Source organism: Salmo salar, chromosome ssa01 (assembly GCF_905237065.1).
Source record: "Salmo salar chromosome ssa01, Ssal_v3.1, whole genome shotgun sequence".
Lineage (NCBI taxonomy): Eukaryota > Metazoa > Chordata > Actinopteri > Salmoniformes > Salmonidae > Salmo > Salmo salar.
Window position 1 is genome coordinate 50155764 of NC_059442.1, and position 72089 is coordinate 50227852.

Below are 72089 nucleotides of genomic sequence, written 5' to 3' on the forward strand. Positions count from 1 at the left end.
AGCCTGGCCTGTTGAGGAGTGACGGACTCCATCCTAGCTGGAGGGGTGCTCTTATCCTATCTACGAACATAGACAGGGCTCTAACTCCCCTAGCTCCACAATGAGATAGGGTGCACGCCAGGCAGCAGGCTGTTAGCCAGCCTGTCAGCTTAGTGGAGTCTGCCACTAGCACAGTCAGTGTAGTCAGCTCAGCTATCTCCATTGAGACCGTGTTTGTGCCTCGACCTAGGTTGGACAAAACTAAACATGGCGATGTTCACCTTAGCAATCTCACTGGAATAAAGACCTCCATTCCTACCATTATTGAAAGAGATTGTGATACCTCATCCCACAAAGGTGGAGGTGTTGCTAACATTTATGATAGCAAATTTCAATTTACAAAAAAACCCCGTTGTTTTCGTCTTTTGAGCTTCTAGTCATGAAATCTATGCAGCCTACTCAATCACTTTTTATAGCTACTGTTTACAGGCCTCCTGGGCCATATACAGCATCCCTGAATTCCTATCTGACCTTGTAGTGGCGCTACACCAAACTGGAAGTCTTTCGACTAGCTTGGAAAGACGGTACCGTGCAGTATCGAAGATCCCTCACTGCTGCTCGATCACCCTATTTTTCCAACTTAAATGAGGAAAATAAGAACAATCTAAAAATTATTTTTAATACTGTCTCAAATGCTAACTAAAAAGCAGCATTCCCCAAGAGAGGATGGCTTTCACTTCAGCAGTGATAAATTCATGAACTTCTTTGAGGAAAAGATAATGAATTTTAGAAAGCAAATTACGGACTCCTCTTTAAATCTGCGTATTCCTCCAAAGCTCAGTTGTCCTGAGTCTGCACAACTCTGCCATTACCTAGGATCAAGGGAGACACGCAAGCTTTTTGTACTATATCTCTTGACACATTGATGAAAATAATCATGGCCTCTAAACCTTCAAGCTGCATACGCCGATACCGATACCGATTATTGGTGGACCCAAAAACCCCGATACCGATTAATCGGACGATTTTGGGGGGGGGGAATGACAATTACAACAATACTGAATGAACACTTATTTTTACTTAATATAATACATCAATAAAATCTATTTAGCCTCAAATAAATAATGAAACATGTTCAATTTGGTTTAAATAATGCAAAAACAAAGTGTTGGAGAAGATGTGCCATGTAAAAAAGCTAACGTTTAAGTTCCTTGCTCAGAACATGAGAACATATGAAAGCTGGTGGTTCCTTTTAACATGAGTCTTCGATATTCCCAGGTAAGAAGTTTTTGGTTGTAGTTATTATAGGAATTATAGGACTATTTCTCTCTATACGATTTGTATTTCATATACCTTTGACTATTGGATGTTCTTATAGGTACTTTAGTATTGCCAGTATAACAGTATAGCTTCCGTCCCTCTCCTCGCTCCTACCTGGGCTCGAACCAGGAACACATCGACAACAGCCACCCTCGAAGCAGCATTACCCATGCAGAGCAAGGGGAAAAACTACTACTACTTCAAACGTCACTGACTGAGCCTACCATCGCTCAGTCAGACTGCTCTATCAAATCATAGACTTAATTATAATATAATAACACACAGAAATACGAGCCTTAGGTCATTAATATGGTCGAATCTGGAAACTATAATCTCGAAAACAAAACGTTTTTCCTGTCAGTGAAATACGGAACGGTTCCGTATTTTATCTAACGGGTGGCATCCCTAAGTCTAAATATTCCTGTACATTGCACAACCTTCAATGTTATGTCATAATTACGTAAAATTCTGGCAAATTAGTTCGCAACGAGCCAGGCGGCCCAAACTGTTGCATATACCCTGACTCTGCGTGCAATGATCGCAAAATGACACAATTTCACCTGCTTAATATTGCCTGCTAACCTGGATTTCTTTTAGCTAAATATGCAGGTTTAAAAATATATACTTCTGTGTATTGATTTTAAGAAAGGCATTGATGTTTATGGTTAGGTACAGTCGTGCAACGATTGTGCTTTTTTCGCAAATGCGCTTTTGTTAAATCATCCCCCGTTTGGCGAAGTCGGCTGTCTTTGTTATGAAGAAATAGTATTCACAGTTTGCAATGAGCCAGGTGGCCCAAACTGCTGCATATACCCTGACTCTGTTTGCAAGAGAAGTGACACATTTTCCCTAGTTAAAACAAATTCATGTTAGCAGGCAATATTAACTAAATATGCAGGTTTAAAAATATATACTTGTGTATTGATTTTAAGAAAGGCATTGATGTTTATGGTTGGAGCAACGTGTACCTAAGCGATTATATGCAACGCCAGACAGGCTAGATAAACTAGAAATATCATCAACCATGTGTAGTTAACTAGTGATTATGATTGATTGATTGTTTTTTTATAAGATAAGTTTAATGCTATCTAGCAACTTACCTTGGCTTCTTACTGCATTCGTGTAACAGGCAGGCTCCTCGTGGAGTGCAATGTAAAGCAGGTGGATAGAGCTTTGGACTAGTTAACCGTAAGGTTGCAAGATTGAATCCCCGAGCTGACAAGGTAAAAATCTGTCTTCTGCCCCTGAACAAGGCAGTTAACCCACCGTTCCTAGGCCGTCATTGAAAATAAGAATGTGTTCTTAATAACTGACTTGCCTAGTTAAATAAAGGTCAAAAAAATAAAATAAAAAAAACGGCCAAATCGCCGTCCAAAAATACCTATTTCTGATTGTTATGAAAACTTGAAATCGGCCCTAATTAATCAGCCATTCCGATTAATCGGTCAACCTCTATACTGGACCCTATTCCAACTAAACTACTGAAAGAGCTACTTCCTGTGATGTGTAACAAACTCACTAAAAGTGGCAGTAATAAAGCCTCTCTTGAAGAAGCCAAACCTTTTAATGGTGTCAGACCGAGGATCTGCATCTGTCCTCGTGCTCCTAGACCTTAGTGCTGCTTTTGATACCATCGATCACCACATTCTTTTGGAGAGATTAGAAACCCAAATTGGTCTACACGGACAAGTTCTGGCCTGGTTTAGATCTTATGTGTCGGAAAGATATCAGTTTGTCTCTGTGGATGGTTTGTCCTCTGACAAATCAACTGTAAATTTCGGTGCTCCTCAAGGCTCTGTTTTAGGACCACTATTGTTTTCATTATATATTTTATCTCTTGGTGATGTCATTCGGAAACATAATGTTAACTTTCACTGCTATGCGGATGACACACAGCTGTACATTTCGATGAAACATTGCCCTCCCTGGAAGCCTGTGTTTCAGACATGAGGAAGTGGACGGCGGCAAATGTCCTACTTTTAAACTCGGACAAACCAGAGATGCTTGTTCTAGGTCCCAAGCAATAAAGAGATCTTCTGTTGAATCTGACAATTCATCTTGATGGTTGTACAGTCGTCTCAAATAAAACTGTGAAGGACCTTGGCGTTACTCTGGACCCTGATCTCTCTTTTGACAAACATATCAAGACTGTTTCAAGGACAGCTTTTTTCCATCTACGTAACATTGCAAAAATCAGAAACTTTCTGTCCAAAAATTATGCAGAAAAATGTATCCATGCTTTTGTCACTTCTAGGTTAGACTACTGCAATGCTCTACTTTCCAGCTACCCGGATAAAGTACTGAATAAACTTCAGTTAGTGCTAAACACGGCTGCTAGAATCTTGACTAGAACCAAAATATTTGATCATATTACTCCAGTGCTAGCCTCTTTACACTGGCTTCCTGTTAAGGCAAGGCCTGATTTCAAGGTTTTACTGCTAACCTACAAAGCATTACATGGGCTTGCTCCTACCTATCTTTCCGGTTTGGTCCTGCCGTACATACCTACATGTACGCTACGGTCACAAGACGCAGACCTCCTTACTGTCCCTAGAATTTCTAAGCAAACAGCTGGAGGCAGGGCTTTCTCCTATAGAGCTCGATTTTTATGGAATGGCCTACCTATCCATGTGAAAGACGCAGACTCGGTCTCAACCTTTAAGTCTTTATTGAAGACTCATCTCTTCAACAGGTCCTATGATTGAGTGTAGTCTGGCCCAGGAGTGTGAAGGTGAACGGAAAGGCATTGGAGCAACAAATCGCCCTTGCTGTCTCTGCCTGGCCGGTTCCCCTCTCGCCGCTGGGTTTCTCTGCCTCTAACCCTATTACAGGGGCTGAGTCACTGGCTTACTGGTGCTCTTCCATGCCGTCCCTAGGAGGGGTGTGTCACTTAAGTGGGTTGAGTCACTGACGTAATCTTCTTGTCCGGGTTGGCGCCCCCCCTTGGGTTGTGCCGTGGGGGAGATCTTTGTGGGCTATACTCGGCCTTGTCTCAGGATGGTAAGTTGGTGGTTGAAGTTGTCCCTTTAGTGGTGTGGGGGCTGTGCTTTGGCAAAGTGGGTGGGGTTATATCCTGCCTGTTTGGCCCTTTCCGGGGGTATCGTTGGACGGGGCCACAGTGTCTCAGCCTCCAGTATTTATGCTGCAGTAGTTTATGTGTCGGGGGGCTAGGGTCAGTCTGTTATATCTGGAGTATTTCTCCTGTCTTATCCGGTGTCCTGTGTAAATTTAAGTATGCTCTCTCTAATTCTCTCTTTCTCTCTTTCTTTCTCTCTCTCAGAGGACCTGAGCCCTAGGACCATGCCTCAGGACTACCTGGCCTGATGACTCCTTGCTGTCCTCAGTCCACCTGGCCATGCTGCTGCTCTAGTTTCAACTGTTCTGCCTGCGGCTATGGAACCCTGACCTGTTCACCGGACTACCTTCACCGGACGTCCCAGACCTGCTGTTTTCAACTCTCTAGAGACAGCAGGAGCGGTAGAGATCCTCTGAATGATCGGCTATGAAAAGCCACCTGACATTTACTCCTGAGGTGCTGACCTGTTGCACCCTTGACAACCACTGTGATTATTGTTATTTGATCCTGCTGGTCATCTATGAACATTTGAACATCTTGGCCATGTTCTGTTATAATCTCCACCCGGCACAGCCAGAAGAGGACTGGCCTCCCCTCATAGCCTGGTTCCTCTCTAGGTTTCTTCCTATGCTCTGGCCCTTTCTAGGGAGTTTTTCCTAGCCACTGTGCTTCTACACCTGCATTGCTTGCTGTTTGGGGTTTTAGGCTGGGTTTCTGTACAGCACTTTGTGACATCAGCTGATGTAAGAAGGGCTTTATAAATACATTTGATTGATTGTTTAGAATGAAAACCCCTTTCCGAGATAAATCATCTTTTTGTCTTAACAAATACAGAAATCCCTCCCTAGAAACATACTGCAGATTGGTGGGAAAATATGTGTCTCAGATTTAGAATAAGAAACGAGAATACAGAGTCTACAATAATCTCCCTAAAGAACAGAGGCAAGAATTGTACGTTTAAAAAAAATTATTGTATGTAATGTTGACAAGGGCGGAGCTGTGGTGTTGTTAAACCGTGATGACTATGTGAATGAGATCCCGGGACAATTAAACAACACCAATTTCTATCAGAAATTGTCATGTGACCCTACACCACTGTTAAAAAATGAGAGTCTCTTATGGAAAGTGGAGACATGCAAAAAGAATGTGAGTTCATGAAAGAAGACTATCCAATCAGGAGCGTCATTCATGCCTTACCAAAAATCCACAAACAACTGGATAAGCCACCAGGGAGACCTATTGTGGCCTCCATTGTGGCCTATTGTGGCCTCCACCAACTTCAATTGACTGAAAATATTTCTGCTTTTGTAGATTTCCTTCTAAAACCCAGTGTGGTGTCACACCCTGGATTCTATGGACATGATTAACACCCTCAAGACAATGCACAATATCAATGGGGAGATGCTTATGGTTTGCTTTGATGTTGAATCACTGTATTCTAATATCCCCCACCAGGGAGGCCTAGAAGTCAACAACCCCCTGGCACACTCCCTAGCACCAACTTTATTGTTGTGTAACGGCTGTCTGAGGAAGAAGTGGACCAGAATGCGGCGGAGTTAGGGTTCGTCATATTTAATACACGAACACTATGCAATTCACCAAAAAAAAAAAACTGACAGCCAACACAGTCCTGTCAGGTGCAACCACAATGACAAGAACAATTACCCACGAAACACAAAGGAAACGTAGGCAACTTATATGTGACTCCCAATCAACCACAACCCTCTACAGCTGTGTCTGATTGGAAGTCACACGGCCAAAATCAATGAAACAATAAAAAACACACACTCCCTTCTGCCACGTCCTGACCCAACTACACCCTCTACTGGTCAGGACGTGACATGTTGAACTTGCTGAGATTGTTCTAAGAACTTTTTTATATTTGAAAATGACATATTCATTCAACAGAAGGGAACTGCTATGGGTAGCAAAATGGCACCAAATTATGTCAATCTGTATGTGTTTTTTATTTAGAAGAATGTGATTTTCAGCCCTAATAATCCATTATTGTGCCATATTAGACTCTGGAAACGCTTCATTGATGACATCTTCATTCTATTCCAGGGCACAGCAGAGGAACTTCATCGATTCCTCTCCTTCATCAATACAAGCAGTTAAACATTTGAAATTCACCCTCATATTTGATGCGAATTAAATACGTTTTCTTGACATTTTCATTAAGAGGGATGGTTAGTACGGATCTATACAGGAAGCCGACAGACAGGAATTCCCTGTTACGTGGAGACAGCTTCCACCCTACACCCCTAAAAAAGAGCCACCCCATTAGCCAATACAGTCGCATATGTAGGATTTGTAGAACACAGAGTGACTATGTAACAAACCAACCATCTGATGAGCGTTTCAGACAGTGGGGTTACCCAGAGGAATGGCTGCATGACGCAAGGGAACATTATAAAAATATGACCCAGGATGACAGCCTCACGTCCAAACCTCCCCCGTCCTGACCAACGCATTTAATGCTTCCTTCAGTACTCCCCACCTGGTAAACAATTCGACCACATCATTAAAACACACTGGTACATCTTGATCACTAATCCACAACTGGAAAAGACGTTTAAAGAACCCCTGCGGGTAGTCTTCAGACGGGTCCCCAACATCAGTCAAATGGTGGTGAGGTCTGATCTTCCACCAGTCATTAAGCTCGAGACCCTGGGTCTCGACCCCGCCCTGTGCAACTGGGTCATGGACTTTTTGACGGGCCGCCCGCAGGTGGTGAGGGTCGTGTCCTGGACTTTCTGTTTGGCAGGAAACATCTCCACCCCGCTGATCCTCAACACTGGGACCCCACAAGGGTGCGTTCTCAGCCCTCTCCTGTACTCCCTGTTCACCCATGACTGCGTGGCCATGCACGCCTCCAACTCAATCCTCAAGTTTTCAGACGACACTACAATGGTAGGCTTCATTACCAACAATGACGAGACGGCCTACAGGGAAGCGGTGAGGGCCCTCGGAGTGTGGTGTCAGAAAATAACCTCACACTCAACGTCAACAAAACAAAGGAGATTATCGTGGACTTCAGAAAACAGCAGAGGGAGCACCCCCCTATCAACATCGACAGGACAGCAGTAGAGAAGGTAGAAAGGTTTAAATTCCTCGGCGTACACGTTACGGACAAACTGAAATGGTCCACCCACACAGACAGCGTGGTGAAGAAGACGCAACAGCCAAAAAGATCATCAAGGACAACAACCACCCGAGCCACTGCCTGTTCACCCCGCTATCATCCAGAAGGCGAGGTCAGTACAGGTGCATCAAAGCTGGGACCGACAGACTGAAAAACAGCTTCTATCTCAAGGCCATCAGACTGTTAAACAGCCGTCACTAGTATTGAGTGGCTGCTGCCAACATACTGACTCAAATCTCTAGCCACTTTGATAATTAAAAATTGGATGTAATAAATGTATCACTAGTCACTTTAAACAATGGCACTTTATGTAATGTTTACATACCCTATATTACTCATCTCATATCCTCTCTAGGGGGTGTGGGACGCTACCGTCCCACCTGGCCAACATCCAGTGAAATTGTAGAGCACCAAATTCAAAAACAGAAATACCCATTATAAAAATTCATGAAACATACAAGTGTTATACACCAGTTTAAAGATAAACTTCTTGTTAATCCATAATGTTTCCCCTGCATGTTTGCGATCAGTTCGTTCAGTTTCCCAAATGTGTCTGTTACATAAGCAAGGAGACACATTTTCTTGGTATCTTACCTAGTAATTTTCTGATTAGCTCACTTTGCTCTTTTGTAGCATTGGCAACTATGTGTGAGTTTTCAATACCCGTTCGCTCCCTGTTGCCTTTAAAGATGCTCCCCACCCCTTGGCTGCAACCCTTCCAATTTAGTATACCTTGCACGCACAACCCATGTGGAATTCCAGGTCTCTGGTAGAGTTTGGAACTGCCAATCTGCGTTCAAGAACGCCAAGTTAATTTCAGCCTTGTGCTGCCCTTCAGTCACCCCAGAGAACACAGTTACTCCAGCTGGTCTCTCTTCATCTGATTACTGTTTCTCTCATTGTCCAAGAGCATCTGGTCATCGCGTGGTGGCTCAGGGCTACTCATTTCTTCTAACTGGAGATTTTCTCTTTTCTCCCTCTCTCACCTGTTAGTCTGCTCATTTGAATTACATGCTGTCACTGTCACTTGTCCACTCTAGCTTAACATTGTTGACAGCTATAGCCCACCAGGTGCCCTTGGAGAGTTCCTCAATGAGCGTGAATTTGTGAATTTGTTCATACATTGAGAACTTGCTACTGTCGTGACGTGACTCATTAATTTGATGACTGTTATTTATTGAATCAGTTAACTATGTTTAATTGTTACCCGATTCAATAGTTCATTAGGGGCACCATGGAATAAGTTGTTTATAGATTTACCATCTCCCGAATTAAACTAAAGATATGTTATATATCGATAACAGTCACTTATTAATCATTACCTCATATCAATCTCATTCTGAATGTTGCAGACTTCTTGAATCTGCACAAACCAGAGTCTTACTGATCATTCCGTACCACACAAATTGATTTGATTGTTTATTTACTAATAAACCAAATGATAACACAGGATACACACACACGGTATAGGTTATTGATTAAAAAACTGGTCCCTAGCGGACTAACACAATATGGCACTTGTTACAAAAGATGGAGAGTTAAAGAGAGAGAGAGAGAGAGAAAGAGAGAGAGACAACACTTGGATACATTTGGGAACTACACTCACAGTAATTCTTATACCTTGCCCCGAACTGCCGACCGTTTGGGTAAGAAGTAATGCATGTATTTACGTGTTGAAGGTCTTCGTCGTGTATCTCTGTTAGACCCAGGCCTTCGTGAAAAGGGTTCCGCTTCGTGAAAAGTGTTCGATTGGGCCTTCTCCTTAGTTTGTAAGTGTAAGCTCTGATTGTCCACAAGAGGTCACAATGTCCTTCTCCTTAGTTGTCTGTGTTTACTTTCACTCGTTCTGGAAGAGTGGTCTTCTGAGGACAGCTAATCAGCTGTGTCGATGATCCACAGAGTTGTGATGAGAGCAGTGTAGTCGATGATGATTTGAAGAGAATAACCGGATGGTCCTACTTAAATTCACTTTCTTAGATACAGTACTTTAGAACAGCTACTCAACCGTAACATTGCTAGTTAGAGGCTACTTTGTCGTCTTCAACTTGATTTTCAGGGTCGTGACCAATGGAGACCTAGCTGCAGCTTGAGTCCTTCTAGTCTGGTATGTTAATTCTTAACTCAGTATTTTATACACTTCGGTAAAAAGGAGCGTTTCCGTCATACTGACACGCTCTCTGAGCTCCCTCGGGCGTGGCTAGTTATGGAGAAAAACATCATCAAAAACTATGATCTTGTTAGAAAACTAAAATCACATTCCTATCTTAACAGAAATATTCTCTTCATCCTTGATATTTCCTACACAGCGTAAAATATGTAAACCTGATATACACAGTGTTAAAGCTCTTCAAGTTACAATATCACTTTTAGACAATTTTTAATGACGTCACAAAATATACATACATTTCCCATATCTCTCCTCATTCCCCACATTCGGATGTTATGTTGAAATATATTATCCCAGTGTTCACTTTTGGACGGTAGAGTTTTTGGGCTGCAAAATGTCTCTGTAACAAAGAGACATTCCAATCCCCATACAGAGACCAAAAAGAGTCATCTGCTGCATACAACTTACGATTGGTGTGAGGTGTCATAAAACCCCCACACCAATCCCTCCTCCCCTCTGCGGTGAGAGGGATCTATAGACGTTGCTCCATTGTAACCTGATCTTTGGATCCCCACAGGACAGTCATGACACTACCAAGCTCCTGTTTGTTTCAGACGCACATAGTTTTTTCTCTTAAAGATTATTCTGAACTGAACACACGTGTAACCTCGTTAAGTCTTAGCCTATTGGTGATAGTCATTTACTCTGTGTTATTCTGTAATGTATCATGTATTTCATGTACACTGTTAAACATATGGCCAGTATCCACCCAAGCTAGGCCTATCTGAAATACGAAAATGATCAATCAAATCGCCAGGTAGCCTATTGTTCTAAGCGAAGATGAGTCAGTAGTAGATTGCTAAACTATATTTTATATAATGACACAGGGCGAGACCCAGATGCAGATGGTTTGAGTCTCTGATATTGATTAAAATACAAGGGGCAGGTCGAGGACAGGGAGAAGTTCCTTAACTAGGTCAGAGTCAAAAAGGTACAGGGCGGCAGGCAGGCTCGAGGTCAAGGCAGACTGATAAGGTCAGAACCAGGAGGGCTAGGAAAACAGACTAGGCGACACAGGAACACGGTGAAACACACACTGGTAGGCTTGACAAGACGAACTGGCAACAGACAAACAGAGAACACAGGTATAAATGCACTGGGGATCATGGTGGAAGATGGGTGACACCTGGAGGGGGATGGAGACAAGCACAAAGACAGGTGAAACAGATCAGGGTGTGACAATTTTATATGGATGATGCCTACTGTGTTTGCCAGGCCAAACTGTTGGAAATAAAATAAGTTATTTCTCATCACTGACCTGGATATGCGCACCAATGCTAATGACTGGTCATTGGTCAACAATCAAGATGTTAAATTTTTTTAGGTTCTGAAGCATAATGAGGATTTATTGATGACTTGCGTGCAGTGGGTTCAGAACAACAATAACCAAAATGTTATACCACCACCGAAAAGGGCACTTTGGAGAATGGAAAGACAAAGGGGCATGTGCTATGCAAAGGTAGACCCCTATCTGTGCATGTGCCTGCTATGATGATCCAAAACAGTTTCAAGTTGAAGTGGATTTACAAAGGATTTAAATGGACATGTAAAATCTGATTTTATGAAGTATCAATAACTCAGCCATCTCTTAACCAATCCCTCAACTAAGATAAGAGATGTACCATGGCCATACCGAATTTGGTGCAATTTGGACCTATGGTTCATGAGAATACATTTTTCAAAGGTTTTCCAAAATGTCCAAGAATGAGGAAAATCTATACTGACGGACCTTATGGGTCATTGAGGCAAATTTGTTCAGCATGAGGAAAGATGGGTCATTGAGGCAAATTTGTTCAGCATGAGGAAAGACACTGACATGCACAGTTTTAAGTCTCTAGGTCAAACGGGGCAGCGGATATGAGGTTTTAAGTGCGATTGCTTACAACAACGCCCATTGGTGCCATTATTTTTGACCAAGTTACGATTGGCCAGTAGTTTCTGTGTGCCAAATTAGAAAAAAAGTTACCAATCTATGCTTGAGTTATTTGACCATGTCAAGAAAAACATCTAAGAATAGCAATAGGTTTCCCAGCGAACTAATAATATCACTGCCAAAGTTTTGGCTTTTTATTTAACTAGGTAACAAATTCTTATTTACAATGATGGCCTAACCCAGACGACGCTGGGCCAATTGTGCGCCACCCTATGGGACTCCCAATCACGGCCGGTTGTGATACAGCCTGGAATCAAACTGGGGCCTGTAGTGACACCTCTAGCACTGAGATGCAGTGCCTTAGACAGCTGCGTCACTCAGGAGACTTGATATCATAGCCATGCATTTCTGGAATATTGCATTTGAGCAAAGATGCAAATGTATGTACATGCATCTCTGGGAAACATTTTAAGGCAGGGATAGGCAACTCCAGTCCTTGGGGGCCGGAGTTGTGTGGTGTCACACTCTTCTCCCATCCCTAGTAAACGCAGCTGATTAAACTAATTGCATTCTAAACTGAAGATCATGATTAGTTGATTATTGGAGTGAGGTGTGTTAGCTGGGGCTGTGACACCAATCAGGTCCCCCGAGGACTGGAGATGCCATCCCTGTTTTAAGGCATTACATGCATTTTAGGAAATATGCAAATGTATCTTCATGTATTTCGAATAGCTTTTAAATATATTGAAATCTATTATATTTTTTTGCTGGCTAAATTCCCAAAATGGCCCTCATACCCTTTTAATGTCTATGCTCATACCATCATGGGAACCAAATCATCTCCAGCTTCACTGTAGTCCCGGAGTGTAGAGCATTGCAACACCGTTGTGGGTTCGATCACGGGCCAGCACAGAAAAAAACGATTCAAAGCTAAAGTAAAAATGTAAAATCCCCTCTCCTCCCCCTGTAACTCTTTTCGCCAGGTCGTTGCCTTGTAAAATAATGGTAAATAACTTTGCATTGGAAATAAATATGATATCTGGTATTGAACATGTATTTTCTTAGGTGCGAAAATAACTGCAACATTCAGAACTTTTCACCCTCCAAAATAAACACACATTATGATCAATTGAAATGTGATCAAAAACTTGAGGAAAAGTTTTTCATGTTCTTGCGAATGGCTCTCAGGTAATGATTGACAATTGTTCAGCCAACCACAACTCTGTATTTGAAACCGCCTACCCAAGAATGGCACTTTGATTGGATTGAGTAAACGTCACTCAATTAGTGGCGCATGTCCCGTAATCCCGGGTGAGTGGATGTCTCACTTAAGACCAATTGAATGATCTAAAATGATGAAAACTGCGTTCAAACGGGGCACCGGGACATGCAAAACGAACTTGACAGGTCCTCCGTTCCTTTCTACAGCCCAAACCAATGAGGAAAACTTTTCATAGGTGGGAGCGAACAACAGTGAGTGGGGATAACAATTGTGGGGCGACAGTTTACTTTTGCTTGTAAACAATATCAACAATTCAAAATACAGTTACTGTTGTCCCATCAACCAACAGTAAGCAGAGGGATTCTCCCTTAACTTCCCGGAGAAAGTAATTTGTGTTGCCCTTGGAGGTATTCCCAGCTTTCTGAAGCAGTAGGGATGGACGAGGTGCGGCCTACCAGCGGACCAGTAGCCCCCGGCCTGGCGTCACTCTTCCCCCCGGGTCTGCAGGCAATCTACGGGGAATGCAGGCGCCTCTACCCCGACCAGGCCAACCCCTTACAAGTTACAGCCATTGTAAAATACTGGTGAGTAGGTAACGTCTTCTTCTGGATACATAACTTTGTAAACTAGCTAAGTTAACTCAGTTAGATAACAACCTTCCAAGGTTTCAGGATACGGCGAGAAAGTTAACTAGCTAAGTTCGCTAGTAGCCTAAAACTCAACGATTTACGATTGAGTTGAGTGGCGACTTTTTATTGAATCAAATATAAGACATTGAGTTCGGTAACATCAAAGACAAACAAAAACATACTTTCTCTTACGTTGTCATAACAATTGTAACAAATCAAATTGTATTTGTCACATGTGCCGAATACAACAGGTTTAGACCTGAGTGAAATGCTTACTTACAAGCCTTTAACCAACACAATTTTTAGAAAAATACGTAAAAAATGTATAATTAAAAAATAAAATAACAAATAATTAAAGAGTAGCAGTAAAATAACACTAGCGAGGCTATATATACAGGGAACCAGTACAATGTGCGGGGACACCGGTTAGTCGTGGTAATAAACTCAGCAAAAAAAGAAATGTCCCTTTTTTCAGGACCCTGTCTTTCAACGATCATTCGTAAAAATCCAAATAACTTCACAGATCTTCATTGTAAAGGGTTTAAACACTGTTTCCCATGCTTGTTCAATGAACCATAAACAATGAATGAACATGCACCTGTGGAACAGTTGTTAAGACACTAACGTCTGCAATTAAGGTCATAGTTATGAAGACTTAGGACACTAAAGAGGCCTTTCTACTGACTCTGAAAAACACCAAAAGAAAGATGCCCAAGGTCCCTGCTCATCTGCGCGAACGTGCCTTAGGCATGCTGCAAGTAGGCATGAGGACTGAAGATGTGACCAGGGCAGTAAATTGCAATGTCCGTACTGTGAGACGCCTAAGACAGCGCTACAGGGAGACGGGACGGACAGCTGATCATCCTCGCAGTGGCAGACAACATGTAGCAACACCTGCACAGGATCGGTACATCCGAACATCACACCTGCGGGACAGGTACAGGATGGCAACAGCTGGCTGAGTTACACCAGGAACGCACAATCCCTCCATCAGTGCTCATACTGTCCGCAATAGGCTGAGAGAGGCTGGACTGAGGGCTTGTAAGCCTGTTGTAAGGCAGGTCCTCACCAGACATCACCGGCAACAACGTTGCCTATGGGCACAAACCCACCGCCGCTGGACCACACAGGTCTGGCAAAAAGTGCTCTTCACTGACGAGTCACGGTTTTGTCGCACCAGGGGTGATGGTCGGATTTACGTTTATCGTTGACGGAATGAGCGTTACACCGAGGCCTGTACTCTGGAGCGGGATCGATTTGGAGGTGGAGGGTCTGTCATGGTCTGGGGCGGTGTGTCACAGCATCATCGGACTGAGCTTGTTGTCATTGCAGGCAATCTCAACGCTGTGCGTTACAGGGAAGACATCCTCCTCCCTTATGTGGTACCCTTCCTGCAGGCTCGTCGTGACATGACCCTCCAGCATGACAATGCCACAAGCCATACTGCTTGTTCTGTGCGTGATTTCCTGCAAGACAGGAATGTCAGTGTTCTGCCATGGCCAGCGACGAGCCCGGATCTCTATCCCATTGAGCACGTCTGGGACCTGTTTGATCGGAGGGTGAGGGCAAGGGCCGTCGATGATGTACCCACGGTGACTATTAAAACCTTCCCCAACCAGAAACTGTGGATTGATGGCAGCGTTCAGAACTAGCATACCCACCGAAACTTCCGGTGAATTTACTAAATTACTCACGATAAACGTTCACAAAAAACATTATTATTTTAAGAATTATAGATACAGAACTCCTTTATGCAATAGCGATGTCAGATTTTAAAATAGCTTTTCGGCAAAAGCACATTTTGCAATATTCTGAGTAGATAGCTCGCCATCACGGGCTAGCTAATTTGACACCAAGTTTGGCGTTCACTAAACTCAGAATTACTATAAGAAAAATTGGGTTACCTTTGCTGTTCTTCGTCAGAATGCACTCCCAGGACTTCTACTTCAACCACAAATGTTGTTTTGGTTCAAAATAATCCATAGTTATGTTCAAATATCCTCTGTTTTGTCCGTGCGTTCAGGTCCCTATCCGAACGGTGACGCGCGGACGCATGTCGTGACAAAAAAATTCCAAATATTCCATTACCGTACTTCGAAGCATGTCAAACGCTCTTTAAAATCAATTTTGATGCGATTTATCTCGTAAAATGGCGATAATATTCCGACCGGGAGACGTTGTTTTCGTTCAAAGACTGAAAGAAGAAAATGGTGTCTTCACGTTCACGCGCGCACCCGTGTCATTGTTCTCAGATCGACCACTTTCCAAATGCGCTACTGTTTTTCAGCCAGGGACTGCAGAGTCATCATTCCCCGTTCTGGCGCCTTCTGAGAGCCTATGGGAGCCTTAGAAAATGTCACGTTACAGCAGAGATCCTCTGTTTTCGATAAAGAGGCAATAGAAGGCCAAGAAATGGTCAGAGAGGGCACTTCCTGAATAGAATCTTCTCAGGTTTTGGTCTGCCATATGAGTTCTGTTATACTCAGACACCATTCAAACAGTTTTAGAAACTTTAGGGTGTTTTCTATCCAAATCAAATTATATGCATATTCTAGTTTCTGGGCAGGAGTAATAACCAGATTAAATCGGGTACGTTTTTTATCCGGACGTGAAAATACTGCCCCCTACCCAAGAGAGGTTAAACAATGCCGCTTTATATGTTTACATACCCTACATTACTCATCTCATATGTATATACTGTACTCTATACCATCTACTGCATCTTACCTATGCCGTTCGGGCATCGGTCATCCATATATTCATATATACATATTCTTATTCATTCGTTTACACGTGTGTACAAGGTAGTTGTTGTGAAATTGTTAGGTATTACTGTATGGTCAGAACTAAAAGCACAAGCATTTCGCTACACTCGCATTAACATCTGCTAACCATGTGTATGTGACCAATACATTTTGATTTGAAAAGAGCACTTGATTCTTAAGCGTACAATGACACCTTTGTTTTTAAGCCACAGATTTATTATCCCTTAATGTTGTTGTTGGATCTTATTTTAACTTTTAACATTTTGATGGCAATAATAAATAGATATGCCGATTGTGGACAACCTTGTTTTACTCCTCTAGACAATTTAAAACTTTCTGTTATGTAGCCATTATTTACTATTTTTCACCTAGGGTTACTATACATAACTTTAACCAATTTTATAAGAGATTCCCCAAAATGTAAATATTCTAGGCATTTAAATATGAACTCCAGTCGTACTTTAGCAAAAGCCTTTTCAAAATCAGCTATGAAGACCAGGCCTGGTGTCCCCGATATTTCATAGTATTCTATTGTTTCCAGTACTTATCTTATATTATCGCCAATGTATCGTCCATGTAAAAAACCTGTCTTATTAGGATGAATAATATCTGACAATACTTTTTAAATAATGTGCCAAGCATTTGGCTAGGATTTTTGCATACATATACACTGCTCAAAAAAATAAAGGGAACACTTAAACAACACAATGTAACTCCAGGTCAATCACACTTCTGTGAAATCAAACTGTCCACTTAGGAAGCAACACTGATTGACAATAAATTTCACATGGTGTTGTGCAAATGGAATAGACAACAGGTGGAAATTATAGGCAATTAGCAAGACACCCCCAATAAAGGAGTGGTTCTGCAGGTGGGGACCACAGACCACTTCTCAGTTCCTATGCTTCCTGGCTGATGTTTTGGTCACTTTTGAATGCTGGCGGTGTTTTCACTCTAGTGGTAGCATGAGACGGAGTCTACAACCCACACAAGTGGCTCAGGTAGTGCAGCTCATCCAGGATGGCACATCAATGCGAGCTGTGGCAAGAAGGTTTGCTGTGTCTGTCAGCGTAGTGTCCAGAGCATGGAGGCGCTACCAGGAGACAGGCCAGTACATCAGGAGATGTGGAGGAGGCCGTAGGAGGGCAACAACCCAGCAGCAGGACCGCTACCTCCGCCTTTGTGCAAGGAGGAGCAGGAGAAGCACTGCCAGAGCCCTGCAAAATGACCTCCAGCAGGCCACAAATGTGCATGTGTCTGCTCAAACGGTCAGAAACAGACTCCATGAGGGTGGTATGAGGGCCCGACGTCCACAGGTGGGGGTTGTGCTTACAGCCCAACACCATGCAGGACGTTTGGCATTTGCCAGAGAACACCAAGATTGGCAAATTCACCACTGGGACCCTGTACTCTTCACAGATGAAAGCAGGTTCACACTGAGCACGTGACAGATGTGACAGAGTCTGGAGACGCCGTGGAGAACGTTCTGCTGCCTGCAACATCCTCCAGCATGACCGGTTTGGCGGTGGGTCAGTCATGGTGTGGGGTGGCATTTCTTTGGGGGGCCGCACAGCCCTCCATGTGCTCGCCAGAGGTAGCCTGACTGCCATTAGGTACCGAGATGAGATCCTCAGACCCCTTGTGAGACCATATGCTGGTGCGGTTGGCCCTGGGTTCCTCCTAATGCAAGACAATGCTAGACCTCATGTGGCTGGAGTGTGTCAGCAGTTCCTGCAAGAGGAAGGCATTGATGCTATGGACTGGCCCACCCGTTCCCCAGACCTGAATCCAATTGAGCACATCTGGGACATCATGTCTCGCTCCATCCACCAACGCCACGTTGCACCACAGACTGTCCAGGAGTTGGCGGATGCTTTAGTCCAGGTCTGGGAGGAGATCCCTCAGGAGACTATCCACCACCTCATCAGGAGCATGCCCAGGCGTTGTAGGGAGATCATACACACACACTACTGAGCCTCATTTTGACTTGTTTTAAGGACATTACATCAAAGTTGGATCAGCCTGTAGTGTGGTTTTCCACTTTAATTTTGAGTGTGACTCCAAATCCAGACCTCCATGGGTTGATAAATTGGATTTCCATTGATTATTTTTGTGTGATTTTGTTGTCAGCACATTCAACTATGTAAAGAAAAAGTATTTAATAAGATTATTTCTTTCATTCAGATCTAGGATGTGTTGTTTAAGTGTTCCCTTTATTTTTTTGAGCAGTATATATATATCACACACACACACCCCACTTGGGTCCTGCTTCAGTAATAATGATATCAGACCTTCTTGTTGTGTGTCTGATAATCTACCATTTATATAGGAGTGGTTAAAACATGCTAATAATGGTCATCTGAGTATATAAAAAAAAAGTAATTGCATCAAGAAGTCTCCTCTGTAGTTTGGCCTTCATGAGTCTTTCTGTACAGTATTATTAGGAAAAAATTCCATACAATTAGCTTCGGTTAGTAGACATATTCTTAAAGTACTTTACTTCCTCTCTCAAAATATCATAAGGTGAATCATGTAACTCCATCATTTGTAACAAGTTTCAAAAAAAATGTTTGGTAGCATTTCTATATTGAAGATTGAAAAGAATTTGGTGCATTTTCCCCATATTCCATCCAGTTCGCTTTATTTTTATTATATATTACACTGGATCTTTCTTGAATAAGTTCCTCCATTTAATTTTGTTTTTCCTCTAACTTATTCTGTGCCTCTATGGTACAGTTTTTATTGCTATCTAACTGTACTGTTAGTTTTTCAATTTCCTTTGTTAATATGGACTCTTTGAATCTAAATTGCTTTTGTTTTATAGATGAGTACTGAATTGCATGGTCTCTGAAGGAACATTTAAAAGTGTCCCATACAATAAGGGGGATCTGCTGTACCTATGTTATGCCTGGAAAAAGTCAGTTATAAATTCTTCTGTCTTAGTTAAAAACAATTTATCATCTAGTAGGCTTTGATTAAATTTCCAATATCCTCGCCCACGTGGAAATTCTGTAAGAGTAATATATATGCCATTTATTTATTTTTATTTAACCAGGTAGGCAAGTTGAGAACAAGTTTTCATTTACAATTGCGACCTGGCCAAGATAAAGCAAGCAGTTTGACACATACAAGAACACCGAGTTACACATGGAGTAAAACAAACATACAGTCAATAATATAGTAGAAAAATAAGTCTATATACAAAATGAGCAAATGAGGTGAGATAAGGGAGGTAAAGGCTATGGTTGCAAAGTAAATACAATATAGCAAGTAAAACACTGGAATGGTAGATTTGCAGTGGAAGAAAGTGCAAAGGAGAAATAATGGAGTGCAAAGGAGCAAAATAAATAAATACAGTAGGGGAAGAGGTAGTTGTTTGGGCTAAATTATAGATGGGCTATGTACAGGTGCAGTAATCTGAGCTGCTCTGACAGCTGGTGCTTAAAGCTAGTGAGGGAGATGTGTTTCCAGTTTTAGAGATTTTTGTAGTTCGTTCCAGTCATTGGCAGCAGAGAACTGGAAAGAGAGGCGGCCGAAGGAGGAATTGGCTTTGGGGGTGCTACAGGTGGGTGCTGCTATGGTTACCAGTGAGCGGAGATAAGGGGGGACTTTACCTAGCAGGGTCTTGTAGATGACCTGGAGCCAGTGGGTTTGGCGACGAGTATGAAGCGAGTGCCAGCCAACACGAGCGTACAGGTCGCAGTGGTGGGTAGTATATGGGGCTTTGGTGACAAAACGGATGGCACTGTGATAGACTGCATCCAATTTATTGAGTAGGGTATTGGAGGCTATTTTGTAAATGACATCGCCGAAGTCGAGGATCGGTAGGATGGTCAGTTTTATGTTTGGCAGCACGCTTTGTTGCGAAATAGGAAGCCGATTCTCTATTTCATTTTGGATTGGAGATGCTTAATGAGTCTGGAAGGAGAGTTTACAGTCTAGCCTCGGTATTTATAGTTGTCCACGTATTCTAAATCGGAAACGTCCAGCGTAGTAATGCTAGTTGGGCGGGCGGGCAGCGATCGGTTAAAGAGCATGCATTTCGTTTTATTAGCATTGAACCTCTCTAGGGGGTGTGGGACGCTACCATCCCACCTGGCCAACATCCAGTGAAATTGCAGTGCCAAATTCAAAAACAGAAATACTCATAATAAAAATTCATAAAACATACAAGTGTTATACATCGGTTTAAAGATTAACTTCTTGTTAATCCAACTACGGTGTCAGATTTCAAAAAGGCTTTACGGCAAAAGCATACCGTGCGATTATCTGAGAACAGCGCCCAGCAGTCAAATCATTACAAACAGTTACCAGCCAAGTAGAGGACTTACAAGTCAGAAATAGTGATAACATTAATCACTTACCTTTGATGATCTTTGTATGGTTACACTCACAAGACTCCCATTTACTCAATAAATGTTTGTTTTGTTTGATAAAGTCCCTCTTTATATCCAAAAACCTCTGAGCCTGTGGATTACTGAACAAAACAAAGGCAGTCACAACAGACAGACAAAATCCTAAAAGTCCCAAAGTATCAGTAAAGTTCGTAGAAACATGTCAAACGATGTTTATAATCAATCTTCAGGTTGTTTTTAGTCATAATAACCAATAACATTCACAACCGGACAAAAGCTTCGTCAATATAAAAGGAAAACAAGAAAGGCGTGCTCTCGGTCGTGCGCATGAAAAACCTCTGGGACACTGAATGGTCCACTCATTCAAAGTGGTCTTACTCCCTCATTTTTCAGAATACAAGCCTGAAACAATTTCTAGACTGTTGACATCTAGTGGAAGCCATAGGAAGTGCAATTTGAGTCCAAAGCCGATGGATACTGTAGTGGCATTCAATAGAAAACTACAAACATAAATCCATCCAGCAAGTGGGATTATTTTTTCTCAGGTTTTTGCCTGCCATATCAGTTCTGTTATACTCAGACATTATTCTAACAGTTTTGGAAACTTTAGTGTTTTCTATCCAAATCTACAAATGATATGCATATCCTAGCTTCTGGGCCTGAGTAACAGGCAGTTTACCTTGGGCACGCTTTTCATCCGGAGGTGAAAATAGTGCCCCCTACCCTAATGAAGTTAAGAGCAGTTGGAGGCCACGGAAGGCGTGTTGTATGGCATTGAAGCTCGTTTGGAGGTTTAACACGGTGTCAAAAGAAGGGCCAGATGTATACAGAATGGTGTCGTCTGTGTAGAGGTGGATCAGAGAATCACCAGCAGCAAGCACGGCGACATTGATATATTTACAGAGAAAATAGTCGGCCTGAGAATTGAACCCTGTGGCACCCCATAGACTGCCAGAGGTCCGGACAACAGGCCCTCCGATTTGACACACTGAACTCTATCTGAGAAGTAGTTAGTGAACCAGGCGAGGCCGTCATTTGAGAAACCAAGGCTGTTGAGTCTGCTGATAAGAATGCGTTGATTGACAGAGTTGAAAGCCTTGGCCAGGATGATGAAGACGGCTGCACAGTACTGTCTTATCGATGGCGGTTATGATATCGTTTAGGACCTTGAGCGTGGCTGAGGAGTTTGAGGGGATGCTTGGGACTTGGCCTGCTTGATCTTCTTTTCAGTAGCAATTTTGATGGACTTTGCCGAGCGCATCTTCATCCATTAGTGAGTCGATCGCTTGGATAGTCTTGCTAGAAATGTAATACAATGTAAAAACGTGCAGCCTATAGTAAATGCCAGCAGTCGATTTATTTAAGCATTATTAGGCCTACTTTACAGTACTGTCCCTGTTCATTTTCCCAGGCTTGCACGTTCGGTGTAATACAGGCATCTGATGGTAGTGTTTGCGAATAGCACTGTCCCTGACCCAAATCTGCAAGTCTACCAGTATTTTTCAGTAGATGCTCTTTCACACAAGTCTTTTCACATACCTTTTTGCAAACTCCAGGCTTGCTATCATGTGTCTTTTTCTCAGGAGTGGCTTCCGTCTGGCCACTCTCCCATAAAGCACAGATTGGTGAAGTGCTGTAGAGACCTTCTGGCAGGTTCTCCCATATCAGCCAAGGAACTCTAGTTCTGGCAAGGGTTATTGGTCACCTCCCTGACCAATGTCGTCCTTGCCCGGTTGCTCAGTTTGGTTGGACGGCCAGCTCTAGGCAGAGTCTGGGTAGTTCTATATTTTATTCCTTTTAGCAATGATGGAGGCCACTGCTCTTGGAATCGTTCAATAATCTTGTTTTATACCCTTCCCCAGATATATGCCTCTTCACAATTCTATCTTGGAGATCTACAGACACTTCCTTGGACTTCATGGTATAGTTTCTGTTTTAATACGCACTGTCAACTGTGGGACCTTTTTATATAGGCATGTGTTTCTTTCTAAACATTTGAATTGGTCACAGGTGGACTCAATTTGGAGTGTCATGGCAAAGGGGTGTGAATAAATACTAGATTTATGTATTTCATTTAATGAATTTGAAAACATTTCTAAAAACGTGTTCATGTCATTATGGGGTATTGTGTGTAGATGGGTGAGATGTTAACAAATATTTAATACATTTTGAATTCAGGCTATAACACAACATAAATTTGGATTTAAGTCAAGGTGTGTGATTAGGTGCCCCTCTTCTTGCTGCTTTTGCCCGTTCACGTCATGTGCCTAGCCCGGTACACTGCGGCTCAGGTTAATCGAACTCCCTCCAGGATTGATAGTCCGTGAGACCAACATGATAGGTATAGCTAAGCATATTATTTTAAAGCTAAAGCCTACAGAGTTTGTAAACAAACAGTCTACAAACAAGTGTAAAACACCTTATTTTGGGTTATGATGGTATTATATAGTTATCCTAAGCTGATTAGACATTAAGTTCAAGAATCAATGGTTATGCAATTAATTAAACTTGTTACTTTTTGGCCCACCAGTCACTGTGGCAGGTAGATTTTAAAAAATCTACCAGCTACTCCAGATTGTTTAACCAGACAAAATATTTTGGGGCCGCTAAAATTACACCAACAAAACGCAAACGGATGCGCATGCTTTGTAATGTTTCTAAAACATGGTATATTGTTTAATTTCATTTTTTTGTGACCTGAGTATTTTAACCAAAAATATCACAGATGAGACACACATTCACCTGTCCCTTTAAGGGCGGGACGTTACTTTGGTAGAGCGACTGGAGTCATGTTTGTGCCTGTGAGATGTCTTCCCGAGCAGTTAACTCAAACAGAAAAAAACAACCTAACTTGTTAATAAAACAATGTAAATAGCCAAGAAACACAAGGACAAACTGACTTCAGTAGACGTTTGTTTCAAGTTAATTAGACCAACTTTTATAACTGTGCGCAGCGCTTCTAAAAATGAATCTTTCACTCTGCTCGTTACGTGTGCACAGCCCCCCATAGTCTATTTAGGATTCCTAGTTCTTTGACTTTGTGCAATTTAATTTACCAGCTATGAAACAAAAGGTTATAAATACTTTGAAAACGGGTATTGCTGCATTTATTTAACTAAATGTGATCATACTTTTTATTCACATGTTGTTCACATTGTGACCTGACCACCCGCCAACGTGGCTGGTGAAATAGACATCTTACCCACCAATTCCAAAATCTACCCGCATTTGGCAGGTGTTGCGCTTTTAACAGTAGTGTGTATCTACAGGTTGGGAGGTCCTGATCCATTGGACTACATCAGTATGTACCGTAACATGGGCTGTGCAGTGCAGGACGTACAGGAACACTGGCACTACATCAGCTTCGGACTCAGTGACCTGTATGGAGACAACAGAGTACATGAGTAAGTAGTACAGTACTTCAGGTTAGAGCTCTGGCGGACCAAGTTGCCCAGGTTACTAACACACCGACACATGGTGTGTGCAGCTGTTCACTTTCACTCCTTTGTGTCATTCTGCAGAATCAGCATTGAGACCCTAACACACTCCACACTTGTTTTTCTTGTTCCTCAAAGTTATTTCACATCAACAGTTTTCACCCCCTTGTTTTGTATTGTTCTTGAGTAGACTTGGTAGCTCTGCTCCCCCACAATTCCCAGCAATCTCCCCGTTTGCTCCCCTTCAAACAGCTGCCATTCTTAATGCATGTTTACCATAATTTTGCAGTGTTACTGAATGGGTGGATTGGGTAAAGAAAAGTAACTAAAGGAAAGGAGAATCTGGGTTTATGGTGTTGACTCGCTGTCAAATTAGGAGGGCCCAGGGTGTGGCTAATTAACACACACACACACAAACACACACACACCTGATGAGTGCGACTGCTTGAATTCTGTATGTGTATTGTCAGGTTTACAGGCCAGGAAGGCTCCAGTGGCTTTGGCTTTGAGCTGACGTTCAGGCTGAAGAGAGAGGTGGGAGAAACAGCCCCTCCTACTTGGCCGGCTGAACTCATGCAGGGCCTGGCCCGCTATGTCTTCCAATCAGGTAAGGACCCAGGCTCTGTGTGTCTAGTGTGGCGGGGATATGGTAGGTGGAGAAGGGAGTTGTTTGTCTACCAATTACAAGGAAGGCACTCAGGGCATTATGCATTCCCAGCCGCTTTGTTAATTCACCGCGCAGAGGGCTCCCCTGCCTCTGCATGGACATTTTGGAGCATGTCAGTATTTAACCTCATGTAACCCTACGTCAGTGATGTTTTTGCTAAGGAGAACACTTAGTGGAACTCAGCCCAATCATCCCCAGCTTCCCATTGGCTCTTTCAACCCTTCGCTTCTCTGCTGCAACTTCCTCATGTAGCCTGTAAAAGAATGTGTTCTCATTCAGCTTGTTAGAATAAGGGCTAAATGGAAGTAAATGTGAACTAGAAGAGCATGTTATGTAATGTATGACACCTGTGTTTTTAAAGACCTAGCCAGCTCTGTGCGGTTCTTCTGGGCTCTGGGGAAACTAAAGTCTCATTTCCCTTTCTCTGATGGGAGAAGTGTTAAAAGTTGTCTTAGCTGAGGAACTTTCTAATCTTAACAGTATTTTCTTTACAGCTGTGAAAACGTTTCTCCCTTTCTCACAGACCTTTCCTGGTGTGTGTGTGTGTGTGTAAGCGCGCCACTTTGCGAAGTCCTTTAAATCATCTAGCCGTGTTTAAAGATTACATTGAGGGGAGGGTGGGAGTGTTTAAAAGCCGGTCAGGGAAGCAGAGAGGGAGGGGGTGCCCATTCTCTCTAGGTTATTCTACCCTATCTGCTAGGGGCGTAACGACACGCAAGATAGAAATTAAAACACAAGGCCTATAGGTTATCCCTACACTGTGTTGTATGCCTCTTGAGTAAATCTGAGTTGAGAAAAACTACCTAGAGCCTATAACTAGCTAACTACTAGCTAGTTCAATTTCTCTGATTATAAAGCCAACACAATTGTTATAAAAACAGCATATTATTGACCTAAAAGGTTAGCTGTGTTAGCCCAGTCTCTAGCTTATCCAGGGTCAGTGATGCATAGATAGTACATGGTTGCTATTCTGCCCTTGAATTGCATTCCCATGCAAAACTAGACAGAAGGCTAACAACTAAGTCTTCAATAAAACTCCCAAGGCGTGACTTTTCTTGAATGAATATATTGAAAATGTTTATGGTGTGAAACTGCAAAATACAGAAAATAATATACATTAGTATTCAATTCACATCGACATACTGTTGCTGTACATTATACATTTCAAGTTAAAGTTGCATAAATACAAAGCACGTGCCAAGGTACCATGTATCTGGCATGACGCCAAACCATATAGCTAATTGTTACTCATGGTAATTGGCTAAGTCCTTTCATTACTCTAATGTACAACCATCTCTGTAGAATAACAAAGCATATTACACTAGAAACAGTAACAACTTCAGTATTGTATATTTTACAACTCGTTTGCATGACGCACGAGCAAAGTAGTACAGCTGACGGCATACATGAAAGGCAAGGCAATTTGTGTGAGTAAATGCAACCAACTAACATTGATAAGTAAGCAATTCTATCAATAAGATTATCATCACTAGCAATATGCTTGAATCTAACTTACAAACCATTTTTTTTCTGAGGCTGAAGCGTGACAAGAAATAGCTACACTGAAAGACCTGAACCATAGCATTGTTTTTAGCTGCTTTTATGTGTGCAGAACAAATTCAATACTTCCTGTTTGCGTACCGTCTTTCTAAGTACCAGAAAGCTCCACTAGGGGGCGATAAACACCATGGACCACAATGAAAATCCATCTTAACCACTGTAATGAAATGAACTGTTACCTTCGAACAGGGTGGCAGCACAGTTGCTCTTTCTATGGAAACAACTGCATTTATTTTGCAAGCAACATTGCTCAAATAAATTAAATTAAATGAACCACATAAAATGTTACCTGTAATGTTCATCTCGTGTAGCCTAATTGTCATCTCCTTATTTTCAGGTACCCTTGTACCTAAATTACAAGGGTTGGATTTGAACTAAACATTTTTATGTCTGTACCTAAAAGGCATGTACAAAATCTGGCATGGTTTGTCTCATACATTCTGTACTGGTATCATTTTAAATTGAGAACATATAGCTCAACATGTAAACAATGAGTTTAGCTATTCTCCTTCAGATGACCGTTGCCCATAAGACCAGTAATGCCATCATACTGTAGGCCTATGGCTGCATTGGCTATGCATGCCATATGATAAGCTGCAAAATCGATTCACATAGCTGATATATTGAGAGAGCGTGACAATCAAATAAAACAGATTGGCTGTGATATTCTAATTGTAAGATCTTCAATGACAACACTAGTGTAATACTGTGAAACACTATCCTTACACTTTTAGCGGCAGATATATTATGGACATTTTATGAAATTACAATGTAAAATAAATATCTGTGTTTTGTAACATCCAATCAATCTTGCTGCGGGGAGCCAGCAGACCTTTCAGACCGTTTTTGCAAAATAACAGTCTTCAGACCTCAAAGGGAAGCATAACGACAACATGATCCGGATTCCCTGTGGCTCAGTTGGTAGAGCATGGTGTTTGCAACGGCAGCATGGTGTGTGCAACGCCAGGGTTGTGGGTTTGATTCCCACGGGGGGCCAGTACAAAAAAAAAATGCATGGTATGAAATGTATGCATTCACTACTGTAAGTCGCTCTGGATAAGAGCGTCTGCGAAATGACTAAAATGTAAAAATGATCATTTTCCTCCCCCTCTCTTTTCCAGTATATCTGGACTAGTTCCCTGTTGCCTCCCAAGCAGATGGATTCCTCTGGATCTCTTACTTGCGGTCTCCCCCTCATGGACTCTTTCACTTCAATTTCTCTCTCTCCCTTCTCAATTTCTCTCACATACACACACTTCCTTTCTCCTTCGCTTGACTTTCTCATTTGCTCTTAGACTAGTGCTGAGAAAATGTATGTATTTTCTTGGGCTGGAACGATACCAGTATCGCAATATTTTTTTCTCCTAAAGAAGTGAAATGCACTTTGTTTTGTTCCCTTGCCACGATACTAACGAGTATTGCAATACTGGTATTATCCCGGCCCTAGTATTTTCCAATATGTCACTGAGTAGTCTTTAACCTCCATGTCTCTCCTCTGTCCTGTAGAAAACACGTTTTGCAGTGGAGACCACATATCGTGGCACAGTCCCCTGGACAACAGTGAGTCTCGTATCCAACACATGCTGCTCACTGAAGACCCCCAGATGACTCCGGTCCACACCCCCTTCGGCCTGGTCAACTTCCTGCAGGTGAGCTAATCTAGCCCCAGGCTCTCCGGCGTACCCTCTCAACTCCTTCCTTTTGAGTCTATAATAGCATTATGTCTGTCCCCTCATCTCTACGTGTTCTGTAACCCACTTTCTTACTCCCCTTTTTTGTGTGTGTAACTCCCTCTCCTCTCTATATAGATTGTGGGTGTGTGTACAGAAGAGTTGCAGGCGGCCCAGCAGTGGAACGGCCAAGGAATGCTGGAGCTGCTCCGAGGGGTCCATGTGTGAGTTTGAGGTCCATGTTTGAAATATGAGATGCACTACATGAGCAAAAGTATGTGGACACCTGCTCGTCTAACATCTCATGCCAAAATCATGGGCATTAAAATGGTGTTGGTCCCCCCTTTGCTGCTATAACAGCCTCCACTCTTCCACTAGATGTTAGAACATGTGGGGACTTGCTTCCATTCAGCCACAAACATTAGGGAGGTCGGGCACTGATGTTGGACGATTTTAGATCTGGCTCGCAGTCGGTGTTCCAATTCATCCCAAAGGTGTTCGATGGGGTTGAGGTACGGGCTTTGTGCAGGCCAGTCAAGTTCTATTACACCGATCTCGACAAACCATTTCTGTATGGACCTCGCTTTGTGCACATTGGGGAATTGTCATGCTGAAACAGGAAAGGGCTTTCCCCAAACTGTTGCCACAAAGTTGGAAGCAGAGAATTGTCTAGAATGTCATTGTATGCTATAGCGTTAAGATTTCTCTTCATTGGAACTAAGGGGCCTAGCCCCAACCATGAAAACAGCCCCAGACCATTATTCCTCATCCACAAAACTTTACCTTTGGCGCTATGCATTTGGGCAGGTAGCGTTCTCCTGGCATCCCACTAAACCCAGACTGCCAGATGGTGAAGTGTTATTCATCACTCCAAAGAACGCGTTTCCACTAATTCAGAGTCCAATGGTGGCGAGCTTTACACCACTCCAGCTGACGCTTGGCATTGCACATGGTAATCTTAGGCTGGTGTGCGGCTGCTCGACTATGGAAACCCATTTCATGAAGCTCCCGAAGAACAGTTATTGTGCTGACGTTGCTTCCAGAGGCAGTTTTGAACTCTGTAGTGAGACTTTTACACTCTTCAGCTCTCGGCAGTCCCGTTCTGAGTTTGTATGGCCAACCACTTCGCGGCTGAGCCGTTGTTGCTCCTAGACATTTTCACTTCACAATAACAGCACTTACAGTTGATCGGGGGCAGAAATTTGACGAACTGACTTGTTGAAAAGGTGGCATCCTATGATGGTGCTACGTTGAAAGTCAGAGTTCTTCAGTAAGGCCATTCTATTGCCAATGTTTGTCTGTGGAGATTGCATGGCTGTGTGCTCAATTTTATACCCCGTCAGCAACGGGTGTGGCTGAAATGGCCAAATCCACTAATTTGAAGGGGGGGCCACAATTATGTGTGTGTCAGAAGTTTACATAGACCTTAGCCAAATACATTTAAACTCCTGGTAAAAATTCTCTGTCTTAGGTCAGTTAGGATCACCACTATTTTAAGAATGTGGAATGTCAGAATAATAGTAGAGGGAATGATTTATTTCAGCTTTTATTTCTTTCATCACATTCCCAGTGGGTCAGAAGTTTACATACACTCAATTAGTATTTGGTAGCATTGCCTTTAAATTGTTTAACTTGGGTCAGTCTTCCCTGTGGCTCAGTTGGTAGAGCATGGTGTTTGCAATGCCAGCATGGTGTGTGCAACGCCAGGGTTGTGGGTTCGATTCCCACAGGGGGCCAGTACAAAAAGAATGCATGAAATGTATGCATTCACTACTGTAAGTCGCTCTGGATAAGAGAATCTGCTAAATGACTAAAATGTAAATGTCAAATGTCTCGGGTAGCCTTCCACAAGCTTCCCACAATAAGTTGGGTGAATTTTGGCCCATTCCTCCTGACAGAGCTGGTGTAACTGAGTCAGGTTTGTAGGCCTCCTTGCTTGCACACGCTTTTTCAGTTCTGCCCACAAATTTTCTATAGAATTGAGGTCAGGGCTTTGTGATGGCCTCTCCAATACCTTGACTTTGTTGTCCTAAAGCCATTTCGCCACAACTTTGGAAGTATGCCTGGGGTCATTGTCCATTTGGAAGACCCATTTGTGACCAAGCTTTAACTCCCTGACTGATGTCTTGAGATGTTGCTTCGATATATCCACATAATTTCCCCTCATGATGCCATCTATTTTGTGAAGTGCACCAGTCCCTCCTGCACAAAGCACATCCACAACATGATGCTGCCACCCCCGTGCTTAACGGTTGGGATGGTGTTCTTTGGCTTGCAAGCCTCCCCCTTTGTCCCCATGTGCAGTTGCAAACCGTAGTCTGGCTTTTTTATGGGGGTTTTGGAGCAGTGGCTTCTTCCTTGCTGAGCGGCCTTTTAGGTTATGTTGATATAGGACTCATTTTACTGTGGATATAGATACTTTTGTACCTGTTTCCTCCAGCATCTTCACAAGGTCCCTTGCTGTTCTGGGATTGATTTGCAATTTTCTCACCAAAGTACGTTCATCTCTAGGAGACAGAACGCGTCTCCTTCCTGAGCTGTATGACAGCTGTGTGGTCCCATGGTGTTTATACTTGCGTACTATTGTTTGTACAGATGAACGTGGTACCTTCAGGCGTTTGGAAATTGCTCCCAAGGATGAATCAGACTTGTGGAGGTCTACTATTTTTTTTTTTTTCTGGGATCTTGGCTGATTTCTTTTGATTTTCCCATGATGTCAAGCAAAGAGTCCAAAGGTAGGCCTTGAAATACATCCACAGGTACACCTCCAATTGACTCAAATTATGTCAATTAACCTATCAGAAGCTAAAGCCATGATATCATTTTCTGGAATTGTCCAAGCTGTTTAAAGGCACAATCAATTTAGTGTATGTAAACTTCTGACCCACCGGAATTGCGATACAGTAAAATTATAAGTGAAAAATGACTTGTCATGCACAAAGTGAATGTCCTTACCGACTTGCCAAAACTGTAGTTTGTTAACAAGAAATTTGTGGAGTGGTTGAAAAACGAGTTTTAATGACTCCAACCTAAGTGTATGTAAACGTACGACTATATATATACATACATACGTACGTACGTACGTACGTACGTGTATATTTATACATTTGTGTGTGTTTATATATTTGTGTGTGTGCCACCCTGTTAGTCTACCAGTGGTGTCAATTCGTTTTTGGGGGTATCTGTACTTTACTATTTATATTTTTTACAGCTTTTACTCCACTACATTCCTAATGAAAATAATTTACGTTTTACTCCTTGACACCCAAAAGTACTCATTACATTTTGAATGCTTAGCAGGACAGGAAAATTGTCTAATTCCCGCACTTATCAAGAGAACATCCCTGGTCATCCCTACTGCCTCTGATCTGTCAGACTCACTAAACACAAATGCTTAGTTTGTGAATTTTGTCTGTGTTGAACTGTGCCCCTGGCTATCCGTATATAAATTAATTAATTGTGTTGTCTGGTTTGCTTAATATAAGAAATGTTAAATGATTTATACTTTTACTTTTGATACTTAAGTACATTTAAAACCAAATACTTTTACTCAAGTAGTATTTTACTGGGTGACTTGTACTTTTCTTGTGTGTATCATTTTCTTTTAAGGTATCTTACTTTTACTCAAGTTTGAAAATTAGGTACTTTTTTTCACCACTGCAGTCTACTAGTCTTATTTCACATTAACTTTATCCCAGTATGACCGAGTCCATGTTAACCCTATGTTAATGATTTTCTTTTCCCCTCCGTGCTGTATGTGTTTAGTGCTGGAGGGCCCTGGTTGATAACTGACATGAGGAGAGGAGAGACCATCTTTGACATCGACCCTCATTTACAAGTAAGGCTTTGATTAATTACACTGTTTTCATTCAAACAGCTTCACCTACTGGTTCAGTCCCCACAATGTGTGGGTCTTTGCTAGTGTTAATGTATGTTGGCTAGTGTTGATGTTTGCGTGTGTGTGCTCATCCTAAGCCGGAGCGTGTGGACCAGGGTATAGAGACAGAGGGCTCCAACCTGAGCGGCGTTAGCGCAAAGTGTGTGTGGGACGACCTCAGCCGACCACCCGAGGATGAAGAGGACAGCCGCTCCATCTGTATAGGATCTCAGCCACGAAGACTGTCGGAAAAAGGTGACACACACACGCACCTAACCTACAGTGCCTTCAGAATGTATTCACACCTTGACTTTTTCCACGTTTTGTTGTTACAGCCTGAATTTAAAATGGATTCAATTGAGATTGTCACATAAACCAAAATGTCAGTGGAATTAGGTTTTTAGACATTTTTACAAATGATTTAAAACCTGAAATGTCTTGAGTCAATAAGCATTCAATCCCTTTGTTATGCCAAGCCTAAATAAGTTCAGGAGTAAAACTTTGCTTAACAAGTCACATAATAAGTTACATGGACTCACTCTGCGTTCAATAATTTTGAATGACTACCTCATCTCTGTATCCCACACATATAATTATTTGTAACACAGATATAATTTTAAACACAGATTCAACCACAGACCAGGAAGGTTTTCCTATATATATATATATATATATATATATATATATATATATATATATATATATATATATATATATACATATATATACACGTTATATACACGTTGATATACGTTATATATATACGTTGAATATCACTATGAGCATGGTGTTAGTAATTACACTTTCGATGGTGTATCAATACACGCAGTCAGTTACAAAGATTCAGGTGTCCTTCCAACTCCTATATCTTGAAATACACAATGTAGAGGATGATAGGACTAAAAAATAGAGTACTAATGGGCAATAGGGAATTGTAAATAGGAGTTGGGTTCCAGTTCAACATCTGTGTAGAATTTGTGGAATGTCACTCCTGAACTCAGAGCTACGTACTGTACATTGACTCTGGAGCAGGATACTGGTTATTTGGCCATTGGTACTGCAAGGACCTCTGATTGGTCAACCCCAGGCTAGGGTGGGGGGTGGTAAATGGCATCGTGTTCCTTTGTTCGGTGGAGAAAAGCTGAGGACGGGAGACTGAACATCTACCTCCCAACATAACATCTTGATTTGTACTTCTCAAATAAACCTATTTTTCTCCCCCTGATTTGCTTTGGAGTTTGTGTTATTGAAGAATAAAATCAATTGGTAACACTCCTAATGTTTGGGGCAAATCCAATACAGCACATTACGGAGTAACACTCCATATTTTCAAGCATAGTGTTTGCTGCATCATGTTATGGCTATGCTTGTAATCGTTAAGGCCTGGGGAGATTTTCAGGATAAAAAAGAAACTGAATGGAGCTAAGCACAGACAAAATCCTAAAGGAAAACCTGGTTCAGTCTGCTTTCTGACCCTGGGACATAAATTCTCCTTCCAGCAGGACAATAACCTGAAACACAAGGGCTTATATACACTGGAGTTGCTTACCAAAACGACATTGAATGTTCCTGAGTGGCTTAGTTACCGTTTTGGACTTAAATCGGCATGAAAATTTACGGCAAGACTTAAATGGCTTTCTAGCAATGATCAACAACCAACTTGACAGAGCGTTAAGAATTTTCAAATATTTTTCCATCCAGATTTTCACATCTCTTAGTCTTTCTGGGTAAGTCCAACACGACTAGGTGATTCTAACATGTTGGGTTCTGAAAATATGAAATATACTTATGTCACTGAGGGAGAGAGGGGAATGTGAATACTTTATGTAAATTATGTATTTCTGTATTTCATTTTCAATACATTTCAAAACATTTCTAAACATGTTTTCACTTTCATTATGGCGTATTGTGTAGATGTCTAAAGGAAATCAGGCTGGAACACAACAAAATGTGAAATATGTCAAGGAGTATGACTACTTTCTGAAGGCACAAGACACTTCTAATGGGCTCTCATGGATCTGACATGCATTGTGTTCAATAGCCACCAAATGTAAGAAAACAGATTGAAATAGGGCTGGACTTGTCCGATTTTAGAACCGCTCCTATTTGTTTTCTGTTGCAATTTTTTTTAAATTGTGCCTTATTGAACACTACCAAGATTAGGGTAAGTGAAGTCTTGAGTGGTTTTGTGTCCTAATGTTATTGTATGTCCCAAAACTAACCCAATGGTTTGTCCCCTGCAGATACAGAGCAGATCAGAGAAGCCCTGAGAAAAGGATTGGAGTTCAACACTAAAGCGACACTACCCCCTATCAACTCACAGAGACAAGGACATGACAGGCCTCAGTGAGTACATGCACACACAGTTAAGCTTTCTTTCCTCACTTTCCCACTCCAAACTTTTATTCTGAGTCAGCATTGAGATATGCACTCTTGTTTTTAGTTTTTTTCCTCTCAAGCAGTGATGTCACACCAACAGCTTTCACTTCCTTATTTTTAAGGTTCTCTAGAGTAGACTCGCCATATATACCCCTCCCTTTAACCCATCCAGAGCCATGAGACCCCACTGAGTACAAAGTACTGGGACATTGAACACATGATAGGTGTATGATATTGTATGTGGTACAATTCTTCCCCTGGTTTCTCCATAGACAATGGGCCATTTGCAGAGCCAGCTGTATCACAGGTAAGAGAAACATGAGAGATGAGGGGCAAGGTTGTTACAAACCATAGCAAACTCTTGCACACACTTTATAGGGAGATACAGACCACCACCAGACTTTATGTTTCCCCTGTACCTAAGTTGTCATTTGAATATCTCTCTTTCTCTAGGAGTCGTAAGGACAGTCTGGAGAGTGAGAGTTCAGCGGCCATCGTTCCTCACGAGCTAGTTCGTACCAGACAACTGGAAAGTGTTCATCTGAAATTCAACCAGGAGTCAGGAACACTGCTGCCCCTCTGTCTCAGGTGCGCACACACACTAGAGTTGGGGATGATTATGGGTCTTCCCACATACATACATTAAATAAAACAAGACTAGGGTCATCTGACAGAGCCGTTTGTATGTGAAAGGGGGATAGATGGGGAGCTGAGAGAGACAGATGGTAAGAAGAAGCAGGTTCTCCAACCCAGCAGACATTTTCCATAAAGTATGTATTCAGTGATGTTTAATGATTGTTGTACTGGTCGTATTCTGTGCTTAGGGGTCGTTTGCTCCATGGTAGACACTTCACCTATAAGAGTATAAATGGAGACACAGCCATCACCTTCGTATCCACCGGAGTAGAGGGGGCCTTTGCTACTGAGGAACACCCGTACGCCGCACATGGACCCTGGCTACAGGTACACACACCCTGGCTCCTGGTACACACACAAACTGCTTCAAGGGCATACTTGCTGCATGTGCTTACTGCATGTTCTTATGTTACCATATCTCCTCAGATATTGCTGACTGAGGAGTTTGTTGAACAGATGCTTGGAGATCTATCGGAGCTCAACACTCGAGAGGAGGTGATTGGAAACACCTTTTACAATTCTTTACAGGGGTAATATCAAGAATGTGGCTGTAGATCTGAGTTCTCTGGAACAGTCTTCCCGACAGCTAATGGTTCGAAACTCCTGCGCATGTGGGATTCTCTACTTTACACAATCTCTGCTCTGCTCATTTGGCTACCCAAAGAACAGGCTACTCTGGTAAATTTCAGTGATGAATGGAGAAAGGTGCTCATGTAATAAAGTTAGATCAAAACTGAATCCATATCTGCAAGATCAGGTAATGGCAGTGTTCTACAGAACTGAATATAATGGCATGTAACATTACTGTGAGACAAAAAACACCACCTAATTTCTTATGATGATTATGCGAATGGTCGCGTTTCTTTCATGGCCAGAACTCAACAGCGCACACCACTAGGCAGAATATGTGCTTTGATTGCTTTGATGTAAAATCCCATAGCGAATGATAATGAGCGCATGCAAACATTTTATATCGTCTCTGACATAAACTATTTGTAGGACAGACATCCCAGCTCATAAAGTTATACAAGTAACTAAAAAATGCTACTCACAATTTGCTGCACACACAACAGCAAGGCTCTTGATCCAGAAGGGATTCTCTGCTGTTACCTAGAGGGGCATGATTGCAAGAAGCTAACCACTTAGCACAACTGCAGAGCACTGAGCACATTTTAGACTTAATAATTAAGATGTCCAACTGGCAACATTTAGTTGTGAATTCTGTACTGTAATTAGATCAGTGTGTGCTGCACAACAGTGATTAACCAACAAGGCTCCGGTCTCGTTGTTGTCTGCTTGTAAACAAACAACCATGTGATTAGGGACTACTGGTAAGCTTCATAATGTGCCAGGTGAAATGAATAACGTGATCTGCTTTATTGCCTAACGTATTGCACAAGTTGACTGTAGGTTTTTACATAGCTAAAAATATTCAAGTGTATAAAATAAATTAACTTCCAAGAAATGTACTGAACAAAAATATTAACGCAACATACAACAATTTAAATGTTTTTCCTGACTTACAGTTCATAAATGAAGTTGATTGAAATAAATTCCTTAAGCCCTAATCTATGGATTTTATATGACCGGGCAGGAGTGCAGCCATGGGTGGACCAGGGAGGGTATAGGCCCTCCCATTTAGGGGAGCCAGGCCCAGCCAATCAGAATTAGTTTTTCAAGACAAAAGGGCATTATTACAGACAGAAGTACTCCTCAGTTTCATCAGCTGTCCGGGTGGCTGGTTTCAGATCATCCTGCAGGTAAAGAAGCCAGATGTGGAGGTCCTGGCTGGCGTGGTTACACATGGTCTGCGGTTGAGGCCAGTGGACGTACTGACAAATTTTCGAAAACGACGTTGGAGGCGGCTATGGTAGCGATGTACATTCTATTCTCTGGCAACGGCTCTGGTGGACGTACCTGCAGTCAGCATGCCAATTCCACGCTCCTTCAAAACTTGAGATATCTGTGGTGTTTGTGTGGCCAAACTGCACAGTGCTGTGGCCAAACTGCACAGTGCTGTGGCCAAACTGCACAGTGCTGTGGCCAAACTGCTGTATAATCAGTTTCTTGATATTCCACCTATCAGGTGGATGGATTATGGATTGGATTGAAGGAGAAATGTTCACTGACAAGGATGTAAACAAATTTGTGCAAAAAATAAGAAAATTCATCTTTTTGTGAGCATGGGAAAATTCTGCGATCTTTTATTTCAGCTCATGAAACATGGGAACAATACTTTACATTTTGCATTTATATTTTGGTTCAGTATAGTTTTAACGGTATTGATGGGATTAAAATGTATTTAATAGTATTTTTTTTGCCAACGATCTACACAAAAGTACTGTGTCAAATTGGATGAAAAATTCGACAATTTCTTAAAGATTAATGGGGGAAAAAACTAATATTCACTATGACAAAGTATGTGGACACGTGCTCGTCGAACATATCATTCCAAAATCATGGGCATTAATATAGAGTTGGGTCCCTCTCCTGCTGTAGCAGCCTTCAATCTTCTGGGAAGGCTTTCCACCTGAAGTTGGAACATTGCTGCTGGGACTTTCAATCATGAGCAGTGCCCCGCTGAAAGTGACTGAGCTCTTCAGTAAGGCCATTCTACTGCCAATGTTTGACAATGGAGATTGTATGGCTGTGTGCTCGATTTATTATTATTTATTTTTTTATACACCGGTCAGCAACTGGTGTGGCTGAAATAGCCGAATCCACTAATTTGAAGGGGTGTCCACATACTTTTGTATATATATAGTGTACCTTTATTTAGATTCACCCCCTTAAACACATTTGTTTAAGTCTTCTTGGGTAAGCCGCTAAGAGCTTTGCATATGTGGATTGTGAAATATTTGCCTAATATTATTTTCAAAATTCTTCAGGATGCATGTTTTGGAATATTTGTATTTATATTTTAATAATTTTCACTCTCATTTAGTTCATTAATGGTTGAGTCACAGCCATTGTAACAGCTACGGTGTTCAATCACCAATGGCCTTATGGTGACATCCCAGAACAGTTTCCTTCCTGTCTTGAGGCTCAGTTCAGAATCTTTGATTCTGGGTGGTTAAATACATCATCCTCAGCATAATTGTTAACTTGACCATGCTTAAAGAGAAAAGCTCCCTGGTCTTTGTAGTTGAATATTTGCTTGAAAGTCAATACTTGACTGAGGGACCTTACATACAGTGCATTCAGAAAGTATTCAAACCCCTTGACTTTTTCCACATTTTTTTTACATTACAGCCTTATTCTAAAATGTATTAAATAGTTTTTCCCTCAACACACACTACCTCATGACAAAGCAAAAACGGGTTTTTACAGAGTGTTTTTTTATAAAAATAAAACAAACAAACAAAAATCACATTTACCTAGCTTTTCAGACCCTTTAATCAGTATTTTGTTGAAGAACCTTTTGGCGGTGATTACAGCCTCATGTCTTCTTGGGTATGATGCTACAAGCTTGGCCCACTTGTATTTGGGGAGTTTCTCCCATTCTCTGTAGATTCTGTCAGATTGGATGGGGAACGTTGCTGAACAGCTCTTTTCATGTCGCTCCATAGATGTTAATTGGGTTCAAGACTGGACTCTGGCTGGGCCACTCAAGGACATTCAGAGACTTGTCCCGAAGCCAATCCTGCGTTGTCTTGGCTGTGTACTTAGGGTTGTTGTCCTACTGAAAGGTGAACCTTCGCCCCAGTCTGAGGTCCTGAGCTCTCTGGAGCAGGTTTTCATCAAGGATCTCTCTGTACTTTGCTCTGTTCATCTTTCCCTCCATCCTGACTAGTCTCCCAGTCCCTGCCACTGAAAAACATCGCCACCACCATGCTTCATCGTAGGGATGGTGCCAGGTTTCCTCCAGATGTGACGCTTGGCATTCAGGCCAAAGAGTTAAATCTTGGTTTCATCAGACCCGAAAATCTTGTTTCTCCATGGTCTGGGAGTCCTTTAGGTGCCTTTTGGCTAACTCCAACCGTGCTGTCATGTGCTTATTACTGAGGAGTGGCTTCCATCTGGCCACTCTACCATAAAGGCCAGATTGGTGGATTGCTGCAGATATTGTTGTCCTTCTGGAAGGTTCGCCCATCTCCACAGTGACCATCGGATTCTTTGTCACCTCACTGACCAAGGCCCTTCTCCCCCGATTGCTCAGTTTGGCTGGGCGGAAAGCTTTAGGAAGAGTCTTGGTGGTTCCAGACTTCTTGCATATAAGAATGATGGAGGCCACTGTGTTCTTGGGGACTTTCAATGCTGCAGAAATGTTTTTGTACCCTTCCCCAGATCTGTGCCTGGACACAATCCTGTCTCGGAGCTCTACGGACAATTCCTTTGACCTCATGGCTTGGTTTCTGCTCTGACATGCACTGTCAACTGTGGGAGCTTGTATAGACAGGTGTGTGCCTTTACAAATCATGTCCCATCAATTGAATTTACCACCGCTGGACTCCAAATAGTTTGTAGACACATCTCAAAGATGATCAATGGAAACAGGATGCACCTGAGCTCACTTTTGGGTCTCATAGCAAAGGGTTTGAATACTTGTATGAATATACACTGCTCAAAAAAATAAAGGGAACACTTGAACAACACGATGTAACTCCAAGTCAATCACACTTCTGTGAAATCAAACTGTCCACTTAGGAAGCAACACTGATTGACAATACATTTCACATGCTGTTGTGCAAATGGAATAGACAACAGGTGGAAATTATAAGCAATTAGCAAGACACACCCAGTAAAGGAGTGGTTCTGCAGGTGGGGACCACAGACCACTTCTCAGTTCCTATGCTTCCTGGCTGATGTTTTGGTCACTTTTGAATGCTGGCGGTGCTTTCACTCTAGTGGTAGCATGAGACGGAGTCTACAACCCACACAAGTGGCTGAGGTAGTGCAGCTCATCCAGGATGGCACATCAATGCGAGCTGTGGCAAGAAGGTTTGCTGTGTCTGTCAGCGTAGTGTCCAGAGCATGGAGGCGCTACCAGGAGACAGGCCAGTACATCAGGAGACGTGGAGGAGGCCGTAAGAGGGCAACAACCCAGCAGCAGGACCGCTACCTCCGCCTTTGTGCAAGGAGGAGTAGGAGAAGCACTGCCAGAGCCCTGCAAAATGACCTCCAGCAGGCCACAAATGTGCATGTGTCTGCTCAAACGGTCAGAAACAGACTCCATGAGGGTGGTATGAGGGCCCGACGTCCACAGCTGGGGGTTGTGCTTACAGCCCAACACCGTGCAGGACGTTTGGCATTTGCCAGAGAACACCAAGATTGGCAAATTCGCCACTGGCGCCCTGTGCTCTTCACAGATGAAAGCAGGTTCACACTGAGCACGTGACAGACGTGACAGAGTCTGGAGACGCCGTGGAGAACGTTCTGCTGCCTGCAACATCCTCCAGCATGACCGGTTTGGCGGTGGGTCAGTCATGGTGTGGGGTGGCATTTCTTTGGGGGGCCGCACAGCCCTCCATGTGCTCGCCAGAGGTAGCCTGACTGCCATTAGGTACCAAGATGAGATCCTCAGACCCCTTGTGAGACCATATGCTGGTGCGGTTGGCCCTGGGTTCCTCCTAAATGCAAGACGATGCTAGACCTCATGTGGCTGGAGTGTGTCAGCAGTTCCTGCAAGAGGAAGGCATTGATGCTATGGACTGGCCCGCCCGTTCCCCAGACCTGAATCCAATTGAGCACATCTGGGACATCATGTCTCGCTCCATCCACCAACGTCACGTTGCACCACAGACTGTCCAGGAGTTGGCGGATGCTTTAGGAGGAGATCCCTCAGGAGATCCCTCAGGAGACCATCCGCCACCTCATCAGGAGCATGCCCAGGCGTTGTAGGGAGGTCATACAGGCACATGGAGGCCACACACACTACTGAGCCTCATGTTGACTTGTTTTAAGGACATTACATCAAAGTTGGATCAGCCTGTAGTGTGGTTTTCCACTTTAATTTTGAGTGTGACTCCAAATCCAGACCTCCATGGGTTGATAAATTGGATTTCCATTGATTATTTTTGTGTGATTTTGTTGTCAGCACATTCAACTATGTAAAGAAAAAGGTATTTAATAAGATTATTTCTTTCATTCAGATCTAGGATGTTGTTTAAGTGTTCCCTTTATTTTTTTGAGCAGTATATTTTTGTTTTTAATACATTTGCAAACATTTCTGAAACTGTTTTTGTTATCATTATGGGGTGTTGTGAGTAGATTGAGGAATTTGTATTTAATCTATTTTAGAATAAGTGGTCTGAATACTTTCCGAATGTTACATATGGAAGGGGTAGTAATTAAAAAATCATGTCAACCCCTATTTTTTCCACACAGAGCGAGTCTTATTTATGATTTGTTAAGCCACATTTACTCCTGAACTAATTCAGGCTTGCCTAAACAAATGGGATGAATACTAATTCCACAACTAATTTTCTTTTCACTTTGACATTATGGAATATTTTGTTTTAGATCAGTGACATACTTATGATACCAACCAACTTGAGAAGATCTAAATGCATATTCACATGAAACTGATTCAGATCAAATGGTCGGTATGCAGATGCTGCATGGACATTTCACCGGTAAAACTTGAAGAATTATCATTCACGACAGTTACAAATGTAAAGGGAGGGTGACCACAAATGTGGGCATAAAGAGGTAAAGAAACGCATGCGCAGATCTTTGGCTCAGAGGAACGCTTCCAGGGGCAGAATGGGGAGGTTACCAACGGATCCTTGGCCTATAAAGAAGCTTTTAGGTAATCCTGTAATATTACATTTGCAAAATTCCCCCCAAAATCCTAGATTTTTCAGAAGTCCTGGTGGGAGGATTCCTAGAAAAAACAGGGAATGGAAAAACCTGGTAAAGTTTCCAGAATGTTTTAACTACATATTCTGTATCTGTCAATAAATGTTTTTCTCCTGTTTGATTCCTCCTTCCAGACCAAGTTACCGAAGGAGTACAGCTGGCCAGAAAAGAAACTGAAGATCTCGGTCCTGCCTGACTCTGTGTTTGACAGCCCTCTGCAGTAAGACTTGGACCCAGTCCTCTCTTCAGAATACTCTGGACCTGTTCACCCAGACTTTAAATGGTCATGTTCAGTAGGTCACATCGTTGCAAAGCGTTTCCCAACAGAACGCCCTACTCTGTTCCATGGGCTCTGGTCTGCCTTCTATCCCCAAAGTGAGAACACCTTACCTCCACCTGATCTCTTTGTCACATCTGCCTTTGACTTGACTGTTACTGCCTTCTGCGAGCTACCAATTTCTACTGCGTTTTTCTAACCTTGTAGAAACGCCTGGAGATGTTCCGGAAACCTGTTTTTCCACATAGCTGCCTTGCTAGATTATACATAGTCGCCATGTCTTGTGAATGGGTAACATTTCTAGTTAGGATATGACATCCCACTAGACTCATTAAGTTTGTAGCACAGGCAAAAATGCAGGGTCAGTTGATTTAGTTCAAGGATTCTGTTTTTTGGTTTTCTAGGGCCACATTCAATTTTAAGTGTTCTCTTAAAAGGCCTATGCGTTTATTTTTTGTTTAAGTGCTGGACGTTCGCTTAATGTGTTTTAAAGTGTATCTATGGTCAAGCCAAAGGTGCTACCAGTTTCCCATGAGGTTTGTATCGGACCAGATGTTGTGGTATTTAGACAACTGAACCTTATTCAGTGCCAACCTCTGCAAATCTGAAATGGTGCCTTCTTCCCTATATAGTTTTCTTTTGGCCAGAGCCTTATGAGGGGTATATAGGGCAGGGGTCTTCAAACGGGTCTACAGCATGCAGGCACTGCAGGGGCTGTTCATTTTACATTTTTGTTTATTCCAATGTTTTTGTGAATATCCATGTACCGGGAAAGTGCCGATGGCTGTAAGCTTTCTTAACATGGACATAATGTTTTGCAGAAATGTGTTGGCCTATTAGCTATTAAGGTAATCCCAATGTTAGTTTACACTTCCTCTTCAAATTATAACTGGGGAGGTCAAATTAATATCTCCCAGATCAAATATTTTTTTATATTTTCACCTCTCCTTGCTTTTTATACACATTATCATTTTTTGCTAACATATGATGGGGTCTCTGGGTCGACGGATTGCCTGGGCGGGGGTCCCTTGGGAAAAAGTTTGAAGACCCTTGGCATATGGTGTAATTTGGAATACAGACAATCAAACCACATGATCCTCTCATTCTATTGTGTCCTGTCAAATCTTTATGCCACTGTGCCAATTTTTTGTGTATGTTCTGTTTTACTGTTAATTTTTGAAATATCTCTGAAGCTCTACAATGACTGTTAACTACTATTAGAGGAAATATTGTGTTTGTAAGAGTTTAAAGGCCTGTCAGAGTGAAATGTTGGAAAGTGTTTCAGAGAACTCCCCATGTGTCCACAAATAAAGTTAGTCTGACATTTTCACTGAAGAACAGCTACTGTATTGTGTTTCCTGTCCCTAGTTGGATCAGATTTCCTGTCCCTAGTTGGATTTGTTGATAGAACTGATGTCAGTGCCTGTGTTTTTAGCCACTAGAACTTGTCAGAGCCTAGGTCCATGCCACATTATTTATCACCACTTTCTTCACAGAAACTCATTCTTCCCTTCACTGTCACAATACGTGTCAACTGTTGCGTGAATATATTCATGTTTTGCTATGGTAGAAACAGAACCAGAGTCAGTCTACCATGGCCTTGAAGTGTATTGTATCGACTGTCAACTGCTCCTGTATTTTAATATACATCAGTTTCAATCAAGGTCCTCCCAGATATCTGTTATGCCATAACTGCATTCCATAGCTAGTTAGTCAAGAACAGGAGCTGACTCCTTTTTCTATACAGTGATGACCTCCAGTTCACGTGTATTCTACCATGTCTTTTTTTTATTCCGATTGTTAGTTTTTTTGTGGTCTTTATAATACTGTTTATTGTTATTTTTTTGATGAATGAAGGAATCACTAAACCGCCTGTTAATGTAATCACAAGTGCATTAAACAGAAATCGACATTCACGTCAGTGGTTTTTGGTCTGATGGTCTATACTAGTGTAAGTACATTAAATGTGTATGTATAATGAATTCATTTCGGTATATTGAATATTTAGCTATTTCATAATTTCCTTTGTAGTATTCTCAGTTTAGGTAGGTCTGATGCATGCATTCGCGGTGTACCACGGAACAAAGACTAAAGATGAAAGATGACTTTTGATATGATTTTTTTCCCCATCTGAGAATCTTGGATGAGTTGTTTTTGTCACCGTCCATTTCCCTCGACTCCTTACCGTGTCAGACACGTCACGTTATCGGACTGGAAGCGCTGCCACAAAATCGAACGAACAGCCTAAATTATTGCAGAGATGGGACTAGAATAAAGCGCCGAGCAAACACAGTCGAAGGACATGGACACCTATGCTTTCTCTGCGGTGAAACCGTTTGACGTTTTCTGCTTTCCTGGACTAAGGCTTTATTTGTCGATAAAGAGATGGTAAATGCATAGTAACGTTGATTTTTTTTTTATTCTTAAAGGCAAGCAAGGCTGGCGATAACGAGGACAAACGGTGTCGCGTTTTAAAACCAAATTAAATGGATTCTATGCGAATTAGGTATAAATAAATACAAATCTTGACATATTGTAACAATTTTAGGAAAGCTGATACAGTGTTAGGTTTAGTGTGTAAATTTGTAACTGTTTGGCAGTCATATTTTTGTTGCAACGTATTCTTGTTTGATTGACTTAACTTTCTTGGAAGGGAATTCATGAATATATTTGCGGTCACATTTTTGCTCCCCATGTCTGCAAAGAGCTTTTACGATTCATACTTGTTAGAGAAACGTCAAACGTAGATGAATATACCACAGCCTTCTATTTCAGCTAGCTAAAGCTTTTAATGCAAGAATGGAACCTGATATTTCCATAGGGAAAGGGAGTCACCTTTTTTGCTTTTCTCCCCTTAGAGACATTTGGTGGACGGGTTGTTTTGAGATTAGACTGACTATGCACTTTGACTTTTATTTCTGTCGGCTCTCTTCCAGTCTACAGATAGGCATCACATTGACATAGCTTCATTTAAAAATACTGTCATCAATATTTAATCTACTTGCAAATCCTTTTTAATCCTTGTTTTATGAAGAGAAATGATAAAATGTATCAGTGCTCATCGGCCATTGGACATAAACAGCAAGCTGGAAATCGCAAATTCAACAGTGGTTTGGAAGGAGTCCGTGACAATGGATAATTGCAAGCACTGCAAAGCAATCACCAGCCTGCTATTCAGTGGAGTGGCTGTGTGGTCCCAAATATGGTATTAAGGGGCTCTTTTCCAAGTTTAAAATGATAAAACAGTCAACATTGGCCATGCTGTCAATGAAGTGGGATTTGTGCCGCACTCAAAACAACTTAACTTGGAACTACTTAACCTTGACTTCAGTGAGTTCAAGACAACTGGGAAGTCGGGAATAAACAAGCTCTGACTGGGGAAAATACATTTTGAACGGTCATCCGGCCTCTTTCTAGAGCTAAATACCTGAATATCAATGACGTCATGATTAGAACTTGTTTTTTCAGAGTTCCCAGTTGTTTTGAAAGCACCATAAATCCAGAGAATGCCAGACTTTGCCCATGAAGGACCGCTGCGCCACCTTCCTGTTCAAGTTAGCACAACATGAGTCCAAAAAAGTATTGTATGCTGCTGCATAAATGATGTAATATGCCAGGGAGATATGTATACTGTAGCTAAGAAAGTAATACTACGTGTATGTTGTGTAGTAAGATGTTAGTAACCTATGTGCCTCACCCTAATAATTTTGTATTTACACCTCTTAATTTTGCCTACTGCTCTGACTTGGTGGTGCACATGTAGCCTATAGCCTGTTTTAGAGAAATGTAATCATCGAATATTGTAAGACCTTTCGTTGTCTGCTTATATGCCCCCTTTATTTATCCTACGGTTCTGATTTGGTGTACAGGGAGAACACTAAGAACGGCCCATGTTCTGAATTCTGTTGCTGTACATTTCAAAAGTGCTAAACAAATGGTTATATTGACTACGTCTATCCTAGCTTGCTCATTATTGTCTTAATCGAAATTACGGATTGTTCCTAATCCGCTTGTCGTTCCCTTATGCCATAGTTTGTACATCTCAATTGTCAGCAGAAACCACATTTGTTTAAGCAAGTCAGTCATATCTGCTATGTTTTTTTTTTTAAACACAGTAAATGAGGCTGAATTAACTGTTTCGCTGCCAGACGAGGCTCCACTGATAGCCAGGTGTAGCAGTGGTAAGATGTTGGGACAGCTTTATGTAGGCCCTAACAGTTTGTTGGCACCGTTTGTCACTGTTATAGTACAATTAATGTGTTGTGTAGTGGCTTTGCTGGCATGCATCTCACTTATTTTTTTGTTTGTTGTCCCACGAAGATTTGCATGCTAAAATCGCCACTGTATACTACCTTAAGCATCAGGGGGGAAACACAACACAGACCTTAGATTAGAGGCTATGGACATTTTTGAAAACTTCATCCTTTTCTTCTTAGCATTGCCCCATCTGTGTAGGACTGGCCAGCAGTATCTCTGAGAGGAGTCTACTCCACACACACAGATAGGAAAGGCAGTGATCTCTAATTGGACAGTATAGGCATTTCATAAAAGCCTAACAGCTCTGTGAGCCAGTTCGTTACAATGCTGATGGCAATGTTAAGGGCAGTTGGATGATGACAGTTGTGAAGTGCTGTCAGTTTATTATGAAAGAGGTTCTCTGTTTGTTATCCTGGGGTTCCTCATTTAAACATGAGCTAGTTCCTGGCCAACCCGTGAGTGTCTGACAAGATGCCTAAATGGGACTGTAGGGAAGGTAATCAGTGGATGGTTTTATCTTGATGAAGATAGGTTTTCAGTTCACGCAGAGGTAGGCTTTCAGACACAAAGATGGAGAGAAAGGGGGATAGATGGACAGAGAGAAAGATGAGGGATCAGTCAGATTCAGTTTCCAGGTGAGGTGTAAGCAATGTGTCCATACAGCAGATTAGTCTCGACCACATATTGAGTGTCTCGATCTTGTCTTGGTGTCAGATACATTTGTACTCGGTCTTGACTCGGTCTCGGACAGTGAGGACTCATTTCTTCCCGAGACCAGCTGAGTAAAAACTCAAAATTATAAGCTTTCATTCAGTCAGCGCTTAAAACCGCTTCGCCAGGCCAAATATACACTCCTTTCTTGAAACATTATCTTAACAGCCTTTATATCTATTATAGACGTACAGTATGCACAGTGGCGAACCGATAGACCTTCAGTGAGTGACAGGTTCGTGATTCTGAAAGGACAGCAACCGTATTACCAGAGCACTCATGTAGGAGAGTGCACTTTTTGTAAAACACAAAAGGCCAGTGGTGTAGTGGAGGGTATATACCAACACAATCTCGCACTCAATTCGTGCAAATAAAGTATTTCAGCAGATTTTGTGCGTTTTTGTGTGGCTTAATTAGTGTGAAAATACACACTTTTGTGCGACTTCATTCATAGGAAAATATATTTTTGTGGGGAAAACTTCGGAAAAATCTTTTGAAAGTTATTGGAGCAATGCATTTTGGGTAATGCTGTTTGTCTTTGTGTCCCATATTTAATTATTTATATGTATAAAAAAAAGTGTTAACAACCCAATATTGTTAATCAACCAGGTTGTCACCAAAATATTTATAATAGTAGCCTTATGTTTTTTTGTATTTTTTTTATTAATGCCAATGCTGTTTTCTATGATTGTTTGCTTAATACTTTGGGATACTGGTGTTATGTCGGATTTTATGAGGGTTGCCAGATTGGAGTAAAAATCTATATTTGTCTGGGTTTTTTGTGGTATCGATGAAGGTATTTGATTGGAGAATGGGGATACATTTTCATGATGGGAAATTAATTAATTAATCAATAAATATGGGAAAATAAGACCTGCAAAAAATCTGTTTGGTTTAAATTCCCCTGGTGCTAACTGCATGGTATTTGCAAATATAACAAGTCTGGACTATGATCAATTAAGCCATATCAATGCAGTTAAGGTAAACTAGTGAATAATGTTGGCTTACACTAATGGCACTTCCAAGGCCGTTTCATGATGATTATTACAGTCCTGTCAATCATGTTATATACTTAGGCTATTGTAACAATGCATATGCCAGCATTGTAGGTCTACTGCTTCTGCCCAAAGACCTACTAGGCTTTCATGGCAATGGCTGTTTAGAGGTCACTTTGTCATGTATGAGCCCTGGTTAGAGTCCCTGTTGCAGCTTTCACTTTCTTCCGCTACATTAGTGGCAGTGTTGGGATCACGTCTAGTTATGTGATCTAGTGGTGGGAAGCATTCTGTTTTGCAACATTGTGTTGGGTGTAATTACATTGTTGCTTATCCATTGTCCACTAGATATATCAATGGGTGTGACGGATAGAAGTAGTCACTACAGGTGTGATCAAGCCTACCATCAAAGTTGCCTGGAGCTGAATGGAAAGTGCAATGCCCTAACCTGTCATTCAGAAGAAAACCTTCTGTGACTGTCTAATTTACATAAGTGAACTTATCAGTGAAGGTCCAAAACAAACACATTCTACACATTTACAAACTACCTGTTTAAAGTTATTACAACCATGGTGTTCTTTTGTTACTGAAGCTTTTATATCAAATAACCTGACAATGATCCACATAATATGGGTGTGTTATGCAGCAAAACTATCATTTTTTAGGATGCAAACCAGTAATATGAAGCACTGTTGATCCATCCTGTTCTGATCTAATGAGATGGATTTCGGATTTTCTACGGCCTAGAATCGAGGCCTTTCCCAGTCATGATGGACGAAGCTATGCCCCTAGTGGTTCTTATTGGCGAAGACTGAACTAAAGTTTGGGGTTATGTCAGACTCTCCTATACCACTTTGCCCAACATGTTATACCCCAGAGGTTGTAAATAAACCCCTTTTAAGGTGATATAACTATCATTATTATAGGCCTATGAAACCCATATCCGAATAGCTTCAGACTGAGCATTTCTCACCATTTATTTACAGAGAGCAATTTCCATTTTATAACAGGTAGTGTCCATTTATCCATAGTAGCGTGTTGATTAATTATTGCTTTCTTCAGTGGAATACAGAATATGTATAAAAATGCCAAGAATACCAAAAGTTAAATCATGCAGAGATTTACGACTATTTAACCATGTTAATCATTACTGAAACATGCAAACTACAAACATTTAACCAGTTAAAGATAATGAATACATGACAACTAGATACAAATATTTTATACATTTTATTAAAAATCACAAAGCAAACAAAATGTTATCACCTCACAGATCATCACCTCAAATACAAGCCTACTGTATAGCCTAACCGTAGCGCCAAAGCTAAACAGGGATGAAACCATTTTAGGGGAGTTTGTGGAGGGGTTAATTTCATTTGTGGGGGGTTTTAAAGTCCATGGGGGTAGAAATGGGGGATGGTATCATGGGGAGATATTATGCAGGAAATATTACAGGAGAAGTTTATACGTAAATAAAACCCCTGGAAAGGAGGGTCTGAGCTGGCAACCCTGAGGTAGGTGGAAGGGACAGCAGTGGAGAAGGTGGAAAGTTCCTGGGCGTTACACATCACTGACAAACTAAAATGGTTCACCCACACAGACAGTGTGGTGAAGAAGGCACAACAGCGCCTCTTTAACCTCAGGAGGCTGAAGAAATTTGGCTTGTCACCCAAAACCCTGACAAACTTTTACCGATGCACAATCGAGAGCATCCTGTCGGAATGTATCACAGCCTGGTACAGCAACTGCACCGCCCTCAACGGCAAGGCTCTCCAGAGGGTGGTGCTGTCTGCACAAAGCATCACCGGGGGCAAACTACCTGCCCTGCATGACACCTACAGCACCCGATGTCACAGGAAGGCCAAAAAGATAATCAAGGACAACAACCCCCCGAGCCACTGCCTGTTCACACTGCTATCATACAGAAGGCGAGGTCAGTACAGGTGCATCAAAGCTGGAACCGAGAGACTGAAGAACAGCTTCTATCTCAAGGCCATCAGACTGCTAAACAGCAATTTACTAACTCAGAGAGGCTGCTGCCTACATGGAGACCCAATCACTGGCCACTTTAATAAATGGATCACTAGTCACTTTAAACAATGGCACTTTAATAATGTCTACGTATCTTACATTACTCATATCACATGTATACACTGTATTTTATACCATCTACTGCACCTTACCTATGCCGCACGACCATCGCTCATCCATATACTTATATGTACATATTCTCATTCACCCCTTTAGATTTGTGTGTATTAGGTAGTTGTTGGAAATTGTTAGATTACTTGTTAGATATTACTGCACTGTTGGAACTAGAAGCACAAGCATTTCTCTACTCTCGCATTAATATCTGCTAACCATGTCTATGTGACCAATAAAATTAGATTTGATTTGATTTTGATTTGATACAGACAGGATAGTATAACGTATCCTATCATAGTTAAGACATTTAGCACATTTTTCCAATACATTAGATTAATCAAAAGTCAATGACTTTGTACCATTATGGTAATTAAAACTGCCATTACCCATCAGGAAAAGTTATAGAGTAAGGCTTTTAAATGCCACTGAAAAACACCAACCTTTGTGTCCAAATTCCTTTGTCAACAAAAAAAAGGTTAACATTCTCTGTAGAAGTTGCAGAAACTAAAATACCTACTGTTGCTTTGTAGGCTACCTGCGGGCTGCCAATAAAAAATAAAAAAAGAGAACACGTACACTAACGTTCAAAAGTTTGGGGCCACTGAGGAATTTCCTTGTTTTCCATGAAAACATACATGAAATGAGTTGCACAGTGAATAGGAAATATAGTCAAGACGTTGACAAGGTTATAAATAATAATTGTGTCCTTCAAACTTTCGTCAAAGAATCCTCAATTTGCAGCAATTACAGCCTTGCATTCTAGTTGTCAATTTGTTGAGGTAATCTGAAGAGATTTCACCCCATGCTTCCTGAAGCACCTCCCACAAATTGGATTGACTTGATGGGCACTTCTTACATACCATACGGTCAAGCTGCTCCCACAACAGCTCAATAAGGTTGAGATCTGGTGACTGTGCTGGCCACTCCATTATATACAGAATACCAGCTGACTGCTTCTTTCCTAAATAGTTCTTGCATAGTTTGGAGCTGTGCTTTGGGTCATTGTTCTGTTGTAGGAGGAAATTGGCTCCAATTAAGCGCCGTCCACAGGGTATGGCATGGCGTTGCAAAATGGAGTGATAGCTTTCCTTTTTCAAGATCCCTTTTACCCTGTACACATTTCCCACTTTACCACCACCAAAGCACCCCCAGACCATCACATTGCCTCCACCATGCTTGACAGATGGCATCAAACACTCCTCCAGCATATTTTCTTTTTTTCTGCATCTCACGAATGTTCTTCTTTGTGATTTAATTTAATTTATTTTGGGCAACAGACATATCCGAACACCACAAACTTAGATTTGTCTGTCCATAACACTTTTTTCCAATCTTCCTATCTAGTGTCTGTGTTCTTTTGCCCATCTTAATCTTTTCTTTTTATTGTCCAGTCTGAGATATGGCTTTTTCTTTGCAACTGCCTAGAACGCCAGCATCCCTGAGTTGCCTCTTCATTGTTGACGTTGAGACTGGTGTTTTGCGGGTACTATTTAATGAAGCTGCCAGTTGAGGACTTCTGAGGCGTCTGTTTCTCAAACTAACCACTACCACTACTATTTCTAAAGTATCTTAACATGTGGGTTTCTTCACGGGGACCAGGATTAAGAACACCTCTGAATGGTCTACAAAGCATGCCCCCAGGTAAAAGTAAGCTTTTGCAGAGAAGGGTTGTATATTGTTACTCCGCAACATAATATGTTATCACAACTCTATTAAAAGGTCATTCTATACAAGGTGTCACTTCATTCGTGCTATTTGATGGGAACTAGCCCCTGTCCCCCTACATACCTCAAATTTGCTCTTTCAGGCCCACAAAGACAACAAGAAAAATGTTGCCCCATTAATTGCTCCTCTGGGATTTGAACTCTCAAACCTTCCTTTGGAGATCAACTACCATACCCACTACTCTACAAGTCAGACGGAATAAAAATGTTAAGGGGTACTTAAAAATGCACACACCAAAGACAAGATTTCAGAGGTTGGAGAATGGTGTGGGGGCTTGTACTTCCTGGATCCATCAACCATTCCTCAATCTTCTTCTGATGACTACAAGCATAGATTATGAACCTTCAAAACCTACACTATAGGATGGATGTGTTTAGGAATGGGGGACGCAATTCAAAAGTTACATGTTTCCAATTACCAGCAAATAGACCCTAGAAATGTTATACCGTCATATTATTTTTTGGCCCTTCCTCTGACACCGCTTAGTATATAGGTCCTGGATGTCAGGAAGCTTTGCCCCAGTAATGTACTTGGCCATACACACTACCCTCTGTAGCACCTTATGGTCAGATGCCGAGCAGTTGCCATACCAGGTGGTGATACAACCTCTCAGGATGCTCTCGATGGTGCAGCTGTAGAACTTTTTGAGGATCTGGGGACCAATGCTAAATATTTTCCTGAGGGGAAAAGGTTTTGTCGTGCACAACTGTGTTGGTGTGTTTTGACCATGATAGTTTGTTGGTGATGTGGACACCAAGGAACTTGAAACTCTCGACTTGCTCCACTTCAGCCTGGTCGATGTTAATGGGGGCCTGTTCAGCCCTCCTTTTCCTATAGTCCCAAGATCAGCCCCTTTGTCTTGCTCACATTGAGGGAGAGGTTGTTATCATCAGGCCAGGTAGTCCTGAGGCATGGTTCCAGGGCTCAGGTCCTCTGGGAGGGAGGGAGGAGAGAGAGAGAGAGAGAGAGAGAATGAGAGGGGGCATACTTAAATTCACACAGCACACCGGATAAGACAGGAGAAATACTCCAGATATAACAGACTGACCCAAGCCCTCTGACACAAACTATTGCAGCATAAATACTGGAGGCAGAGATACGAGGGGTAGGGAAACAGTGTGGCCCCGTCTAATGATACCCCCGGACAGGGCCTATGATGTAGTAGGAGCACACATTAACACTGTAACAATTTTAATGTTTTACCCCTTGTTTTCCGTCATGTAGCATTTGAAGAGGCACCTGTCCTTCACCTGGCCTTCCTCATTCACACCACCCGGCACATGGAAAACCACAAACCGTTCTTTCGCACCATCCTTTCACTCCTTCCCCAACTATCAACAGCAATCTTCTGCACAGACCGTGAGGCGGCTATTGAGGGAGCAATCCAGTTGTCAATTGCTGGAACCACATCTCAAACAATGTGAAGCACAAGATGGGGTCAGAGGGTGCCCAAGCTGTGGCCGATTACCAGCAGGCCATAAAAAAGCTCTTGGCCTCGAAAATCAAGGAGTGGCTACGAATGCATACTGGAGCCCTGATCTCGAGGTTTATTTCCATCAGTCGCTGTCTGACGCTATGGACAAGAGCACACAATATGTGCTAAACAGTCAGACGGAATTACCAACAACTGCTAAGAGAGCTTCAATGCTGTCCTCAAGGCAAAGGTTGGATGGAAGAAGGTCAGAGTAGATAAACCTATTTATCTACTCTTCCAGCTCCAAACCAATGCCTTGAGGGAAGTGCAGCAGGGCTACTGTAACCTAGGGAATTGTGTGTGTGTCCTGACAGGTGTCAGGTGTGTCTGGGCAGTGCGCTACCTCCTCGCAGAGTAGGACATCTCAACTCTAAACTCTTCCTCTCTGAGGTCACCAAGAAAGAGAAGAACCTATGCAAGACAGGGGTAAGAGAGAGTAGCTAGAGTTACAGGGGTAAGAGAGTGTTTCATACATATTCGTTTTGTACTCAGTGGTGTGTTTAGAACTTGAATAAATGTTTTTCCCTGTGTCTCTTCTCCACTCAGTTCCGTTCAGTGCTCCCTCCCTTCTCCTTCAGATAGTCATCTCCCTCTGCAGCACCAACAGCTCCGGCTGCAGCTCTAGAGCAGAGAAGCGTAAATACTCCTCAGCCTTCCCTGAGACCACCACTGGGACCCCAGCAAACAGCCTTACCTAGGCCAGGGAAACACCCACCATGAACCCTTCTCCTTGAATGAGGGGGTCTCCTCCCAGGCCTCTAACCCCAGCCTGCTGCCCTGTAACTCATCACAACACCTGGTGGGTCTGGGGGCTAGTTCCAGTGGACCTCCATCCACCCCCCACCACCAGACCCTATTGTAGCCCTCTTACTACTCCAGCGGAGGGCCCACTCAGCAGGATGTCCTGCCTCCACAGTACGGGGTCGAAAGATCCTCATGTGTACCATGGATAACTGCTTCTGTTCCGGGGTACCCTCCCACTTCCCCTGGGGAAGCGGCCAGGAGTTTCCCCCTCACCCCAGCCTGGGCTCTGGAGGTCTTTCTGTGAGGGATAGACACACAGCACACACACAGACTTCTACGGCTGTACGAACAGTCTTCAGTCAAACATTGTCATCAGTTAGCCCTATTCAAACATGTATTTTTTTTCTCCTATTTTCTGTTCCTCACCACCGCTGGTCCCATATATTCCTAGACTTCGTCACTGATCTCCCTCCGTCAGATGGCAATACCACTATCCTTACGGTGGTGGATAGGTTTTTCAAAGCCGCCCATTTCATTCCCCTTCCCAAGTTACCCTCAGCCAAGGAGACGGCCCAGCTCATGGTGCAGCACATCTTCCGGATCCATAAACTTCCAGTCGACATGGTCTCTGATCGCGGTCCTCAGTTCTTGTCCCGGTTCTGGAAGGTGTTCTGCGCCCTCATTGGGATGTCGGCCAGCCTGTCCTCTGGTTTTCATCCCCAGTCTAATGGCCAGTCGGAGCGAGCCAATCAGGACCTGGAGACGGCTCTTCGTTGCCTCCACCAACCCCATCACCTGGAGCCAGGAACTCGTGTGGGTGGAATACGCCCGCAACACCCTTCCCTACTCGGCTACTGGTCTCTCACCCTTCGCGTGTTCCTTGGCCCCGCTCTTCCCTGAGCAAGAGGAAGAAGTCAGCGTACCCCCTGCCCAGATGTTCGTCCACAGCTGTTGCCATACCTGGAAGAGAGCACGGTCCGCTCTTCTCAAGACCACCTACAGGTATCGGCGACAGGCGGACCGCCACTGGAACCCTGCTCCCCGCTATCGTCTCGGCCAGAGGGTATGGCTTTCCACTCGGGATCTGCCCCTCCGGGAGTCTCGTAAACTTTCCCCTGTTTTATCGACCCTTTCCCCATCTCTAAAATCCTTAGCCCCTCTGCTGTTTGTCTTCTGTTGCCCCGCACCCTCCGTATACATCCCACTTTTCATGTGTCTAGGATTAAACCTCTGTCTCACAGCCCTTTGTCTCCTGTTTTCTAGGCCCACCCCTCTCCTGCCGTACACGGTGAGGCGCATCCTGAGTGTTCGACCTCGGGACAGGGGATTCCAGTACCTGGTTGACTGGGAGGGTTATAGCCCAGAGGAGAGGTGCTGGGTCCTCGCTAGGAACATCCTGGACCCAGCCCTCATCGCTGAGTTCCGCCGAAACCTCTGTCACACCCTGATCTGTTTCACCTGTTTTTCACTTGTCTCCACCCCCCACCAGGTGTCTCCCATTGTCCCCTGTGTATTTATACCTGCGTTACAGTTAATGGCTGTGATAGGAAAAAACTGAGGATGGATCAACAACATTGTAGTTACTCCATAATACTAATCTAAATGACAGAGTGAAAAGAAGGAAGCTTGTACAGAATAAAAATATTGCAAAACATGCATCCCGTTTGCAATAAGGCACTAAAGTAAAACTGCCACAAAAAATGGCAACAAAATTACATTTATGTCCTGAATATAAAGTGTTATGTTTGGGGCAAATCCAACGCAACTCATCACTGAGTACCACTCTTCAAACTTTCAAGCATGCGGGAGGCCGCATTATGTTATGGGTATACTTGTCATCGGCAAAGACTAGGATACAAATAAATGGAATAGAGCTAAGCACAGGCAAAATCCTAGGGGAAAACCTGGTTTAGTCTGCTTTCCAACAGACACTGGGAGACAAATTCACATTTCAGCAGGACAGTAACCTAAAAACTAAGGCCAACTATACATTGGCGACATTGAATATTCCTGAGTGGCCTAGTTAAATCGCCTTGAAAATCCATGGCAAGACTTGGAAAAAGGTTGTGTAGCAATGATCAACAACCAACTTGACAGAGCTTGAAGAATTCTGGAAAATAATATTGTGCAAATATTGTACAATCCAGGTGTAAAAAGCTCTTAGATTTACCCAGCTGCCAAAGATGACTCTAACATGGACTGACAGGGGCATGAATGCTTATGTAAATTAGATATTTCTGTCATTTTCAATAAAATAAAAAAAATCTAAAATCATGTTTCACTTTGTTATTATGGGGTATTGTGTGTAGATGGGTGAGACAAAAAATATATTTAATCCATTTTGAATTCAGGCTGTAACAACAAAATGTGAATATGTCAAGAGGTATGTATGTATGTATGTATGTATGTATGTATGTATGTATGTATGTATGTATGTATGTATGTATGTATGTATGTATGTATGTATGTATGTATGTATGTATGTTGTATGCCAAAAAATATTTGGAAGTAATGTTTTTTAATCTAAAAAAAAATAGTCACAATTATTGGCACCACTGTTTTCTATACCTTTCAATACCTCACCTTGTGAGGATAACAACACTAAAATGTTTTAAAAGACTGGAGAACAAATTGGGAGGGATATTAGACATTCCTCCATAAACAATCTTTCCAGATCTTTGATATCCTTCATCTGCGCTTATGGACTGCACTCTTCAATTCAAACCACAGGTTTTCAATAGGGTTCACATCCAGAGGTGATGTTGATTTTGTGGTCAATATCAATTTCGTTGTGGATTTAGATTTTTGTTTGGGGTTCTTGTCTTGCTGGAAGATCCACATGCGGCTTCAGTTTCAAACTCCTAGCAGAGACAACCAGGTGTTTGGCTAAAATGTCCCGGTACTGGGTAAAGTTCATGATGCCATTGACCTTAACAAGGGCCCCAGGACCAGTGGAAGCAAAATATCCCCATAATATCAAAGATCCACCACCATATTTTACAATAGGTATCTGCTTATGCATCCTTATTTTGACACAAAACCCACCACTGGTGTGCGTGGCCAAAGAGCTCTATTTTCATGTCATCTGACCATAGCACCGGTTCCAATCCAAGTGCCAATGCCATTTAGCAAACTCCAGGTGTTTACATTTGTTGGATGACATGAAAAGATCCAGCCCTGAAACACACCCAAGTCTGCTTGTCACCTGTTGAACAGCTGATGTTTAGGCTACAATCCCACTGGGCACAGATGTCAATTCAACGTCTATTCCACGTCTGTTCAATGTAATTCAAGTGTGTGCCCAGTGGGAATTTGGTGTGTTAGAGCATGGCTCAAACAAAAGCCTACACACCCAATAGCTCTCCTGGAGAATGTTTGGCCGCCCTTGATATAAAATATAGCAACATTACAACCAAATACTTTTATGTCTTTATACAATTATTCCCTCATTCAATTAATCAGGGATAAAAATAGATAAGGTAGGCTGTTTCAAAGCAAGGTAGTTACATTTTACATTTACATTTAAGTCATTTAGCAGACGCTCTTATCCAGAGCGAGTTACAAATTGGTGCATTCACCTTATGATATCCAGTGGAACAACCACTTTACAATAGTGCATCTAAATCTTTTAAGGGGGGGGTTAGAAGGATTACTTTATCCTATCCTAGGTATTCCTTAAAGAGGTGGGGTTTCAGGTGTCTCCGGAAGGTGGTGATTGACTCCGCTGTCCTGGCGTCGTGAGGGAGCTTGTTCCACCATTGGGGTGCCAGAGCAGCGAACAGTTTTGACTGGGCTGAGCGGGAACTGTGCTTCCTCAGAGGTAGGGGGGCCAGCAGGCCAGAGGTGGATGAACGCAGTGCCCTTGTTTGGGTGTTGGGCCTGATCAGAGCCTGAAGGTATGGAGGTGCCGTTCCCTTCACAGCTCCGTAGGCAATCACCATGATCTTGTAGCGGATGCGAGCTTCAACTGGAAGCCAGTGGAGAGAGCGGAGGAGCGGGGTGACGTGAGAGAACTTGGGAAGGTTGAACACCAGACGGGCTGCGGCGTTCTGGATGAGTTGTAGGGGTTTAATGGCACAGGCAGGGAGCCCAGCCAACAGCGAGTTGCAGTAATCCAGACGGGAGATGACAAGTGCCTGGATTAGGACCTGCGCCGCTTCCTGTGTGAGGCAGGGTCGTACTCTGCGAATGTTGTAGAGCATGAACCTACAGGATCGGGTCACTGCCTTGATGTTAGTGGAGAACGACAGGGTGTTGTCCAGGATCACGCCAAGGTTCTTAGCACTCTGGGAGGAGGACACAAGGGAGTTGTCAACCGTGATGGCGTGATCATGGAACGGGCAGTCCTTCCCCGGGAGGAAGAGCAGCTCCATCTTGCCGAGGTTCAGCTTGAGGTGGTGATCCGTCATCCACACTGATATGTCTGACAGACATGCAGAGATGCGATTCGCCGCCTGGTTATCAGAAGGGGGAAAGGAGAAGATTAATTGTGTGTCGTCTGCATAGCAATGATAGGAGAGACCATGTGAGGATATGACAGAGCCAAGTGACTTGGTGTATAGCGAGAATAGGAGAGGGCCTAGAACAGAGCCCTGGGGGACACCAGTGGTGAGAGCGCATGGTGCGGAGACAGATTCTCGCCACGCCACCTGGTAGGAGCGACCTGTCAGGTAGGACGCAATCCAAGCGTGGGCCGCGCCGGAGATGCCCAACTCGGAGAGGGTGGAGAGGAGGATCTGATGGTTCACAGTATCAAAGGCAGCAGATAGGTCTAGAAGGATGAGAGCAGAGGAGAGAGAGTTAGCTTTAGCAGTGTGGTGAGCCTCCGTGACACAGAGAAGAGCAGTCTCAGTTGAATGCCCAGGCTTAGTAGTTAATTAAGCTATGTTTATCTACAGCCTTATAGGGCTAAAATATTAATGTTTAAGTGGAGATCTATGGAAGTTAGTTGGCTATTTTTAGAATATTTTTTAACATAGTCAGAATTACATGGCTAGCCTACTGTTTAATAGAGGGGAATCACAGCTTTCCAATAACAGTGTAAGATGTATTTATCAACAGTGTCGGTGCAAAGGCGACATAACTAAATAGTTCACTTTTTTCCCCTTTTTTTCCCTCCACCTTTTATTTAACCAGTTGAGAACAAGTTCTCATTTACAACTGCGACCTGGCCAAGATAAAGCAAAGCAGTGCGACAAAAACAACAACACAGAGTTACACATGGGATAAACAAACGTACAGTCAATAACACAATAGAAAAGTCTATGTACAGTGTGTGCAAATGTAGTAAAAGCAAGATAACTTGTAGTATGGCTAGTTATGTTTTGAATTGGCTATATACACTGAGTGTACAAAACATTAGGACCACCTGCTTTTCCCATGCCATATGTGTTTACAGCATGAGCGGTCATGAGTAGATGCGCTTGTTCTGAGATCAAAGCGAGAGCTGCATGTAGCCACGTGGGCACATTTTGTTCATATCCTTTGCTAGTTAGTGAGTTAATAGCCCAGTTATAGATCATTTGTAGTCAGCAATAGGGGAATGATTGCCTCCTACAAGAGCACAAAACATACACATTTCTAGACATCTTTGAAAAGCAAGTAAGGAAAAAATATTTTTAAAGGGGCAGTGTTGCATTTTGAGACAGGTTTGTATAAGTCAGCATGCAGAGTGTAGCATAATTTGTCTGATTCTCTGTAATAATGTTGTGGGAATAATAATACATTTTATTTTGTAAAGTGGTTTCTGGCATCAAACAACACAACTATATTTTCAGTCACCTTGTCTGAAGGACAGGTGGATAAAAAGGTTAATCTCAAGCCCTGCATATTTTTTTTTTCAAAAGTCTCATGGAATGTAGGCCTACTTTGAACACTACACATTGGCTGCTACTATAGGCTGAATGATAGAACAGCTATTACCATATTAAAATGTTAGGGGGGGCATTTTCTCCATTGTTTTTTATGTTAGGCCACTCTGGTAGGACCTACATTTTGATCAAATAGCCACAGTAGCCTACATGGCCACTGTTAAAACTGTAACTTAAAGCAGGTACAGCCTCAGTTTTCACAGTAAATGCGTGCTGGAAGTTGCACAGAATTTTCACAACGTTCAAGTTTGAGCTCAGCAGACCTGAAATTTGCTCAATACCGGCGGAAATTAGAGGGAACATTACTGACCAGGTGAATCCGGTTGAAAGATATGATCCCTTATTGATGTCACCTGTTATATCCACTTCAATCAGTGTAGATGAAGGGGATGAGACAGGTTAAAGGACGATGTTTAAGCCTTGAGACGTGTATGTGTGCCATACAGAGGGTGAATGGGCAAGACAAAATACTTGAATGCCTTTGAACAGGGTATGGTAGTAGGTGCCAGGTGCACCGGTTTGATTGTGTCAAGAACTGCAATTCTGCCTGGTCCTACCTTAAGCCAACGGCCTGGGAGGATGGGACTCCACCACTCATCACACCCTGTAACTCTTCTGACGTCAAATCTTGTGCACCCAAATACTTCTCTGCAGCTGCCACCACAACCTCTATTTCTGCTACTAACATTCCATCCCTGTGGTACAGTTGATAACCATTGCTATGAATGCTAAAAAGCCAATCTTACTGAAGCATACAGTGCTTCAGAAAGTATTACAAAGTGGTGCTTTTCTTATAACTAATTTCTGTGTTCTATTCATGGGCTGTTCTATAAACCAATTTCTGTGTTTATGCAAGTGGCTGACTGAACGAATTCTCACCATCAGTAGCTGCAATTTTAATTTTGCGGTACTCCCAGACTTTGTTTTGAGAACGAAAGATATCTCAATTTCAAGGTCTCAGCTTAGAGAGAAGAAGCCTCGTGAGGAATTGTTCTGTCACATGCTATGAACCAGTATAGGTCGGTCACATGAACGAAACAAAACTGTAATGATTCATTCATTATGCTAAATAATGCAAATATAACTTGTCTGTGTATAGCCGTATATATGAAAACTGCTGGGACTGCCCAGGCAGAGCTCCTGATTGACATATGTACTATGTTGCATTAAGTGACTGATTCTGCCTGCGGAGCTTTCCTGTGGGGGGTCTGTGAGGAAAACCGGTGGCGCATTTTATGAAGCGTGAGGGAAATTCCCGTCTGACCAAAAGACAACGAGACCCGCTCAGAACAGACCCTTACTGTGAGCTGCCAAGGAGGAGACACATCATCCGCAAACAATTGAGGGACGGCAACTGATTTCAGTAAGTCAATTTAAATGAATCTGTATAAAAAATAAAAATAAATATAAAACCTATTAAACTAAACATTAAGATGTAGAAGGAGGGTACAACTAGCCTACAAAATAACACAAGATGTTTTTGAATACTGGTGTTATTTACATGTATGGGAAGCGGCAAGTCTATAGTGCCTATAGAGATTACATAAACTATTGATACTATGGATGCTGAGGGACTATAGATGCTATAACCGTAGGGACTATGGATGCTATTGGGACTATGGATTCTCAGGGACTACAGTTGCTCAGGGACAATGGATACTGTAGAGATTATGACGACTATAGAGGAACCATTGAAGATACATATGACGTGGAAGAAGGCTAGAGCTAGTCTTAGAGAGAAGACTAGAGCGAGGGCAAGTAACAGTACCATGCCCCACTGACAGCTGTCTTTAGGCATTTATAAAAGAAATGTCTATGCGGTCTGCAGCCATTGGTAGAGAATAGCATAAGGTGCACTCTGTGCTATCTTATGTGTATAGTGAAGATACATATAGTGCATAGGAGGTAACAACAGAGAATTGTTGAGATTACCGAGTGTGTTTGGGAATAGTACTAAGTGAATGTGGATGTGAAAGTTGTGTATGGTTGTGTGAGTGTGGAAAGGACGTGTTACGCTGATTGAAATTTGGATAATAAGCTGATTGATTGAAATTTGGGTGTTAAACTCATTGGAATTTGGATTGTAAAATGATTGATTGAAATTTGGATGTTAAGAGATTGAAATGTGGATATTAAGCGGACTGTACGGAGTGAATGAGATCTGTCAGGGGACTAGCTCCAGTGTGAAAGAATGGATACCCCAACCAGTTCTGTGTGAGCTGAGTTTTTAGATCTATAACGTTATCTAGGGGTTCTGTCCACCACCGCCCATCGATCTACAGGTAGTGAGCACTGACAGGAGAAGCCATTGAAAGATGTGTACCTCTCGGGCTGCTGCGCTGTGATTGTTGCTGCGGTGTGGAGGTGAAAACCTAAAGATTTATTACATTTACATTTACATTTAAGTCATTTAGCAGAGCGACTTACAAATTGGTGCATTCACCTTATGATATCCAGTGGAACAACCACTTTACAATAGTGCATCAAAATCTTTTAAGGGGGGGGGGATTAGAAGGATTACTTTATCCTATCCCAAGTATTCCTTAAAGAGGTGGGGTTTCAGGTGTCTCCGGAAGGTGGTGATTGACTCCGCTGTCCTGGCATCGTGAGGGAGCTTGTTCCACCATTGGGGTGCCAGAGCAGCAAACAGTTTTGACTGGGCTGAGCGGGAACTGTGCTTCCTCAGAGGTAAGGGGGCCAGCAGGCCAGAGGTGGATGAACGCAGTGCCCTTGTTTGGGTGTAGGGCCTGATCAGAGCCTGAAGGTATGGAGGTGCCGTTCCCTTCACAGCTCCGTAGACAATCACCATGATCTTGTAGCGGATGCGAGCTTCAACTGGAAGCCAGTGGAGAGAGCGGAGGAGCGGGGTGACGTGAGAGAACTTGGGAAGGTTGAACACCAGACGGGCTGCGGCGTTCTGGATGAGTTGTAGGGGTTTAATGGCACAGGCAGGGAGCCCAGCCAACAGCGAGTTGCAGTAATCCAGACGGGAGATGACAAGTGCCTGGATTAGGACCTGCGCCGCTTCCTGTGTGAGGCAGGGTCGTACTCTGCGAATGTTGTAGAGCATGAACCTACAGGATCGGGTCACCATTTATAACGTTATAAAGGGATTCTGTATGGAGATATGAAAGAAGAAAGTACTAAATAAAACACTAATATACACTGCTCAAAAAAATAAAGGGAACACTAAAATAACACATCCTAGATCTGAATGAAAGAAATAATCTTATGAAATACTTTTTTCTTTACATAGTTGAATGTGCTGACAACAAAATCACACAAAAATAATCAATGGAAATCCAATTTATCAACCCATGGAGGTCTGGATTTGGAGTCACACTCAAAATTAAAGTGGAAAACCACACTACAGGCTGATCCAACTTTGATGTAATGTCCTTAAAACAAGTCAAAATGAGGCTCAGTAGTGTGTGTGGCATCCACGTGCCTGTATGACCTCCCTACAACGCCTGGGCATGCTCCTGATGAGGTGGCGGATGGTCTCCTGAGGGATCTCCTCCCAGACCTGGACAAAAGCATCCGCCAACTCCTGGACAGTCTATGGTGCAACGTGGCGTTGGTGGATGGAGCGAGACATGATGTCCCAGATGTGCTCAATTGGATTCAGGTCTGGGGAACGGGCGGGCCAGTCCATAGCATCAATGCCTTCCTCTTGCAGGAACTGCTGACACACTCCAGCCACATGAGGTCTAGCATTGTCTTGCATTAGGAGGAACCCAGGGCCAACCGCACCAGCATATGGTCTCACAAGGGGTCTGAGGATCTCATCTCGGTACCTAATGGCAGTCAGGCTACCTCTGGCGAGCAAATGGAGGGCTGTGCGGCCCCCCAAAGAAATGCCACCCCACACCATGACTGACCCACCGCCAAACTGGTCATGCTGGAGGATGTTGCAGGCAGCAGAACATTCTCCACGGCGTCTCCAGACTCTGTCACGTCTGTCACATGTGCTCAGTGTGAACCTGCTTTCATCTGTGAAGAGCACAGGGCGCCAGTGGCGAATTTGCCAATCTTGGTGTTCTCTGGCAAATGCCAAACGTCCTGCACGGTGTTGGGCTGTAAGCAAAACCCCCACCTGTGGACGTCGGGCCCTCATACCACCCTCATGGAGTCTGTTTCTGATCGTTTGAGCAGACACATGCACATTTGTGGCCTGCTGGAGGTCATTTTGCAGGGCTCTGGCAGTGCTCCTCCTGCTCCTCCTTGCACAAAGGCGGAGGTAACGGTCCTGCTGCTGGGTTGTTGCCCTCCTACGGCCTCCTCCACGTCTCCTGATGTACTGGCCTGTCTCCTGGTAGCGCCTCCATGCTCTGGAGACTACGGTGACAGACACAGCAAACCTTGCCACAGCTCGCATTGATGTGCCATCCTGGATGAGCTGCACTACCTGAGCCACTTGTGTGGGTTGTAGACTCCGTCTCATGCTACCACTAGAGTGAAAGCACCGCCAGCATTCAAAAGTGACCAAAACATCAGCCAGGAAGCATAGGAACTGAGAAGTGGTCTGTGGTCCCCACCTGCAGAACCACTCCTTTATTGGGTGTGTCTTGCAAATTGCCTATAATTTCCACCTGTTGTCTATTCCATTTGCACAACAGCATGTGAAATTTATTGTCAATCAGTGTTGCTTCCTTAAGTGGATTTCACAGAAGTGTGATTGACTTGGAGTTACATTGTGTTGTTTAAGTGTTCCCTTTATTTTTTTGAGCAGTATAGTTTGATAAGTATTAAACCCCCTAAGTCTATACATGTTAGAATCAACTTTGGCAGCGAATATAGCTGTGAGTCTTTCTGGGTAAGTCTCTAAGAGCTTTGCACACCTGGATTGTGTAATATATGCCCATTATTCCCTTACAATATTCTTCAAGCTCTATCAAGTTGGTTGTTGATCATTGCTAGACAGCCATTTTCAAGTCTTGCCATAGATTTTCAAGCCGATTTAATTCAAAACTGTAGCTAGGCCACTCAGGAACAATGTTGTCTTGGTTAGCAACTCCAGTGTATATTTTGCCTTGTGTTTTAGGTTATTGTCCTGCTGAAAGGTGAATTTGTCTCCCAGTGTCTGTTGGAAAGCAGAAGGAACCAGGTTTTCCTCTAGGATTTTGCCTGTGCTTAGCTTAGCTCTTGCCGATTACAAGTATACCCATGATATGATGCAGCCACCACCATGCTTGAAAATATGAAGAGTGGTACTCAGTGATTTGTTGTGCTGGATTTGCCACAAACACAACGCTTTGTATTCAGGACAAAAAGTTACTTTCTTTGCCAAATTTTTTGCAGTATTACTTTAGTGCCTTATTGCGAACAGAATGCATGTTTTGAAATATTTTTATTTTGAACAGTTTTTTTTTCTTTTCACCCTGTCATTTAAATGTATGTTAGTATTGTGGAGTAACTACAATGTTTATTGAGCCATCCTCAGTTATCTCCCATCACATCCATTAAACTCTGTAACTATTTTAAAATCACCATTGGCCTCATGGTGAAATCTCTGAGCGGTTTCCTTCCTCTCCGGCAACTGAGTTAGGAAGAGCGCCTGTATCTTTGTAGTGACTGTGTAAATTGATACCCCATCCGAAGTGTAAATAATAACTGCACCATGCTCAAAGGGATATTCAATTTCTTTTTTTTAACCCATCTACAAATAGATGCCCTTCTTGGAAAACCTTGCTGGTCTATGTGGCTGAATCTGTGCTTGAAATTCACTGCTCGACTTAGGCACCTTACAGATAATTGTATGCGTGGGGTACAGAGATGGGGAAGTCGTTTAAAAATCATGTTAAACACTAATATTGCACATAGTGTGTCCATGCAACTCATGTGACTTGTTAAGCTAATTTTTACTCCTGAACTTATTTAGGCTTGCCATAACAAAGGGGTAGAATACTTAATTGACTCAAGACATTTTATCTTTTCATTTTTTATTAATTTGTAAGAATTTCTAAAAACATAATTCTACTTTGACATTATGGATTATTGTGTGTAGGCCAGTGACACAACATCTCAATTTAATCACTTTTAAATTCAGGCTGTAACACAACAAAATGTGAAATGAGTCAAGGGATGTGAGTACTTTCTGAAGGCACTGTACATCTCGCTCTTGCCCTCTCCTAGCCACAACCTGTCTCAAACTCATTCTGCCCTGTTTACATCAGTGGAGGCTGTTGAGGGGAGGACTGCTCATAATAATGGCTGGAATACCATGTGTTTGATGTATATGATGCCATTCCACTGATTCCGCTCCAGCCATTACCACGAGTCCATTCTCCCCAATTGAGGTGCCACCAACCTCCTGTGACATATTTCATTATGCTGTTCGTCATCTTCATGGAGTCTTACCCCGCTGCTGAATGGAAAACTGTAGTGTTTGTAATGCAAGATGGAGGAGAGCCTGTCTCTCATCAGAGATCGCATTTATTTAGGAAGATTGCAAAATATGACCTTTTCATTCAAGACAGGATAAAAAAAAAAAAATGTAATAAATATATTGTTTCAGGTGATAATAAAACATGTTTTGTTTAGTTACTTTTTCTTCAACTTGTTTCTCTAACTTTATAGCAAGTCAAGCTAGCTTGCACTGCAGAGCAGCTAGCTAGCTAAAAACTAGGCTAGGTTGAAGATACATTGTAGCTAGCGACCTCCACCTAATAATTATCATACAAAACAAACGTCATTACCATCACAATAACTTAAACGTGAGGCAACAGTCATAATTGACTTACCAGCCAGTGTGTATTATTTAGCATTACTATTAAATTAGTACTCATAGGAATGGGTAATTGTTTAGTTGCTATATATTCAATTGCATTGAAATAACTTTTATTCCTGGGAGGGACCTTCATGTGTGGTGACGAATGGTACATACAAGACACATAAGAACATAGAACACAAAAACATGTAGGCTACAGTATAAAAAGGATTAGAAGCATTCTATGCAATCCCAGGGTATATAAACATATATACAAATAGAAACTTCCCGAAAACACATATTTTCATGTTCTGTTGTTTGGTAACTTCCTGTTCTCTGGCTGGACTGAAGATGACGCAAAGTAAAAAAAAATGTCACATATGACCTTATATATATCAAAGAATGTGACATAAAAAAATATGTATGATCATATATTTAAAACCCATGTATAAACGTGATGCATTTTTAAATATATGATCATATATTTTAATAACATATATAAATCTCACACCCCACATACAAAAATATATGGATATGTATTTTCATCATGCAAAATGTCCTCAGAACATTAGTTTTTTTATTCCAGAAAAGTATTTTTTTACATAATAAAAAATGGCACCAGCTAATATTCTGGTTTGAAATTATTGATTTATAGCTCCTCTGAGGTAGTATTGGTTTCTTATCTACTCCTTTTATATTTTCTAGGTGGTGACATCTCCACATCCAAGTGTTATATATTACAGAGATACATTTTTTGGGATAATTTTTATACGCTAACGCTAAGCTAACTGTGCTAACGCTAGCCTGTCAAGCCTATAGGGTTGCTATTAGCTTAGAGGCTACCGTTAGCTGGCTCAGTATTGAGATCGCTGCACTGTTTTTTTTTCTTCTTTTAAACAAGTATGTGGTGTACACACAGGGTTGGGTAGGTTACTTTGTAAATGTAGTCTGTTACAGTTACTAGTTACCTGTCCAAAATTGTAATCAGTAATGTAACTTTTGGCTTACCCAAACTCAGTAACGTAATCTGATTACATTCAGTTACTTGTAGATAACTTATCGTGCTCTAGCGACTCCTGTGGTGGGCCGGGTGCATGCACGCTGATCAGGTCGCCAGGTGTACGATGTTTCCTCTGACACATTGTTGTGGCTGGCTTCCGGATTAAGCGGGCATTGTCAAGAAGTAGTGCGGCTTGGTTGGGTCTTGTTTCGGGGGACGCATGGCTCTCGACCTTCGCCTCTCCCGAGTCCGTACAGGAGTTGCAGCGATGAGATGAGATAAGACTGCAACTAGATACCACGAAATTGGGGAGAAAAAGGGGTAAAAAACATATTAAAAAATAAAAAGTGGCATTAAGCCAAAGATTAATGTTACCAATTGAAGGACATCTATTGCAGGATAAACCAATGTTAAAGTTTACATAGCTGGCCATATATGGATGTTAAATTTTACTTTATGGGTTGGTTAACCTATCGCTTTCTACTACATATAATAATACAATTAAATTACATCTTTACATTATATCAGAATTCTATCAGAATTCCAGTCATTCCAATAAATGTTCTACCCCATAATCTTCAAGAATAGGACTTAGAAATATGGAAGTATAGATCAGCCATATTGTTTTACCTGAGCATAACCACAAAACTAAGGACTTAATCAGCACAACAGTTTTCAGCTGTGCTAACATAATTGCAAAATGGTTATCCAATGATCAATTAGCCTTTTAAAATGATAAACTTGGATTAGCTAACACAAAGTGCCATTGGAACACAGCAGTGATGGTTGCTGATAATGGGCCTATGTAGATATTCCATAAAAATTGTTTCCAGCTACAATAGTCAGTTACAACATTAACAATGTCTACACTGTATTTCTGATCAATTTGATGTTATTTTAATGGACAAAAAAATTTGCTTTTCTTTCAAAAACAAGGACATTTCTAAGTGACCCCAAACTTTTGAGTGTGTGTGTGTGTGTATAATATCCATTGATTATTGAAGAATGTAACTTATAAATGCCTCTTGAGCTTAGTCCAACTGTCACACTCCACGAGAACCCAAAATATAAGCTTGTTTTTCTCCAATGTTTGTAAACATTGAAAAAGTAAACAAACACTGTATTGCCTCAAAACATGGTTAAAACAATACATTTGATATCATGGATGGTCAGTGCTTGCATCCATAGCTCTGTCTATTAATCTGAGAGTGGTTACATTTCTCCAGGCCCATCCTCAGCTTTTTGCCAAAACAGAGGTGGGGCGACCGTTTTGTTATTGTTTAATCTGTGGATTTGCCCTTTTAACAGCTGCATATTATCAAGATATCAAAGTGTCACCAATTAAAAAGGTTAACAATAGGCCTATAACAAATGCAGCATATGGCATTCATTTTTCACATGTAAATAGCACTTTTCAGTAGTGCTCATAGCATGCCATCCATGAGCGCAGCATTTCTTTTTCAATTCGAATCAATGAGCCCAATCAGTCCTCCATGACAACAAAATCATAAACAACCGAGTAGGGCTCGCTATTAAAGAAGCAATAAAACTGGCCTTCTTTAGACTGGTTGAGTATCTGGGACATCATTGGCAGCAGAGAACTGGAAGGAGAGACAGCCAAAGGAGAAATTGGCTTTGGGGGTGACCAGAGAGATATACCTGCTGGAGCGCGTGCTACAGGTGGGTGCTGCTATGTTGACAAGTGAAAGGAGCTAAGGGGGGACTTTACCTAGCAGGGTCTTGTAGATGACCTGGAGCCAGTGGGTTTGGCGACAAGTATGAAGCGAGGGCCAGCCAACGAGAGGGCCAGCCAATGAGAGCGTACATGTTGCAGTGGTGAGTAGTATATGGGGCTTTGGTAACAAAACGGATGGCACTGTGATAGACTGCATCCAGTTTATTGAGTAGGGTATTGGAGGCTATTTTGTAAATGACATCGCCGAAGTCAAGGATCGTTAGTATGGTCAGTTTTACGAGGGTATGTTTGGCAGCATGAGTGAAGGATGCTTTGTTGCGAAATAGGAAGCCAATTCTAGATTTAACTTTGGATTTGAGATGTTTGATGTGAGTCTGGAAGGAGAGCTTACAGTCTTACCAGACACCTAGGTATTTGTAGTTGTCCACATATTCTAAGTCAGAACCGTCCAGAGTAGTGATGCTGGACAGGCGGGTGCAGGCAGCGATCGGTTGAAGAGCATGCATTTAGTTTTACTTGTATTTAAAAGCAGTTGGAGGCCACGGAAGGAGAGTTGTATGGCATTGAAGCTCGTCTGGAGGGTTGTTAACACAGTGTCCAAAGAAGGGCAGAAGTATACAGAATGGTGTCGTCTGCGTAGAGGTGGATCAGAGACTCACCAGCAGCAGGAGTGACATCGTTGATGTATACAGAGAAAAGAGTTGGCCCAATAATTGAACCCTGTGGCACCCCCATAGAGACTGCCAGAGGCCCGGACAACAGGCCCTCCGATTTGAAGTAGTTGGTGAACCAGGCGAGGCAATCATTTGAGAAAAAAAGGCTATTGAGTCTGCCGATGAGGATGTGGTGATTGACAGAGTCGAAAGCCTTGGCCAGGTCAATGAATGCGACAGCACAGTATTGTTTCTTATCGATGGCAGTTACAATATCGTTTAGGACCTTGAGCGTGGCTGAGGTGCACCCATGACTAGCTCTGAAACCAGATTGCATAGCGGAGAAGGTGCGGTGGGATTCGAAATGGTCGGTAATCTGTTTGTTGACTTGGCTTTCGAAGACCTTAGAAAGGCAGGGTAGGATAAATATAGGTCTGTAGCAGTTTGGGTCAAGAGTGTCCCCTACTTTGAAGAGGGGGATGACAGCAGCTGCTTTCCAATCTTTTGGAATCTCAGACAACACGAAAGAGAGGTTGAAGAGGCTAGTAATAGGGGTTGCAACAATTTCGGCAGATAATTTTAGAAAGAAAGGGTCCAGATTGTCTAGCCCGGCTGATTTGTAGGGGTCCAGAATTTGCAGCTCTTTCAGAACATCAGCTGACTGGATTTGGGAGAAGGAGAAATGGGGAAGGCTTGGGCGAGTAGCTGTGGGGGGTGCAGTGCTGTTGACCACGGTAGGGGTAGCCAGGTGGAAAGCATGGCCAGCCGTAGAAAAATGCCTATTTAAATTCTCAATTATAGTGGATTTATCAGAGGTGACAGAGTTTCCTATCCTCGGTGCAGTGGGCAGCTGGGAGGAGGTGTTCTTATTCTCCATGGACTTTACAGTGTCCCAGAACTTTTTTGAGTTTGTGTTGCAGGAAGCAAATTTCTGCTTGAAAAAGCTAGCCTTGGCTTTTCTAACTGCCTGTGTATATTGGTTTCTAACTTCCCTGAAAAGTTGCATATCACGGGGGCTGTTCGATGCTAATGCAGAACGCCACAGGATGTTTTTGTGTTGGTTAAGGGCACTCAGGTCTGGAGAGAACCAAGGGCTATATCTGTTCCTGGTTCTAAATTTCTTGAATGGGGCATGCTTATTTAAGATGGTGAGGAAGGCATTTTTTTTAAATAACCAGGCATCCTCTACTGACGGGATGAGGTCAATATCCTTCCAGGATACCCGGGCCAGTTCAATTTAGAAAGGCTTGCTCACTGAAATGTTTCAGGGAGCGTTTGACAGTGATGAGTGGAGGTCGTTTGACCGCTGACCCATTATGGATGCAGGCAATGAGGCAGTGATCGCTGAGATCTTGGTTGAAAACAGCAGAGGTGTATTTAGAGGGCAAGTTTGTTAGGATGATATCTATGAGGGTGCCCGTGTTTACGGCTTTGGGGTGGTACCTGATAGGTTCATTGATAATTTGTGTGAGATTGAGGGCATCAAACTTAGATTGTAGGATGGCTGGGGTGTTAAGCATGTCCCAGTTTAGGTCACCTAGCAGCACAAGCTCTGAAGATAGATGGGGGGCAATCAGTTCATATATGGTGTCCAGAGCACAGCTGAGGGCAGAGTGTGGTCTATAGCAGGCGGCAACAGTGAGAGACTTGTTTTTAGAGAGATGGAATTTTAAAAGTAGAAGTTCAAATTGTTTGGGTACAGACCTGGATAGTAGGACAGAACTCTGCAGGCTATCTCTGCAGTAGATCGCAACACCGCCCCCTTTGGCCATTCTATCTTGTCTGAAAATGTTGTAGTTAGGGATGAAGATTTCAGAATTTTTGGTGGACTTCCTAAACCAGGATTCAGACACGGCTAGGACATCCGGGTTGGCAGAGTGTGCTAAAGCAGTGAATAAAACAAACTTAGGGAGGAGGCTTCTAATGTGCATGAAACCAAGGCTATTACGGTTACAGAAGTCATCAAAAGAGAGCGCCTTGGGAATAGGAGTGGAGCTAGGCACTGCAGGGCCTGGATTCACCTCTACATCACCAGAAGGACAGAGGAGGAGTAGGGTAAGGGTATGGCTAAAGCTATGAGAATTGGTCGTTTATGATGACCGGAATAGAGAGTAAAAGGAGCAGGTTTCTGGGGGCGAAAAAATAGCTTCAAGGTATAATGTACAGACAAAGGTATGGTAGGATGTGAATACAGTGGAGGTAAACCTAGGCATGACATGATTTGGAAAAGCACACACCTGTCTATATAAGGTCCCACATTTGACAATGCATGTCA

The 72089-nt window shown here is 42.5% G+C and overlaps 1 protein-coding gene and 1 long non-coding RNA gene across 4 annotated transcripts; both read left to right on the forward strand.

The window, feature by feature from the left end:
* Window positions 1-4957: 4957 nt before the first annotated feature.
* On the forward strand, window positions 4958-7419 carry LOC123743160 (uncharacterized). The gene is made up of 2 exons (XR_006769970.1): window positions 4958-5936; window positions 6440-7419. It is a non-coding gene; the product is annotated as an uncharacterized lncRNA (long non-coding RNA).
* Window positions 7420-12830: 5411 nt separating this feature from the next.
* LOC106604342 (suppressor of fused homolog) lies at window positions 12831-43751 on the forward strand. 3 transcript variants are annotated; one of them, XM_014198903.2, is made up of 13 exons: window positions 12832-13033; window positions 13190-13366; window positions 23801-23935; window positions 24439-24575; window positions 27702-27844; window positions 28004-28089; window positions 31631-31703; window positions 31841-31997; window positions 33986-34088; window positions 34575-34709; window positions 34946-35084; window positions 35184-35252; window positions 36506-36944. In XM_014198903.2, the coding sequence occupies exons 2-13, from the start codon at window positions 13218-13220 to the stop codon at window positions 36629-36631; spliced, it is 1452 nt and encodes a 483-aa protein (XP_014054378.2). In that variant the 5' UTR covers window positions 12832-13033; window positions 13190-13217; the 3' UTR covers window positions 36632-36944. The 3 variants fall into 3 exon arrangements, with proteins under 3 accessions (XP_014054372.2, XP_014054378.2, XP_045574799.1); XM_014198897.2 differs by having other exon boundaries at window positions 12831-13366; XM_045718843.1 differs by lacking the exon at window positions 36506-36944 and adding an exon at window positions 41693-43751 and having other exon boundaries at window positions 12832-13366.
* The last annotated feature ends 28338 nt before the right edge of the window (window positions 43752-72089 follow it).

Bases quoted from the DNA above. Each gene is read 5' to 3' on its own strand.
- LOC106604342 (XM_014198897.2), top strand. From the start codon at position 13,218: ATGGACGAGGTGCGGCCTACCAGCGGACCAGTAGCCCCCGGCCTGGCG. The intron at 23,936-24,438 runs GTAAGTAGTACA...GTGTATTGTCAG, and splicing joins GGAGACAACAGAGTACATGA to GTTTACAGGCCAGGAAGGCT. The intron at 35,253-36,505 runs GTGATTGGAAAC...GGCTGGTTTCAG, and splicing joins AGCTCAACACTCGAGAGGAG to ATCATCCTGCAGGTAAAGAA.